The sequence below is a fragment of the Xenopus tropicalis genome, chromosome 2 (assembly GCF_000004195.4).
Source record: "Xenopus tropicalis strain Nigerian chromosome 2, UCB_Xtro_10.0, whole genome shotgun sequence".
Classification (NCBI taxonomy): domain Eukaryota; kingdom Metazoa; phylum Chordata; class Amphibia; order Anura; family Pipidae; genus Xenopus; species Xenopus tropicalis.
This window is the reverse complement of record NC_030678.2, coordinates 1518671-1576924: the sequence shown is the minus strand read 5'-3', so window position 1 is coordinate 1576924 and position 58254 is coordinate 1518671. Positions and strand designations below refer to the sequence as shown.

The 58254-nt window shown below is 53.4% G+C and overlaps 4 protein-coding genes and 1 long non-coding RNA gene across 14 annotated transcripts; 2 read left to right on the top strand and 3 right to left on the bottom strand.

The window, feature by feature from the left end:
* Nucleotides 1–3673: 3673 nt before the first annotated feature.
* On the bottom strand, nucleotides 3674–16536 carry rrp1b (ribosomal RNA processing 1B). 2 transcript variants are annotated; one of them, NM_001015923.2, is given in 17 exon segments: nucleotides 3674–3887; nucleotides 3928–4389; nucleotides 4813–4879; nucleotides 5313–5474; nucleotides 5661–6076; nucleotides 6180–6296; nucleotides 6412–6431; nucleotides 7508–7605; nucleotides 7693–7790; nucleotides 7981–8093; nucleotides 8178–8242; nucleotides 8691–8811; nucleotides 8911–8972; nucleotides 9078–9163; nucleotides 9340–9397; nucleotides 15993–16075; nucleotides 16315–16536. In NM_001015923.2, coding segments are annotated over 16 exon segments (1839 nt in total). In that variant the 5' UTR covers nucleotides 16439–16536; the 3' UTR covers nucleotides 3674–3887; nucleotides 3928–4240.
* On the bottom strand, nucleotides 6441–7501 carry LOC116408734. Of its 5 annotated transcripts, XR_004221185.1 has the most exons (4): nucleotides 7401–7501; nucleotides 7146–7271; nucleotides 6600–7111; nucleotides 6441–6556 (listed from the first exon to the last, which is right to left on the bottom strand). It is a non-coding gene; the product is annotated as an uncharacterized LOC116408734 (long non-coding RNA). The 5 variants fall into 5 exon arrangements; XR_004221187.1 differs by lacking the exon at nucleotides 7146–7271 and having other exon boundaries at nucleotides 7358–7501; XR_004221183.1 differs by lacking the exon at nucleotides 7401–7501 and having other exon boundaries at nucleotides 7146–7338.
* A 74-nt stretch (nucleotides 16537–16610) lies between the features above and the next one.
* hsf2bp (heat shock transcription factor 2 binding protein) lies at nucleotides 16611–28081 on the top strand. Its single transcript, XM_002942725.5, has 8 exons — nucleotides 16611–16706; nucleotides 22484–22667; nucleotides 24540–24622; nucleotides 24841–24990; nucleotides 25114–25249; nucleotides 25516–25633; nucleotides 25720–25823; nucleotides 27431–28081. Exons 2-8 carry the CDS (start codon nucleotides 22514–22516, stop codon nucleotides 27631–27633), a joined length of 948 nt encoding a protein of 315 aa, XP_002942771.2. The 5' UTR covers nucleotides 16611–16706; nucleotides 22484–22513; the 3' UTR covers nucleotides 27634–28081.
* A 3516-nt stretch (nucleotides 28082–31597) lies between these two features.
* On the top strand, nucleotides 31598–43665 carry sik1 (salt inducible kinase 1). 5 transcript variants are annotated; one of them, XM_031896419.1, is made up of 14 exons: nucleotides 31598–31759; nucleotides 32510–32658; nucleotides 33419–33535; nucleotides 35183–35246; nucleotides 35435–35596; nucleotides 36691–36815; nucleotides 36906–37029; nucleotides 38004–38203; nucleotides 38315–38452; nucleotides 39610–39702; nucleotides 39840–39966; nucleotides 41269–41478; nucleotides 41709–41886; nucleotides 42089–43665. In XM_031896419.1, exons 2-14 carry the CDS (start codon nucleotides 32515–32517, stop codon nucleotides 42294–42296), a joined length of 1890 nt encoding a protein of 629 aa, XP_031752279.1. In that variant the 5' UTR covers nucleotides 31598–31759; nucleotides 32510–32514; the 3' UTR covers nucleotides 42297–43665. The 5 variants fall into 5 exon arrangements, with proteins under 5 accessions (XP_031752279.1, XP_031752275.1, XP_031752276.1 ...); XM_031896415.1 differs by having other exon boundaries at nucleotides 31623–31759; nucleotides 32513–32658; XM_031896416.1 differs by having other exon boundaries at nucleotides 31623–31759; nucleotides 32481–32658.
* Nucleotides 43666–57318: 13653 nt separating this feature from the next.
* Nucleotides 57319–58110, bottom strand: cryaa (crystallin alpha A). Its single transcript, XM_031896342.1, has 2 exons — nucleotides 57952–58110; nucleotides 57319–57626 (listed from the first exon to the last, which is right to left on the bottom strand). Exons 1-2 carry the CDS (start codon nucleotides 58093–58095, stop codon nucleotides 57423–57425), a joined length of 348 nt encoding a protein of 115 aa, XP_031752202.1. The 5' UTR covers nucleotides 58096–58110; the 3' UTR covers nucleotides 57319–57422.
* Between the last annotated feature and the right edge of the window lie 144 nt (nucleotides 58111–58254).

Sequence of the window (58254 nt, the reverse complement as noted above, 5' to 3'; positions counted from 1 at the left end):
GGGCTGTGTGTAATTGCCAATTAGCTTGATAAAAGGCCTCATGTGGCCTGAAACGTTGTTGCTGTTGTTATTTGCCCCAAACACTTTGCAATAAAGGCATTTAATCTACAGACAGGAGGCGCTGTTCCTGCTCTTCTGCCCCAGGATCTGCCGATGGAAAGTGGCCATTGGGGAACCTGCACTACTTCTAATTAACCACAAGGCTTGGTGCTGACTACTACTCTCCAAACTGACTGTACCAGAACATATACTCCAGAACATGTGCTCCAGAACCGGTACCAGAATATATACTCCAGAATCAGTACCAGAACATATACTCCAGAACCAGTACCAGAACATATACTTCAGAACATGTACTCCAGTACCAGAACATGTACTCCAGAACCAGTTCCAGAACATAAACCCCAGAACCAGTACCAGAACATATACTTCAGAACATGTACTCCAGTAACAGAACATATACTCCAGAACCGGTACCAGAACATATACTCCAGAATCAGTACAAGAACATATACTCCAGAACATGTACTCCAGAACCGGTACCAGAACATATACACCAGAACATATACTCCAGAACATGTACTCCAGAACCAGTACCAGAACATATACCCCAGAACCAGTACCAGAACATATACTCCAGAACATATACCCCAGTACCAGTCCCAGAACATATACCCCAGAACCAGTACCAGAACATATACCCCAGTACCAGTCCCGGAACATATACCCCAGAACTAGTCCCAGAACATATACTCCAGAACTGGTACCAGATCATATAGCCCAGAACCAGTACATATACCCCAGAACCATTACCAGAACATATACTCCAGAACCGGTACCAGAACATATACCCAAGAACCAGTACCAGAACATATACCCCAGTACCAGTCCCAGAACATATACCCCAGAACCAGTACATATACCCCAGAAGCAGTCCCAGAGCATATACCCCAGAACCAGTACCAGAACATATACCCCAGTACCAGTCCCAGAACATATACCCAAGAACCAGTACCAGAACATATACTCCAGAACTGGTACCAGATCATATACCCCAGTACCAGTCCGAGAACATATACCCCAGAAGCAGTCCCAGAGCATATACCCCAGAACCAGTACCAAAACATATACCCAAGAACCAGTACCAGAACGTATACTCCAGAACCGGTACCAAAACATATACCCAAGAACCAATACCAGAACATAAAGTGCAGCCACCAAGCAAAAATAAGGGGGGCACCTTATAGTATCTTTCCATGATTCCCTGCAGCTCTCACCCCCCCATCCCTCCAACTCCCCACAACTCCCTCCAACTCCCAGCAACTCCCCACAACTCCCAGCAACTACCCGCAGCTCCCTCCAACTCCCAACAACTCCCTCCAACTCTCCACAACTCCCAGCAACTCTCCACAACTCCCTCCAACTCCCAGTAACTCCCTCCAACTCCCAGCAACTCCCCACAACTCCCAGCAACTCCCTCCAACTCCCAGCAACTCCCTCCAACTCCCAGCAACTCCCTCCAACTCCCAGCAACTCCCTCCAACTCCCAGCAACTACCTACAACTCCCTGCAACTCTCCACAACTCCCAGCAACTACCTGCAACTCCCAGCAACTCCCTCCAACTCCCAGCAACTCCCTCCAACTCCCAGCAACTCCCTACAACTCCCAGCAACTACCTACAACTCCCTGCAACTCCCTACAACTCCCAGCAACTACCTACAACTCCCTTCAACTCCCCAAACTCCCTCCAACTCCCAGCAACTACCTGCAACTCCCAGCAACTCCCTCCAACTCCCAGCAACTACCTACAACTCCCTGCAACTCTCCACAACTCCCAGCAACTACCTGCAACTCCCAGCAACTCCCTCCAACTCCCAGCAACTCCCTCCAACTCCCTGCAACTCCCTACAACTCCCAGCAACTACCTACAACTCCCTACAACTCCCAGCAACTACCTACAACTCCCTTCAACTCCCCAAACTCCCTCCAACTCCCAGCAACTACCTGCAACTCCCAGCAACTCCCTCCAACTCCCAGCAACTACCTGCAACTCCCTCCAACTCCCAGCAACTACCTACAACTCACAGCAACTACCTACAACTCCCAGCAACTCCCCAAACTCCCTGCAACTCCCTCCAACCCCCAGCAACTCCCTCCAACTCCCAGCAACTCCCTCCAACTCCCAGCAACTCCCTCCAACTCCCAGCAACTCCCAGAAACTACCTCCAACTCCCAGCAACTCCCTCCAACTCCCAGCAACTCCCTCCAACTCCCTCCAACTACCTGCAACTCCCAGTTCATTCACCTGAAGCCGCGGGTACAGCTCAGTGGCACCGGGGAAAGTGCTGCATATTATGGTGTTAGTTTTCTTTCTAATGATTGGATATAGAATGGAATAAAGGAGATGTTGCTGAACTGTACTCAATACGTGACTTGGCTGTGACATCTCTATGGCAGCCGCTGGGTCTGCTCCTGTCTCTTATCCCTGAGGTACCGGCCCATACACTGTGTCCCAGCCCTCAGTACCAGAATATGCCAGTAAGTTCTGCCCTGATCCAATAGGAGGGAAATGAAGGCAAAAGGCAACAACCAGCCAATTGGCTGTGCAAATGGAACATGGATATAGAATAGAAACAAATAATATTAGCCGCCCTAGGATACTGGCAGGCAGCTGTTCCTGCTGAATTGTGCTTAGTACAGGGGAATCCCTATGTGCCATAGTTTTATGGTATCTCTCTGTACAGGCTATGGGCAAACTTAGGGGGCTGTTCCTGCTGAATTGTGCTTAGTACAGGGGAATCCCTATGTGCCATAGTTTTATGGTATCTCTCTGTACAGGCTATGGGCAAACTTAGGGGGCTGTTCCTGCTGAATTGTGCTTAGTACAGGGGAATCCCTATGTGCCATAGTTTTATGGTATCACTCTGTACAGGCTATGAGCAAACTTAGGGGGCTGTTCCTGCTGAATTGTGCTTAGTACAGGGGAATCCCTATGTGCCATAGTTTTATGGTATCTCTCTGTACAGGCTATGGGCAAACTTAGGGGGCTGTTCCTGCTGAATTGTGCTTAGTACAGGGGAATCCCTATGTGCCATAGTTTTATGGTATCTCTCTGTACAGGCTATGGGCAAACTTAGGGGGCTGTTCCTGCTGAATTGTGCTTAGTACAGGGGAATCCCTATGTGCCATAGTTTTATGGTATCTCTCTGTACAGGCTATGGGCAAACTTAGGGGCTGTTCCTGCTGAATTGTGCTTAGTACAGGGGAATCCCTATGTGCCATAGTTTTATGGTATCTCTCTGTACAGGCTATGGGCAAACTTAGGGGCTGTTCCTGCTGAATTGTGCTTAGTACAGGGGAATCCCTGTGTGCCATAGTTTTATGGTATCTCTCTGTACAGGCTATGGGCAAACTTAGGGGGCTGTTCCTGCTGAATTGTGCTTAGTACAGGGGAATACCCAAGCTGGAGCAGTTATGGTCAGTATAGACTATGAGCAAACTTTTGACATTCTGGGCTTAATGGATTGGGGGTCAGGCAACACCATGTGATTATGCCAATGGCTGCCGGGGTAGAGTAGGAGGGGCATCGGCACTAAGGCCCCTCCCCATTTGGAAAGGGTGGAAATAGAATTCCTGAATTTCTAAAAAAATAGATCAAGACAAGAATTTTTTTTTTTTTTTTTTTTTTTATACAACACAGACCGATCTCATTAATACCAGTTTAACCCCTTCTCAACCATTAAATAAAAATATAAATCTCTCCTTCCTGCCCATTAAAAGACCCCTCCTCCCTCGGCTTTTGAATAAAGTCACATTCAGTGAGGGCCTTGGGAATAATGGTACGGCCCTGGGAATAATGGTACGGCCCTGGGAATAATGGTACGGCCTTGGGAATAATGGTACGGCCCTGGGAACAATGGTACGGCCCTGGGAACAATGGTACGGCCCTGGGAACAATGGTACGGCCCTGGGAACAATGGTACGGCCCTGGGAACAATGGTACGGCCCTGGGAACAATGGTACGGCCCTGGGAACAATGGTACGGCCCTGGGAACAATGGTACGGCCCTGGGAACAATGGTACGGCCCTGGGAATAATGGTACAGCCCAGCAGCTTCCTTGGGTCCCCGGCTGGCGGGGACACAGCATATTCTGCTCCTGCTGCTGGTGAGTTGGGTTGGATCCACTGAACAGAACCACAAGGCACCACATTCACTGTGCGCTAGGGGCGGGGCAACACTCAGAAAAAGTCTGCGGCGCGGGCCCGGGGGGCGGGACTTGACGTGGGAGTTTTCAGGACGCCGTGATCTGGTCTCTGCTCCGGGTTAAATGGGACTCGGGAGGAACCGGTCGGGCTGACAAGGAGGCTGCGGTCTGTCCTCTTGAACTCTATGGGGGGAAATGGCAGATTATAGGGGCCCCCATAATGATGCCAGCAGGGCAGGTACTCGGAGTAGGAGGGGCCAAGAGTAGGAGGAGCCAAGAGTATGAAAAGTAAGGCATGCTGGGAAAGGAAGACAATCTGACATGGGGTGGGGTGTATATAAATGGGGGAATGGGGTGTATATATAAATGGTGGGGTGGGGTGTATATAAATGGGGGGGTGGGGTGTATATAAATGGGGGGGTGGGGTGTATATAAATGGGGGGGTGGGGTGTATATAAATGGGAAGGGGGGTGTATATAAATGGGGGTGATTATAAATGGGGGGGTGGGGTGTATATAAATGGGGGGGTGGGGTGTATATAAATGGGGGGGTGGGCTGTATATAAATGGGGGGGTGGGGTGTATATAAATGGGGGGAGGTGCTTACCGGCGGTCATGTTCTTGTTCAGGCTGAAAGTGACTTTCTTGGATTTGCCGCCCATCTTGGTGGGAACCTGGGAAGGGAAAGCAACAAATAGGGTCAAACTGTACAAACCCCACGAGAGCGCTGACCCAGCTGGCACTGGGGCCACATCGGCCCTGCTTGGATTCGGCTAGTCAGCCCCAGGCATATTGCCCCCCAGCACACTAAGTAGAAAAGGGGTATGAGCCCCTGATTGGGCTGCACAAGGGCTGAGTGGCCTCTCAATGCATCGGCCTGGGGGAGGAGTTATTATTTCACAGGAACCAATGGTTCAGTCAGGATTAAGCCCCGCCCCTGCTGTATGTTCATGGGGAAGAGAGCAGCCCAGAAGCAGGAAGTACGTAGAATCTGTACATGGGCAGGTACTGTACTGCACCCAAGAGCTTCCCCAGTCAGGCATTGCCCCCCAGCCCAACACCCATGGGTACCCCATTACAGGGCACCCCCTCACCCCCCCAGTTTACCTGCCTGCCCCTGGCCTTTGCCGGCTTCACATATACAGGTTTGGGGGAATTTGCCTTCTGGAAAGACATGAAGTTTTGGGGAGTCGACGTCACTTCCTTCCGGGGAGCGAGCGGCCTTTCCTCTGGTTCTGGAGTAGAGGATCCCATTGGCTGCTGGGAAATCTGTAACAGATCACATGATATTGCAGTGGGCAGCCCCGTGTATATGGGCCATACAGTCACAGGAAGTGGGTATGGCAAGAGATTCCCCGATTGGCAGCACTGGTGCCCCAGTAATACTGCCCCCTCCTCTGTGGGACCCTCCCTTAGGGCCGGGGGCTATTGCTTACTGCCCCCCCAATGTCTCACCTTGCACTTGCTCCTGAGCAGCCGGAGTTGCCTCCTCCTCAGTAAGGACCCAGTCAGGGGCAGAATACGGAGGCTGGTTCGGATCAGCCCAGCCCTTCTCCTCTTCCCGGGGGGTTTCTTTGAGAGGGTTGGGGTACAGTCTGGTGAGGGGGTCGGGGCAGGTTGGGGCGACCCCTTCTGTTCACTGTGATTTTCTGTACAGCAGCTTTGGGCCACGCCATTTTGGGAAGGTTGGGGGGCTTGTTCCTGGCTCGGGGTGTTGTTGTTTTCATCCGTCTTCCTCCTCTTACGTTTCTTTTTTGCTGCAGGGGGGCCATTTTTTAATTTGGACTCGTCCGGGGCCACGCCCACTCGCTTCCGCTTCTCCCGTTTTTTTTCCTTGACTGCGTTACCGTCGGAAAGTCGGGATACTATTCCTGGAGAGAGAGAGAGGCAATTGGGAATAAACCCCCCCAAACCTCTCCAGAACCCCTCCCACCTCCCAAGGCGACTCCGCCCCCCTCAGACCCCCCCACTCACCATAGGACCCATTCTCTTGCGCCCTCTTCATCCTCTTGCGGAACAGCCAGCTGCTGTAATCATCATCATCCTCGTCCGTGGAAACCTCCTCCGGGAAGTCCTCGCTGGGGAAGATCCCTGCAAACATGGAAATGATATTAGGACCCCGGAGCGGGTGGTGCCGGGGGGCCCCAAGCAGCCAAACGGAGCATTAGGGTGAATGTCACAGAGACAAGAGCAGAGTCCGACCCACCTTCAGCCAAGTCCCGGAACCTGAAAGGAACAAGAGAAAGTGAGTATTGGGCTCCTATTGGGCTCCTATAGCGCCGAGATACAGAATGTACTTGGTAGGAACCAGCAGTGCAACACTCTCAGCCCAAGGGCTTCATCTCTAATATCTACCCCCCCATACTCCTTCCTTACTATATACCCAGTGACTACCTACCCCCCCATACTCCTTCCTTACTATATACCCAGTGACTCTACCTACCCCCCATACTCCTTCCTTACTATATACCCAGTGACTCTACCTACCCCCATACTCCTTCCTTACTATATACCCAGTGACTACCTACCCCCATACTCCTTCCTTACTATATACCCAGTGACTCCTACCCCCATACTCCTTCCTTACTATATACCCAGTGACTCTACCTACCCCCATACTCCTTCCTTACTATATACCCAGTGACTCTACCTACCCCCATACTCCTTCCTTACTATATACCCAGTGACTCTACCTACCCCCCATACTCCTTCCTTACTATATACCCAGTGACTCTACCTACCTCCATACTCCTTCCTTACTATATACCCAGTGACTCCTACCCCCATACTCCTTCCTTACTATATACCCAGTGACTCTACCTACCCCCATACTCCTTCCTTACTATATACCCAGTGACTCTACCTACCCCCATACTCCTTCCTTACTATATACCCAGTGACTCTACCTACCCCCCATACTCCTTCCTTACTACACTCTACCTACCTCCATACTCCTTCCTTACTATATACCCAGTGACTCCTACCCCCATACTCCTTCCTTACTATATACCCAGTGACTCTACCTACCCCCATACTCCTTCCTTACTATATACCCAGTGACTCTACCTACCCCCATACTCCTTCCTTACTATATACCCAGTGACTCTACCTACCCCTATACTCCTTCCTTACTAGATACCCAGTGACTCTACCTACCCCCATACTCCTTCCTTACTATATACCCAGTGACTCTACCTACCCCCATACTCCTTCCTTACTATATACCCAGTAACCCACAAGCAGACAGATGGCAGCGGAAGAGACAGTAACACAGAAATCCCACGTGTGAGCCAGACACTCACTTTTTCACCAGGGCATATGCTGCTTTGCGGTTCCGAGTGGGCAAGTTCTTTCTGCTTCCGAGAGCGAAGAGTCTGTCTGCCACTGCCTGGTAATCAAACTGAGACAGACAGATTGTGAGCTCCAAGGGCCAGTGCAGGACACACTCGGTTACACACACACACGTGCTCACTCAGTCAGTCCATACCTGCAGTACTGGCCCAATGTCCTCATTGTCCTGTTCTTGGGACTCTTTGTCTTCTGATTCTGACTTCTCTCCTGACTCCTCCCCTGCGGAACCTCCCTCTGATATACAATTGAAAAAGGTGTAAGAGAGGCACCCACATTCCAAGCAGTAAATCTAATAAATGAGGGTAGGGGGTAGATGAAGTTTAGAAAGAATAGAGCAGCCCCACGAGAGTGTATTACAACATGGGGCGGAGCTTATTTAGGGTCAGTACCAACAGGAGGAGGAGTCTAATGAAAGTATCCTTACCTTTGCCCTCGGGGTTGGAATCAATTTCCTTCATTAAATCTTCTATAGCGAAGGGAGCCTGCTCCAGAATAGTCTGGAATATCCCCGAGGTAACGGCCTGCAGGAAGGAGTAACTGAGAGGGGGGGGGGAGAGGGGGTCAGTGACACAGACAGAGGGACACACACAGTAGCGCACAGCTTGCCCCCCGGCCACTCACTTCTTGCTTTTGGCTACGATCTTACAGAAGGGCTCAATCAGCTTGAGGTTCATTTCCGCAGTGAGCTGGAAGAGAGGAGACAAGGGGCTAAATTAGTTGGTGGGGGGGTTAATTTAGCTGGGGTAAGGGGAAGTACAACATACAAGTCTAGCTCCTCCCCCCAGGGAATGGGCTCCGCCTCTGGCTACAGATTTCACTAAATTAGTTGGGGGGTATTTAGCTGGGGTAAGGGGAAGTACAACATACAAGTCCAGCTCCTCCCCTCAGGGAATGGGCTCCGCCTCTGGCTACAGATTTCACTAAATTAGTTGGGGGGGTATTTAGCTGGGGTAAGGGGAAGTACAACATACAAGTCTAGCTCCTCCCCTCAGGTAATGGGCTCCGCCTCTGGCTACAGATTTCACACTAAGAGCTTGGGGCAGGGAGGCTGGAGGGGACCCCCCGGGGCAGAAAGAGAATAAAGCAGGATTTGGGGCCCTTAGTTTGGATCCATCCTCCATGAGAGCCACTTACCTCTGCTGCTCCTACTTTAGCCACCTCTTCCAGGTAAATGTCTATGAGATGGAGCTGCACCCCCAGAGTTGCCCCCTTCAGCACCTCTTCATTCAGCAGCGCCAGGAACTCCTGCACAGAGCTGGGACACAAGCACCCCAGGAAAGGGTTACCCCTCAGATAAACACCCAGCACCACCACAAAATCCCACCCCCCCAGCATTACCCAGAGCCCCCCTCACCTCTCCTCCCATTCAGCTTTCTTCAGAAGCTCCACTGACTCCCGCAACACCATCCGCATTAACTGGGGGGCAAAAAAAGATGGGTGAAAGGGGGAAAATGATCTGTGTGGGGGGGGGGGGCAGTTAGCACGCACACAACAACATAAAGAACATGGCTGCCAGGATACCGTGTAGAACTTGTCCAGCCGCAGCCGATCAATCCCGTTCCATTCCCGGCTCAGCGTCTGCCAAAACGTGCGCAGGAAAAGGTTCTCTGTAACGGGACAAAGGGGGTCACAGTAAGGAAAGGAGAAAATGGCTGGGAAGGGGGTGGAGCCTGGATAAGGGGAGGGGCAAGGTGATAATTATCTATAATAGGGGAAAGCTGAGTGGGACAGTCAGGGAGGGGGATGCTGGTTAACAGGCTGGGAGAGAAGGGGTTAAACATACGTGATTCCTGTGTGTGCAGCGTGTGAACCAGCTGGGACATGGATTGTGCCAAAGCCTCCTGCAGAGAGAGAGAAAGGGGGGGCAATAAACTTGGGGGGCAGTAACACACCCTGGGGGGAATTGTGCAAAGCAGCTCATATCCCATTGGATGTTGCCAGTGATCCCCAACATGTTGCTCTCAGTGCCCCATTCTGCCAACCAACAGGGCACATCTGCCCCTCACTCTCACCCCATTCCCCCAACCAACAGGGCACATCTGCCCCTCACTCTCACCCCATTCTCCAACCAACAGGGCACATCTGCCCCTCACTCTCCCCCCATTCTGCCAACCAACAGGGCACATCTGCCCCTCACTCTCACCCCATTCCCCCAACCAACAGGGCACATCTGCCCCTCACTCTCCCCCCATTCCCCCAACCAACAGGGCACATCTGCCCCTCACTCTCACCCCATTCTCCCAACCAACAGGGCACATCTGCCCCTCACTCTCACCCCATTCCCCCAACCAACAGGGCACATCTGCCCCTCACTCTCACCCCATTCCCCCAACCAACAGGGCACATCTGCCCCTCACTCTCACCCCATTCCCCCAACCAACAGGGCACATCTGCCCCTCACTCTCACCCCATTCTCCCAACCAACAGGGCACATCTGCCCCTCACTCTCACCCCATTCTCCCAACCAACAGGGCACATCTGCCCCTCACTCTCACCCCATTCTCCCAACCAACAGGGCACATCTGCCCCTCACTCTCACCCCATTCCCCCAACCAACAGGGCACATCTGCCCCTCACTCTCACCCCATTCTCCCAACCAACAGGGCACATCTGCCCCTCACTCTCACCCCATTCCCCCAACCAACAGGGCACATCTGCCCCTCACTCTCACCCCATTCTCCCAACCAACAGGGCACATCTGCCCCTCACTCTCACCCCATTCTGCAAACCAACAGGGCACATCTGCCCCTCACTCTCACCCCATTCTGCCAACCAACAGGGCACATCTGCCCCTCACTCTCACCCCATTCCCCCAACCAACAGGGCACATCTGCCCCTCACTCTCACCCCATTCTCCCAACCAACAGGGCACATCTGCCCCTCACTCTCACCCCATTCTCCCAACCAACAGGGCACATCTGCCCCTCACTCTCACCCCATTCTCCCAACCAACAGGGCACATCTGCCCCTCACTCTCACCCCATTCCCCCAACCAACAGGGCACATCTGCCCCTCACTCTCACCCCATTCTCCCAACCAACAGGGCACATCTGCCCCTCACTCTCACCCCATTCCCCAACCAACAGGGCACATCTGCCCCTCACTCTCACCCCATTCCCCCAACCAACAGGGCACATCTGCCCCTCACTCTCACCCCATTCTCCCAACCAACAGGGCACATCTGCCCCTCACTCTCACCCCATTCTCCCAACCAACAGGGCACATCTGCCCCTCACTCTCACCCCATTCCCCCAACCAACAGGGCACATCTGCCCCTCACTCTCACCCCATTCTCCCAACCAACAGGGCACATCTGCCCCTCACTCTCACCCCATTCCCCCAACCAACAGGGCACATCTGCCCCTCACTCTCACCCCATTCAGCCAACCAACAGGGCACATCTGCCCCTCACTCTCACCCCATTCCCCCAACCAACAGGGCACATCTGCCCCTCACTCTCACCCCATTCCCCCAACCAACAGGGCACATCTGCCCCTCACTCTCACCCCATTCCCCCAACCAACGGGGCACATCTGCCCCTCACTCTCACCCCATTCCCCCAACCAACGGGGCACATCTGCCCCTCACTCTCACCCCATTCTCCCAACCAACGGGGCACATCTGCCCCTCACTCTCACCCCATTCCCCCAACCAACGGGGCACATCTGCCCCTCACTCTCACCCCATTCCCCCAACCAACAGGGCACATCTGCCCCTCACTCTCACCCCATTCCCCAACCAACAGGGCACATCTGCCCCTCACTCTCACCCCATTCCCCCAACCAACAGGGCACATCTGCCCCTCACTCTCACCCCATTCTCCCAACCAACAGGGCACATCTGCCCCTCACTCTCACCCCATTCCCCCAACCAACGGGGCACATCTGCCCCTCACTCTCACCCCATTCCCCCAACCAACGGGGCACATCTGCCCCTCACTCTCACCCCATTCCCCCCAACCAACAGGGCACATCTGCCCCTCACTCTCACCCCATTCTCCCAACCAACAGGGCACATCTGCCCCTCACTCTCACCCCATTCCCCCAACCAACAGGGCACATCTGCCCCTCACTCTCACCCCATTCTCCCAACCAACAGGGCACATCTGCCCCTCACTCTCACCCCATTCCCCTAACCAACAGGGCACATCTGCCCCTCACTCTCACCCCATTCCCCCAACCAACAGGGCACATCTGCCCCTCACTCTCACCCCATTCCCCCAACCAACAGGGCACATCTGCCCCTCACTCTCACCCCATTCCCCCAACCAACAGGGCACATCTGCCCCTCACTCTCACCCCATTCTGCCAACCAACAGGGCACATCTGCCCCTCACTCTCACCCCATTCTGCCAACCAACAGGGCACATCTGCCCCTCACTCTCACCCCATTCCCCCAACCAACAGGGCACATCTGCCCCTCACTCTCACCCCATTCCGCCAACCAACAGGGCACATCTGCCCCTCACTCTCACCCCATTCCGCCAACCAACAGGGCACATCTGCCCCTCACTCTCACCCCATTCCCCCAACCAACAGGGCACATCTGCCCCTCACTCTCCCCCCATTCCCCCAACCAACAGGGCACATCTGCCCCTCACTCTCACCCCATTCAGCCAACAAACAGGGCACATCTGCCCCTCACTCTCACCCCATTCCCCCAACCAACAGGGCACATCTGCCCCTCACTCTCACCCCATTCCCCCAACCAACAGGGCACATCTGCCCCTCACTCTCACCCCATTCCCCCAACCAACAGGGCACATCTGCCCCTCACTCTCACCCCATTCCGCCAACCAACAGGGCACATCTGCCCCTCACTCTCACCCCATTCCCCCAACCAACAGGGCACATCTGCCCCTCACTCTCCCCCCATTCCCCCAACCAACAGGGCACATCTGCCCCTCACTCTCACCCCATTCTCCCAACCAACAGGGCACATCTGCCCCTCACTCTCACCCCATTCCCCCAACCAACAGGGCACATCTGCCCCTCACTCTCACACCATTCCCCCAACCAACAGGGCACATCTGCCCCTCACTCTCACCCCATTCAGCCAACCAACAGGGCACATCTGCCCCTCACTCTCACCCCATTCCCCCAACCAACGGGGCACATCTGCCCCTCACTCTCACCCCATTCCCCCAACCAACGGGGCACATCTGCCCCTCACTCTCACCCCATTCTCCCAACCAACAGGGCACATCTGCCCCTCACTCTCACCCCATTCTCCCAACCAACAGGGCACATCTGCCCCTCACTCTCACCCCATTCTCCCAACCAACAGGGCACATCTGCCCCTCACTCTCACCCCATTCCCCCAACCAACGGGGCACATCTGCCCCTCACTCTCACCCCATTCTCCCAACCAACAGGGCACATCTGCCCCTCACTCTCACCCCATTCTCCCAACCAACAGGGCACATCTGCCCCTCACTCTCACCCCATTCCCCCAACCAACAGGGCACATCTGCCCCTCACTCTCACCCCATTCCCCCAACCAACAGGGCACATCTGCCCCTCACTCTCACCCCATTCCCCCAACCAACAGGGCACATCTGCCCCTCACTCTCACCCCATTCTCCCAACCAACAGGGCACATCTGCCCCTCACTCTCACCCCATTCTCCCAACCAACAGGGCACATCTGCCCCTCACTCTCACCCCATTCCCCCAACCAACAGGGCACATCTGCCCCTCACTCTCACCCCATTCCCCCAACCAACAGGGCACATCTGCCCCTCACTCTCACCCCATTCCCCCAACCAACAGGGCACATCTGCCCCTCACTCTCACCCCATTCCCCCAACCAACAGGGCACATCTGCCCCTCACTCTCACCCCATTCCCCCAACCAACAGGGCACATCTGCCCCTCACTCTCACCCCATTCCCCCAACCAACGGGGCACATCTGCCCCTCACTCTCACCCCATTCCCCCAACCAACGGGGCACATCTGCCCCTCACTCTCACCCCATTCTGCCAACCAACAGGGCACATCTGCCCCTCACTCTCACCCCATTCCCCCAACCAACAGGGCACATCTGCCCCTCACTCTCACCCCATTCCCCCAACCAACAGGGCACATCTGCCCCTCACTCTCACCCCATTCCCCCAACCAACAGGGCACATCTGCCCCTCACTCTCACCCCATTCCCCCAACCAACAGGGCACATCTGCCCCTCACTCTCACCCCATTCCCCCAACCAACAGGGCACATCTGCCCCTCACTCTCACCCCATTCCCCCAACCAACAGGGCACATCTGCCCCTCACTCTCACCCCATTCTGCCAACCAACAGGGCACATCTGCCCCTCACTCTCACCCCATTCTGCCAACCAACAGGGCACATCTGCCCCTCACTCTCACCCCATTCTCCCAACCAACAGGGCACACCTGCCCCTCACTCTCACCCCATTCCCCCAACCAACAGGGCACATCTGCCCCTCACTCTCACCCCATTCCCCCAACCAACAGGGCACATCTGCCCCTCACTCTCACCCCATTCTGCCAACCAACAGGGCACATCTGCCCCTCACTCTCACCCCATTCTGCCAACCAACAGGGCACATCTGCCCCTCACTCTCACCCCATTCCCCCAACCAACAGGGCACATCTGCCCCTCACTCTCACCCCATTCCCCCAACCAACAGGGCACATCTGCCCCTCACTCTCACCCCATTCCCCCAACCAACAGGGCACATCTGCCCCTCACTCTCACCCCATTCCCCCAACCAACAGGGCACATCTGCCCCTCACTCTCACCCCATTCCCCCAACCAACAGGGCACATCTGCCCCTCACTCTCACCCCATTCCCCCAACCAACAGGGCACATCTGCCCCTCACTCTCACCCCATTCTCCCAACCAACAGGGCACATCTGCCCCTCACTCTCACCCCATTCTCCCAACCAACAGGGCACATCTGCCCCTCACTCTCACCCCATTCCCCCAACCAACAGGGCACATCTGCCCCTCACTCTCACCCCATTCCCCCAACCAACGGGGCACATCTGCCCCTCACTCTCACCCCATTCTGCCAACCAACAGGGCACATCTGCCCCTCACTCTCACCCCATTCCCCCAACCAACAGGGCACATCTGCCCCTCACTCTCACCCCATTCCCCCAACCAACAGGGCACATCTGCCCCTCACTCTCACCCCATTCCCCCAACCAACGGGGCACATCTGCCCCTCACTCTCACCCCATTCTCCCAACCAACAGGGCACATCTGCCCCTCACTCTCACCCCATTCCCCCAACCAACAGGGCACATCTGCCCCTCACTCTCCCCCCATTCCCCCAACCAACAGGGCACATCTGCCCCTCACTCTCACCCCATTCCCCCAACCAACAGGGCACATCTGCCCCTCACTCTCACCCCATTCCCCCAACCAACAGGGCACATCTGCCCCTCACTCTCACCCCATTCCCCCAACCAACAGGGCACATCTGCCCCTCACTCTCACCCCATTCCCCCAACCAACAGGGCACATCTGCCCCTCACTCTCCCCCCATTCCCCCAACCAACAGGGCACATCTGCCCCTCACTCTCACCCCATTCTGCCAACCAACAGGGCACATCTGCCCCTCACTCTCACCCCATTCCCCCAACCAACAGGGCACATCTGCCCCTCACTCTCACCCCATTCTGCCAACCAACAGGGCACATCTGCCCCTCACTCTCACCCCATTCCCCCAACCAACAGGGCACATCTGCCCCTCACTCTCACCCCATTCTCCCAACCAACAGGGCACATCTGCCCCTCACTCTCACCCCATTCCCCCAACCAACAGGGCACATCTGCCCCTCACTCTCACCCCATTCCCCCAACCAACAGGGCACATCTGCCCCTCACTCTCACCCCATTCCCCCAACCAACAGGGCACATCTGCCCCTCACTCTCACCCCATTCCCCCAACCAACAGGGCACATCTGCCCCTCACTCTCACCCCATTCTGCCAACCAACAGGGCACATCTGCCCCTCACTCTCACCCCATTCCCCCAACCAACAGGGCACATCTGCCCCTCACTCTCACCCCATTCCCCCAACCAACAGGGCACATCTGCCCCTCACTCTCACCCCATTCTGCCAACCAACAGGGCACATCTGCCCCTCACTCTCACCCCATTCCCCCAACCAACAGGGCACATCTGCCCCTCACTCTCACCCCATTCTGCCAACCAACAGGGCACATCTGCCCCTCACTCTCACCCCATTCCCCCAACCAACAGGGCACATCTGCCCCTCACTCTCACCCCATTCTGCCAACCAACAGGGCACATCTGCCCCTCACTCTCACCCCATTCCCCCAACCAACAGGGCACATCTGCCCCTCACTCTCACCCCATTCTGCCAACCAACAGGGCACATCTGCCCCTCACTCTCACCCCAGTGCCTTTCCCAGAATCCTCTCTGTGCCCCCCCCCCCAGTACCTGCAATAATGGTTTATCCTGCATCCACATACAGTAGAACAGCCCCTTCCAGATCTTGATAAATTCCTCCTCTGTGAATCCTCCTGCGGGGACAGAACAGCCAATCAGAGAGAGAGAGAGAATGGGCGAACTACAACTCCCAGAAGCCCTTTCCCACCTCCATAACTGACAATGTGACAGTTCTTCCACCCAAACTCCCAGCATCCCGGGCTATAACACTACTATTTCCAGAATCCCCCGTCGGAATGGGAGCTGCTGTTAAACTGGCGGAATCCCTGCTACCCGGCATTCCCTGTGGCACCCAGGCCCCACCCCCTCTCACCGGAGTCAGACGCGCTCCTCACTCTCAGGTAGTTCCGCAGTTTGCGCAGAGCCCGGTCCCGAGTCTTCTTATCGTTCCCCGCCAGTCTCTGGGCCAGCAGCACGGCAGCATCCTGGGAAGCCATGTTTCCCCGCCGCCTCCTCCAGTCCCACGTGTTCCGGACTCTCCGGCACCTTCTGATTGCGTCAGAGCGACACTATCTGTGCGTGCAGCAGCATTTCCGGTAGCCTCACTGTGCGTTCCACCTACATACTTCCGGGTGTTCATCTGTGCGTTCCACAAGTATCTGACTGGCCGTAAATGCGTTCCAAATACAACTTCCCGTTTCACTGCATATCCGGGCGGGAAACTTGTGGGAGAGAAAGCCACAGGAAGCTGAGAGACATATTCTGGTAATGAGAAGGGATTCCTGTTCCCTGGCCCTGCTTGTGCCATTATGGCTTCTCTCTGGGACCGTCATGCTCCCGGATCTCCCATCATCCAACCCATTTATGTTCTTATTATAACTGAGAGAAAAAGCAAATGTCAGAGCTTTCTGGGGAACTGGTATAACAGACCCCATTAATGGATTGGACTCATCGGGCAGAACTTGGGCTGCCAACCACCTGGTTTTCAACTGGGAATCCCGAACCAACCGTTAATATGCCCTTTATTCCTTGTGTTTAGTGATTATACCGGCACGCCTAGGGTTAATATGCCCTTTATTCATTGTATTTAGTGATTATACCGGCATGCCTAGGGTTAATATGCCCTTTATTCATTGTATTTAGTGATTATACCGGCACGCCTAGGGTTAATATGCCCTTTATTCCTTGTGTTTAGTGATTATACCGGCACGCCTAGGGTTAATATGCCCTTTATTCATTGTATTTAGTGATTATACCGGCATGCCTAGGGTTAATATGCCCTTTATTCATTGTATTTAGTGATTATACCGGCACGCCTAGGGTTAATATGCCCTTTATTCCTTGTGTTTAGTGATTATACCGGCACGCCTAGGGTTAATATGCCCTTTATTCATTGTATTTAGTGATTATACCGGCATGCCTAGGGTTAATATGCCCTTTATTCATTGTATTTAGTGATTATACCGGCATGTCTAGGGTTAATATGCCCTTTATTCATTGTATTTAGTGGTTATACCGGCACACCTAGGGTTAATATGCCCTTTATTCCTTGTACTTAGTGATTATACTGGCATGTCTAGGGTTAATATGCCCTTTATTCATTGTATTTAGTGATTATACCGGCATGTCTAGGGTTAATATGTCCTTTATTCATGTAACTTAGTGATTATACTGGCATGCCTAGGGTTAATATGCCCTTTATTCATTGTATTTAGTGATTATACCGGCATGTCTAGGGTTAATATGCCCTTTATTCATTGTATTTAGTGATTATACCGGCACGCCTAGGGTTAATATGCCCTTTATTCGTTGTATTTAGTGATTATACCGGCACGCCTAGGGTTAATATGCCCTTTATTCCTTGTATTTAGTGGTTATACCGGCACACCTAGGGTTAATATGCCCTTTATTCCTTGTACTTAGTGATTATACCGGCACGCCTAGGGTTACTATGCCCTTTTTTCATTGTATTTAGTGGTTATACCGGCATGACTAGGGTTAATATGCCCTTTATTCCTTGTACTTAGTGATTATACCGGCACGCCTAGGGTTACTATGCCCTTTTTTCATTGTATTTAGTGGTTATACCGGCACGCCTAGGTTTAATATGCCCTTTATTCATCATATTTAGTGATTATACCGGCACGCCTAGGGTTAATATGCCCTTTATTCATTGTACTTAGTGATTATACTGGCATGCCTAGGGTTAATATGCCCTTTATTCATTGTATTTAGTGATTATACCGGCATGTCTAGGGTTAATATGCCCTTTATTCATTGTATTTAGTGATTATACCGGCACGCCTAGGGTTAATATGCCCTTTATTCATTGTACTTAGTGATTATACCGGCATGTCTAGGGTTAATATGCCCTTTATTCATTGTACTTAGTGATTATTCCGGCACGCCTAGGGTTAATATGCCTTTTATTCATTGTACTTAGTGATTATACCGGCATGTCTAGGGTTAATATGCCCTTTATTCATTGTATTTAGTGATTATACCGGCACGCCTAGGGTTAATATGCCCTTTATTCATTGTACTTAGTGATTATACCGGCACGCCTAGGGTTAATATGCCCTTTATTCCTTGTATTTAGTGATTATACCGGCACGCCTAGGGTTAATATGCCCTTTATTCATTGTATTTAGTGATTATACCGGCACGCCTAGGGTTAATATGCCCTTTATTCATTGTATTTAGTGATTATACCGGCACGCCTAGGGTTAATATGCCCTTTATTCATTGTATTTAGTGATTATACCGGCATGCCTAGGGTTAATATACCCTTTATTCATTGTATTTAGTTATTGTACCGGCACGCCTAGGGTTAATATGCCTTTTATTCATTGTACTTAGTGGTTATACTGGCATGCCTAGGGTTAATATGCCCTTTATTCATTGTATTTAGTTATTATACCGGCATGCCTAGGGTTACTATGCCCTTTATTCATTGTATTTAGTGATTATACCGGCATGCCTAGGGTTACTATGCCCTTTATTCATTGTATTTAGTGATTATACCGGCATGCCTAGGGTTAATATGCCCTTTATTCATTGTATTTAGTGATTATACCGGCATGTCTAGGGTTAATATGCCCTTTATTCATTGTATTTAGTGGTTATACCGGCACACCTAGGGTTAATATGCCCTTTATTCCTTGTACTTAGTGATTATACTGGCATGTCTAGGGTTAATATGCCCTTTATTCATTGTATTTAGTGATTATACCGGCATGTCTAGGGTTAATATGTCCTTTATTCATGTAACTTAGTGATTATACTGGCATGCCTAGGGTTAATATGCCCTTTATTCATTGTATTTAGTGATTATACCGGCATGTCTAGGGTTAATATGCCCTTTATTCATTGTATTTAGTGATTATACCGGCACGCCTAGGGTTAATATGCCCTTTATTCATTGTATTTAGTGATTATACCGGCGCGCCTAGGGTTAATATGCCCTTTATTCCTTGTATTTAGTGGTTATACCGGCACACCTAGGGTTAATATGCCCTTTATTCCTTGTACTTAGTGATTATACTGGCATGTCTAGGGTTAATATGCCCTTTATTCATTGTATTTAGTGATTATACCGGCACGCCAAGGGTTAATATGCCCTTTATTCATTGTATTTAGTGATTATACCGGCATGTCTAGGGTTAATATGTCCTTTATTCATGTAACTTAGTGATTATACTGGCATGCCTAGGGTTAATATGCCCTTTATTCATTGTATTTAGTGATTATACCGGCACGCCAAGGGTTAATATGCCCTTTATTCATTGTATTTAGTGATTATACCGGCATGTCTAGGGTTAATATGTCCTTTATTCATGTAACTTAGTGATTATACTGGCATGCCTAGGGTTAATATGCCCTTTATTCATTGTATTTAGTGATTATACCGGCATGTCTAGGGTTAATATGCCCTTTATTCATTGTATTTAGTGATTATACCTGCATGTCTAGGGTTAATATGCCCTTTATTCATTGTACTTAGTGATTATACCGGCACGCCTAGGGTTAATATGCCCTTTATTCATTGTATTTAGTGATTATACCGGCATGACTAGGGTTAATATGCCCTTTATTCATTGTATTTAGTGATTATACCGGCACGCCTAGGGTTAATATGCCCTTTATTCATTGTATTTAGGGATTATACCGGCATGTCTAGGGTTAATATGCCCTTTATTCCTTGTGTTTAGTGATTATACCGGCACGCCTAGGGTTACTATGCCCTTTTTTCATTGTATTTAGTGGTTATACCGGCACGCCTAGGTTTAATATGCCCTTTATTCATTGTATTTAGTGATTATACCGGCACGCCTAGGGTTAATATGCCCTTTATTCATTGTACTAAGTGATTATACTGGCATGCCTAGGGTTAATATGCCCTTTATTCATTGTATTTAGTGATTATACCGGCACGCCTAGGGTTAATATGCCCTTTATTCATTGTACTTAGTGATTATACTGGCATGCCTAGGGTTAATATGCCCTTTATTCATTGTATTTAGTGATTATACCGGCATGTCTAGGGTTAATATGCCCTTTATTCATTGTATTTAGTGGTTATACCGGCACGCCTAGGGTTAATATGCCCTTTATTCATTGTATTTAGTGGTTATACCGGCATGTCTAGGGTTAATATGCCCTTTATTCATTGTATTTAGTGATTATACCGGCACGCCTAGGGTTAATATGCCCTTTATTCATTGTATTTAGTGATTATACCGGCACGCCTAGGGTTAATATGCCCTTTATTCATTGTACTTAGTGATTATACCGGCACGCCTAGGGTTAATATGCCCTTTATTCATTGTATTTAGTGATTATACCGGCACGCCAAGGGTTAATATGCCCTTTATTCATTGTACTTAGTGGTTATACCGGCATGCCTAGGGTTACTATGCCCTTTATTCATTGTACTTAGTGGGTATACCGGCATGCCTAGGGTTAATATGCCCTTTATTCATTGTATTTAGTGATTATACCGGCACGCCTAGGGTTAATATGCCCTTTATTCATTGTATTTAGTGATTATACCGGCATGCCTAGGGTTAATATGCCCTTTATTCATTGTACTTAGTGGGTATACCGGCATGCCTAGGGTTAATATGCCCTTTATTCATTGTATTTAGTGATTATACCGGTACGCCTAGGGTTAATATGCCCTTTATTCGTTGTATTTAGTGATTATACCGGCACGCCTAGGGTTAATATGCCCTTTATTCATTGTATTTAGTGATTATACCGGCATGCCTAGGGTTAATATGCCCTTTATTCATTGTATTTAGTGGTTATACCGGCATGCCTAGGGTTAATATGCCCTTTATTCATCGTATTTAGTGATTATACCGGCACGCCTAGGGTTAATATGCCCTTTATTCATCGTATTTAGTGGTTATACCGGTACGCCTAGGGTTAATACGCCCTTTATTCCTTTTATTTAGTGATTGTACCGGCACATCTGGGGTTAATATGCCCTTTATTCATCGTATTTAGTGATTATACCGGCACGCCTAGGGTTAATATGCCCTTTATTCCTTTTATTTAGTGATTGTACCGGCACACCTAGGGTTAATATGCCCTTTATTCCTTTTATTTAGTGATTGTACCGGCACACCTAGGGTTAATATGCCCTTTATTCCTTTTATTTAGTGATTGTACCCGCACGCCTAGGGTTAAGCTGGCCATACACGGGCCGACTATAGCTGCTGATATGGGTCCCTTGGACCGATTCGGCAGCTAATCGGCCCGTGTATGGGGGGAGCAGAGCGGCCTGGCCGACCGATATCTGGCCTGAAATTGGCCAGATCTCGATCGGCCAGGTTAGAAAATCTGGTCGGATCGGGGACCGCATCGGCTCGTTGATGCGGTCCCCGATCCGACTGCCCCATTGCCGCCCACATAATCCGATCGTCTGGCCCCAGGGCCAAACGATCGGATTATTATTTTTTTTACCTAAATGGTCCCCGATATCGCCCACCCGTAGGTGGGGATATCGGGGGAAGATCCGCTCGCTTGGCGACATCGCCAAGCGAGCGGATCTGCTCGTGTATGGCCACCTTTAATACGCCCTTTATTCCTTTTATTTAGTGATTATACCGGCACGCCTAGGGTTAATATGCCCTTTATTCCTTTTATTTAGTGATTGTACCGGCACATCTGGGGTGTGGTATGTAGGGGTGTGGCCACAAGGGCCGTATTAACCATACAGGTGCCTGCGCCTAGGGAAGCACCTTTAGGGGGTGGCCCTTTGGAGCCTACGTGAGAAAAAAAACAGTTAAAAGCAATACCCCCCCAGCCTCCCCCTGAACACTTACCTGGGGCAACACCAGCTGCTCATACAACCCTGAGGCTACAGGAAGAGGAGGGATTTGGGCAGATTGGGGGCGGGGCTCTTCAGGTTGGTTGGGGGCCCCTAGATGCACCACCCCATGTGAGCTATTGACCCTACGTGGGTGCTAGTGGGACAGAGAGGGTCAGGGCACATATGTTGCTCATCTGATTGGAGGTTGTATGATCCTTCCCAGGTGCTGCTTTGTGATTGGCTGCCTGACGTGATGGCCGGCTCCTCTGGGGCAGAGTTTATTCGCATCAGGAGGCGGGACTTGGAGCGCCTGACGACGGAGGTGATGCAGATGAAGGACTTTCTGCCCAAGATCTTAAACCCGGAATTGGTGGAAATAGTGCAGAGACTTGAGCAGGCAGAGACTGGTGAGACCCCTATCCCATTCCCATCAGCCCCTGCCCCAGTGAGCTTACAATCTAAGGTCCCTATCCCATTCCCATCAGCCCCTGCCCCAGTGAGCTTACAATCTAAGGTCCCTATCCCATTCCCATCAGCCCCTGCCCCAGTGAGCTTACAATCTAAGGTCCCTATCCCATTCCCATCAGCCCCTGCCCCAGTGAGCTTACAATCTAAGGTCCCTATCCCATTCCCATCAGCCCCTGCCCCAGTGAGCTTACAATCTAAGGTCCCTAACCCATTCCCATCAGCCCCTGCCCCAGTGAGCTTACAATCTAAGGTCCCTATCCCATTCCCATCAGCCCCTGCCCCAGTGAGCTTACAATCTAAGGTCCCTATCCCATTCCCATCAGCCCCTGCCCCAGTGAGCTTACAATCTAAGGTCCCTATCCCATTCCCATCAGCCCCTGCCCCAGTGAGCTTACACTCTAAGGTCCCTATCCCATTCCCATCAGTCCCTGCCCCAGTGAGCTTACAATCTAAGGCCCCTATCCCATTCCCATCAGTCCCTGCCCCAGTGAGCTTACAATCTAAGGCCCCTATCCCATTCCCATCAGCCCCTGCCCCAGTGAGTTTACAATCTAAGGTCCCTATCACACTCCCATCAGTCCCTGCCCCAGTGAGCTTACAATCTAAGGTCCCTATCCCATTCCCATCAGCCCCTGCCCCAGTGAGCTTACACTCTAAGGTCCCTATCCCATTCCCATCAGCCCCTGCCCCAGTGAGCTTACAATCTAAGGTCCCTATCCCATTCCCATCAGCCCCTGCCCCAGTGAGCTTACACTCTAAGGTCCCTATCCCATTCCCATCAGCCCCTGCCCCAGTGAGCTTACACTCTAAGGTCCCTATCCCATTCCCATCAGTCCCTGCCCCAGTGAGCTTACAATCTAAGGTCCCTATCACATTCCCATCAGTCCCTGCCCCAGTGAGCTTACAATCTAAGGTCCCTATCCCATTCCCATCAGCCCCTGCCCCAGTGAGCTTACAATCTAAGGTCCCTATGCCATTCCCATCAGCCCCTGCCCCAGTGAGCTTACAATCTAAGGTCCCTATCCCATTCCCATCAGTCCCTGCCCCAGTGAGCTTACAATCTAAGGTCCCTATCCCATTCCCATCAGTCCCTGCCCCAGTGAGCTTACAATCTAAGGTCCCTATCCCATTCCCATCAGCCCCTGCCCCAGTGAGCTTACAATCTAAGGTCCCTATCCCATTCCCATCAGTCCCTGCCCCAGTGAGCTTACAATCTAAGGTCCCTATCCCATTCCCATCAGCCCCTGCCCCAGTGAGCTTACAATCCAAGGTCCCTATCCCATTCCCATCAGTCCCTGCCCCAGTCAGTTTACAATCTAAGGTCCCTATCCCATTCCCATCAGCCCCTGCCCCAGTGAGCTTACAATCTAAGGTCCCTATCCCATTCCCATCAGTCCCTGCCCCAGTGAGCTTACAATCTAAGGTCCCTATCCCATTCCCATCAGTCCCTGCCCCAGTCAGTTTACAATCTAAGGTCCCTATCACATTCCCATCAGCCCCTGCCCCAGTGAGCTTACAATCTAAGGACCCTATCCCATTCCCATCAGTCCCTGCCCCAGTGAGCTTACAATCTAAGGTCCCTATCACATTCCCATCAGTTCCTGCCCCAGTGAGCTTACAATCTAAGGTCCCTATCACATTCCCATCAGCCCCTGCCCCAGTGAGCTTACAATCTAAGGTCCCTATCCCATTCCCATCAGTCCCTGCCCCAGTGAGCTTACAATCTAAGGTCCCTATCCCATTCCCATCAGCCCCTGCCCCAGAGAGCTTACAATCTAACACTGATTGCCGCCCACATGTTGTCTCTGCAGCTCTGGAGAAGAAGACTCTGGACTGTGATCACCTGATGGCGCGGCTGGAGGCGGCACAGAGCGAATGTGTACGGGAACGACAGGTGAGGAGGAGGGGCTATTGGGGGGGGGCACCACAGTTACCCCCACACAGTTTAATGTCCTGGGGCTAACATGGCTGATTGTGGGGTGCTCCTGTGGGGCACAGTGGTAGAATATACTAACAGAATGACTGACAGGGGAGTTTTCAATCTGAAATGAATCCCCCTGTTTGTTCCCCCTAATGAGAGGTTTGTGTTCATCTTCTTCCCTCTCCCCCCAGGAGAAGCTGTCTCTTGTTTCTCAGGTGAGCTCTCTTCGGGAGCAGTCTGTTCAGCAGGCCGAATACTGTTCTCACATGGGGGCTGCAGCTTGCACTCTGCTCTGGGGGGTCTCGCACAAGGAGGAAGTGGTGCTGAGCATTCTGGGAGGGGTAAGCAACCTGCAGCAAGTGGCAAATACTGCCATCAGAGTCCTGTAGCCCCCCCCTCCCATTGCTTGGTATCTCCCACCGCTGCAGCCAATCCCACCTTCTCTTCCTTGGCTTCTGTTCCAGAGTAAGGCCCCCATGTTCTTCAGCCTGGCTGCCCAAACCCTCTCCAGCTTTGTGCGATCACTTACCTCAGAACAGCCCCAGGATGAGGAGAACGAGGAGAGCCATTTTGTTCTGGGTCTGGCCGGGACAGTCACAAGTAAGGACCAATGGGGATGTGGGGATCAGGGGCCTGTGTCATAGAGGGCCAATCACAGGAGGCACAGTGACCCCAAACACTGACCCAGAGCCCCCTTATAGCTCATTAATCGATCATACGGACATACAGAACTCAGTTATTTTTAACCATATACGGAGCTTATTAATTAATTACATTGATATACAGAGCTCGTTAATTATACTGATATATAGAACTCATTAATTACTTTCCATCTGACCAATGGTGCTTGTTCTGTCCCCTCCCAGATGTGGCGGCTGTCTCTAGTGGGCGGGAATTTCTGGTGTCCCGGTGCCAGGACCTTCTAGAGACCTGGATCCAACTCTTGGAGGAGATCGGACTGGGATCCTGCTGCCGGCTCCGAGTGTGAGGGTCCCGCACTGTACCCTTTCTCCCATTGGCTCTCTAGTGTGTCCTTCCCACAGCCTCATGCTGGTGTCTCTTTCTCACAGTCTCCTGCTGATGTCTCTGTACAATGTCTCTATTAACCAGAAGGGTCTCTCTTGGATGAGTAACAATCACAAACTTATCTCCCAGGTGCAGAGACTCTTGACCGGTAAGTGGCAAAAGGGTTGCCCAGTGTGAGTGTCATGGGGTTGTGTAACGCTCGGCATCGGCACTCTCCCCTGTTCTCATATCATGTAGAGTAGCCTAGAACTCTGTGTGCTGTGGGCTCTGCGGGCTGTGAGCAGCCATCAGAGTGTTCTAGTCCCACCCACTGCTTGTTATAGACTCCTTGCCCCTCCCCTGTAAGCTTCCATCAGAGTGTTCTAATCCCACCCACTGCTTGTTATAGACTCCTTGCCCCTCCCCTGTAAGCAGCCATCAGAGTGTTCTAGTCCCACCCACTGCTTGTTATAGACTCCTTGCCCCTCCCCTGTAAGCAGCCATCAGAGTGTTCTAGTCCCACCCACTGCTTGTTATAGACTCCTTGCCCCTCCCCTGTAAGCAGCCATCAGAGTGTTCTAGTCCCACCCACTGCTTGTTAAAGGCTCTCTACCCCACCTCTCAAAGCAGCCACCAAATTGTGTTCTTGCTGCCCCTACTAGAACACTAGTCCCACCCAGTAGATCACATGATACAGTGGGGTGCTAGTACTAAAGGTTCAATCCACCTCCTGTAGGGAAGGACCATAAAAGAACAAAGGTCTCTCACCCAACTCAGGTGTCAGAAAGAATCTAGAATACCTAGAACAGACTGGGCAGCAGATCTAGAAGCTGTAAGAAATGGGGTGATGGTGCAGAACTGCTGGGGAATAGCCATAACTGTCAGTGCTCCAGTGCAGTGAGACCCCCTGAGGGGGCAACAGGGGAAACAAACTGAACTGGCAGCTGATGGGAAAGAGGGTGAAACTGGGTAAAGGGGGCAGTGTGCTGAGGCCAGAGATGCAGGGAGATCCTCAGAGGGGCTCTTGGGCAGAAGGGTCTGGAACAGATTCCATCCAGGAGAATCTGATTCTTCTGTTCTGGGATAACGGTTTGACCAAACCAGGTTTCACCTAGGCATGGTCTGGGCAGTGGGCAGGGTCTTGGCAGTGGGCAGGGTCTGGGCAGTGGGCAGGGTCTGGGCAATGGGTATGGTCTGGGTAATGGGCAGGGCCTAAGAAGCTTGATAAAGAGCCAATTAGGCCCAAAAGTTGCTGCTGCCCGCATGTGACAATAAAGGCATTTTCATGAAATATGATGAGTGCCGCCTATAATAGCTATGGGTCTGGGCAGTGGGCATGGTCTGGGCAATGGGCAGGGTCTGGGCAATGGGCAGGGACTGGGAGTGGGCAGGATCTGGGCAATGGGCAGGGTCTGGGAGTGGGCAGGATCTGGGCAGTGGGCAGGGACTGGGAGTGGGCAGGATCTGGGCAATGGGCAGGGTCTGGGAGTGGGCAGGGTCTGGGCAATGGGCAGGGTCTGGGAGTGGGCAGGATCTGGGCAATGGGCAGGGTCTGGGAGTGGGCAGGATCTGGGCAGTGGGCAGGGATTGGAATGGGCAGGATCTGGGCAATGGGCAGGGTCTGGGAGTGGGCAGGGTCTGGGCAATGGGCAGGGTCTGGGCAGTGTACAACAGGCGGAAGAGGTTGTGCTGAATAGATACAGATTAGAAGCACAGAAGGTAAGTGGGCACTCGGATACTGAGTGTGAGCCCCCTGTCTCCCTTCTCTCTCTCCAGACCCCGACCCGGAGGTGTGCCTGCACGCGCTGCGCCTCTTCCAGTCTGTGGTTCTGGAGCCAGAGGTTCTGCCCCGGCTGAAGGCGGATCTGCAGGAATCAGTAGGGCACATAGTGGCGCTGTCCCAGAGTCGGAACCGGCAGCTGCAGAGCGAGGCTTGTGAGCTCCTAGAGGAGGTGAAAGTGCTGCAGGCAGACGCCTGACCCACTCCCTGTGCCCCTGATGTCACTCAGCCTACTGTGTGATGCTCTTGTGATGTCACATCCTCTCTTGTGATGTCACACCTCTTTATGTAAAGCCTTATGGGTAAAGCATCTGTTTAAAGGGCCGGTTCACTTTTAAGTTAAAGTTTAGTAAGTTATAGAATGGCCAATTCTAAGCAACTTTTCAATTGGTCTTCATTATTTATTTTTTTATACTTTTTTAATTATTTCCCTTCTTCTTCTGCCTCTTTGCAGCTTTCAAATGGGGGTCACTGACCCCGGCAGCCAAACCCTATTGCTCTGTGAGGCTCCAGTTTTATTGTTATTGTTACTTTTTATTCCTTATCTTTGTGAGAAACACGGGACAGACGATGTTGCCCCGCCCAGGACACAGTTGATTGGCAGTTTCCTGTTTATTCAAAGTTGGAATGTGATTTATTGGATCATCTGCTGCTTCTTGTTTCCTTATTTAATGTTTGTGTGGTGGGAGTCGCGATCACATCGGGCAAACGATGGGCCAGTAAGTCTGACCCCCACAGGGCCCATAGCAACAGGGACATAGAACTTACAACTGACACTACACAAAGGGTTAATAGGATGGGAGCAACAGTAGGTACCCCCCTTATTCACCCCAGATCTCCCCATACACCTAAACCTTGTCTCCATGAGGAAATCCACCAGATCACTCTCTGAACCCCAAAAGTACATCAGTGGGGCAAATGCAGTCATTCCACTGGGTAGTAACATGCAATGCATCCACTGGGAATGGGCAAGAGTTACATCCCCTGGGGCAACAAGTACATCCCCTGGGGCAACAGGTACATCCCCTGGGGCAACAGGTACATCCCCTGGGGCAACGAGAGTTAAACCAGTGTTAAATCGACTGGGATACCAGGTTAATCCACTGGGGTAACGAGTTAAATTGAGTGGGGTAATGAAGTAAATCTACTGGGGTAATAAGAGTTAAACCAGTGTTAAATCAACTGGGATACAAGGTAAAAAAGTAAATCCACTGGGGTAACGAGTTAAATTGAGAGGGGTAATAAAGTAAATCCACTGGGGTAACAAGAGGTAAATCCACTGGGGTAACAAGAGGTAAATCCACTGGGGTAACAAGTTAAATTGAGAGGGGTAATAAAGTAAATCCACTGGGATAATAAGAGTTAAATTGACTGGGGTAATAAGAGGTAAATCCACTGGGGTAGTAAGAGTTAATTGCACCAGGGGTAAAGGCATAAAATGAGAACAATACACCCCCCCCCTTACCCATTCAGTAAGTGGGGGGTGGAAAGTAGGGCAGATATTCAGTCTGGGAGGGGGGAGAGGAGGGCAGATATTCAGTCTGGGAGGGGGGAGAGGAGGGGAGATATTCAGTCTGGGAGGGGTAAATATTCAGTCAGCGATGGGGGAAAGGAGGACAGGTATTTGGTCTGGGAGGGGGGAGGGGAGGGCAGATATTCAGTCTGGGAGGGGGGAGAGGAGGGCAGATATTCAGTCTGGGAGGGGGGAGAGGAGGGCAGGTATTCAGTCTGGGAGGGGGGCAGATATTCAGTAAGTGGGGGGAGAAGAAGGGCAGATATTCAGTAAGTGGGGGGGGGAGAAGGGCAGATATTCAGTAAGTGGGGGGAGAAGGGCAGATATTCAGTAAGTGGGGGGGGAGAAGGGCAGATATTCAGTAAGTGGGGGGGGAGAAGGGCAGATATTCAGTAAGTGGGGGGGGAGAAGGGCAGATATTCAGTAAGTGGGGGGGGGGAGAAGGGCAGATATTCAGTAAGTGGGGGGAGAAGAAGGGCAGATATTCAGTAAGTGGGGGGGAGAAGGGCAGATATTCAGTAAGTGGGGGGGGAGAAGGGCAGATATTCAGTAAGTGGGGGGGGAGAAGGGCAGATATTCAGTAAGTGGGGGGAGAAGAAGGGCAGATATTCAGTAAGTGGGGGGAGAAGAAGGGCAGATATTCAGTAAGTGGGGGGGAGAAGGGCAGATATTTAGTAAGTGGGGGGAGAAGGGCAGATATTTAGTAAGTGGGGGGAGAAGAAGGGCAGATATTCAGTAAGTGGGGGGAGAAGGGCAGATATTCAGTAAGTGGGGGGAGAAGAAGGGCAGGAATTCAGTAAGTGGGGGGGAGAAGGGCAGATATTCAGTAAGTGGGAGGGGGGCAGATATTCAGTAAGTGGGGGGGGAGAAGGGCAGATATTCAGTAAGTGGGGGGGGAGAAGGGCAGATATTCAGTAAGTGGGGGGGGGGGGGGGGGAGAAGGGCAGATATTCAGTAAGTGGGGGGGGCAGATATTCAGTAAGTGGGGGGGGAGAAGGGCAGATATTCAGTAAGTGGGGGGGGGAGACGGGCAGATATTCAGTAAGTGGGGGGAGAAGGGCAGATATTTAGTAAGTGGGGGGGGGAGAAGGGCAGATATTCAGTAAGTGGGGGGGGGAGAAGGGCAGATATTCAGTAAGTGGGGGGGGGAGACGGGCAGATATTCAGTAAGTGGGAGGAGAAGGGCAGATATTTAGTAAGTGGGGGGGGGAGAAGGGCAGATATTCAGTAAGTGGGGGGGGGAGAAGGGCAGATATTCAGTAAGTGGGGGGGGGAGAAGGGCAGATATTCAGTAAGTGGGGGGAGAAGAAGGGCAGATATTCAGTAAGTGGGGGGAGAAGAAGGGCAGATATTCAGTAAGTGGGGGGGGGAGAAGGGCAGATATTTAGTAAGTGGGGGAGAAGAAGGGCAGATATTCAGTAAGTGGGGGGGAGAAGGGCAGATATTCAGTAAGTGGGGGGGAGAAGGGCAGATATTCAGTAAGTGGGAGGGGGGCAGATATTCAGTAAGTGGGGGGGGAGAAGGGCAGATATTCAGTAAGTGGGGGGAGAAGAAGGGCAGATATTCAGTAAGTGGGGGGGGAGAAGGGCAGATATTCAGTAAGTGGGGGGAGAAGAAGGGCAGATATTCAGTAAGTGGGGGGGAGAAGGGCAGATATTCAGTAAGTGGGGGGGAGAAGGGCAGATATTCAGTAAGTGGGGGGGGAGAAGAAGGGCAGATATTCAGTAAGTGGGGGGGGAGAAGGGCAGATATTCAGTAAGTGGGGGGGAAGAAGGGCAGATATTCAGTAAGTGGGGGGGGAGAAGGGCAGATATTCAGTAAGTGGGGGGGGGAAGAAGGGCAGATATTCAGTAAGTGGGGGGAGAAGGGCAGATATTCAGTAAGTGGGGGGGAGAAGGGCAGATATTCAGTAAGTGGGGGGGGAGAAGGGCAGATATTCAGTAAGTGGGGGGGGGAGAAGGGCAGATATTCAGTAAGTGGGGGGGGGAGAAGGGCAGATATTCAGTAAGTGGGGGGGAGAAGGGCAGATATTCAGTAAGTGGGGGGGGGAAGAAGGGCAGATATTCAGTAAGTGGGGGGGGAGAAGGGCAGATATTCAGTAAGTGGGGGGGGAGAAGGGCAGATATTCAGTAAGTGGGGGGGGAGGAAGGGCAGATATTCAGTTGGGGGGGGGGCAGACAGGTATCGGCTGGTGACACAGAATGTTCCCAGCTGGGGGGGGGGGGGAAGAGATGACGGGGTCGGATCACTGATGTCACTATGAGCGCTAGGGAAGGGGGGGGGCAGATGATGTGAGCGGGGGGGGCTAAACAAAGGTCTCAAGCGATAAGAACGACATTCCTCTGTCCCTGCAATGCGCTCAGCCTACCGGGAGGGGGCGCTAATGTAATGACTCTTTCCTCCCAGCAGGGATCCCTCCGCCGCCTAACTGCGCCTGCGCATTGCCCTGAAACTGAAACCTGAGCAACTCGCTGCCAGCTGGCCCCGCACGTCATTGCCCGGTTGCTATGGGGACTGGGACATCACGGTGCGCGTCAGAACCCGAGGTCTCCAGGCAACAGGGAGGGGTGTGGGGAGGCTTGACGCGAGAGTGACGTCAATCCTAAGGAACAAGGGGCGGGGCCTGGGGGCGTGTCAGGGAGATGAGCGAATCGGGGACACGTGACGGAAGAACAGGCGGCGGGGAATGTGCGGGGGGGGCGGGGAGTGTGTGAGGGGGCGGGACTCGCTACTGTGTCTGCTGACTCCGCTGCCCGGGACTCTCCTACTGGCACCGACTGCCTCACACTGACCCCTCCGCACCCACCTGCCGGTATGTACCCCTGTGTTACCCCCCTGTCCTACTGACTCCCCTCCGCACCCACCTGCCGGTATGTACCCCTGTGTTACCCCAATAATACCCCCCTGTCCTACTGACTCCCCTCCGCACCCACCTGCCGGTATGTACCCCTGTGTTACCCCCCCTGTCCTACTGACTCCCCTCCGCACCCACCTGCCGGTATGTACCCCTGCCTACTTACCCCCCTGTCCTACTGACTCCCCTCCGCACCCACCTGCCGGTATGTACCCCTGCCTACTTACCCCCCTGTCCTACTGACTCCCCTCCGCACCCACCTGCGGTATGTACCCCTGTGTTACCCCCCTGTCCTACTGACTCCCCTCCGCACCCACCTGCCGGTATGTACCCCTGCCTACTTACCCCCCTGTCCTACTGACTCCCCTCCGCACCCACCTGCCGGTATGTACCCCTGTGTTACCCCCCTGTCCTACTGACTCCCCTCCGCACCCACCTGCCGGTATGTACCCCTGTGTTACCCCCCAATAATACCCCCCTGTATTACTGACTCCCCTTTGCCCCGTCCTTACTGCCCTCGTCCCCCTCTGTACCTGCCCCTTGCTTACCCCTATGTATCCCTGCACTTTATACCTGCCCCTAATAATACCCCTCCAGTTCTTTTGCCCCCTCACTAATTCTGCCTTCCACCCTCCTGCCCCCCTTGCTGTGTAACTGCCCCTCTGTCATGTTGCCCCAGGCGTTACACTGACTCCCCTTTGTGTGCAGCAGATATGGGGATCATGAGAGAGAGCTGTGGTGCTGGGGGGCCCCCCAACCGCCCCCTCCGGGTCGGATTCTATGACATTAAGGAGACGCTCGGGAAAGGGAACTTCGCTGTAGTGAAACTGGCGCAGCACCGGGTCACTAACACACAGGTGGGTGCAGCGGGGTATTTATAGGGGGCAGTATCAGTGTGGGGGGGTACGTGGGGCAGTATCAGTCGGGGGGTACATGGAGCAGTATCAGTGAGGGGGGTACGTGGGCAGTATCAGTCGGGGGGTACATGGGGCAGTATCAGTGAGGGGGGTACAGGGGCAGTATCAGTGAGGGGGGTACGTGGGGCAGTATCAGTCGGGGGGTACGTGGGGCAGTATCAGTGAGGGGGGTACAGGGGCAGTATCAGTGAGGGGGGTACAGGGGCAGTATCAGTGAGGGGGTACAGGGGCAGTATCAGTGAGGGGGGTACATGGGCAGTATCAGTCGGGGGTACATGGGGCAGTATCAGTCGGGGGGTACGTGGGGCAGTATCAGTCGGGGGGTACGTGGGGCAGTATCAGTCGGGGGGTACGTGGGGCAGTATCAGTCGGGGGGTACATGGAGCAGTATAAGTTAGGGGGGTACGTGGGGCAGTATCAGTGAGGGGGGATACAGGGGCAGTATCAGTGAGGGGGGTACAGGGGCAGTATCAGTGAGGGGGGTACATGGGGCAGTATCAGTGAGGGGGGTACGTGGGGCAGTATCAGTCGGGGGGGGAAAAGGGGCAGTATCAGTCGGGGGATACATGGGGCAGTATCAGTCGGGGGTACAGGGGGCAGTATCAGTGAGGGGGGATACAGGGGGCAGTATCAGTGAGGGGGGATACAGGGGGGTGACTATGCGCTGCTGTTGGTGTAACTGGGCTGCTCTCCTCCCCAGGTCGCTATAAAGATCATAGATAAAACTCGCCTGGATCCCGGGAATCTGGAGAAGATTTATAGAGAAATAGAAATTATGAAGAAACTCAAACACCCCCACATCATCCGACTCTACCAGGTGAGGCTCACTCACACTCACACGGGGGGGCTCACTCACACTCACACGGGGGGGGGCTCACTCACACGGGGGGGCTCACTCACACGGGGGGCTCACTCACACGGGGGGGCTCACTCACACTCACACGGGGGGGCTCACTCACACGGGGGGGCTCACTCACACGGGGGGCTCACTCACACGGGGGGCTCACTCACACTCACACGGGGGGGCTCACTCACACTCACACGGGGGGGCTCACTCACACTCACACGGGGGGGCTCACTCACACTCACACGGGGGGGCACACTCACACGGGGGGGGCACACTCACACGGGGGGGCACACTCACACGGGGGGGCTCACTCACACTCACACGGGGGGGCTCACTCACACTCACACGGGGGGCTCACTCACACTCACACGGGGGGGCTCACTCACACTCACACGGGGGGCTCACTCACACTCACACGGGGGGCTCACTCACACTCACACGGGGGGCTCACTCACACTCACACGGGGGGCTCACTCACACTCACACGGGGGGCTCACTCACACTCACACGGGGGCTCACTCACACTCACACGGGGGGCTCACTCACACTCACACGGGGGCTCACTCACACGGGGGGGCTCACTCACTCACGGGGGGCTCACTCACACGGGGGGGCTCACTCACACACGGGGGGGCTCACTCACACTCACACGGGGGGCTCACTCACACTCACACGGGGGGGCTCACTCACACTCACACGGGGGGGCTCACTCACACTCACACGGGGGGCTCACTCACACTCACACGGGGGGGCTCACTCACACTCACACGGGGGGCTCACTCACACTCACACGGGGGGGCTCACTCACACTCACACGGGGGGGCTCACTCACACTCACACGGGGGGGCTCACTCACACTCACACGGGGGGCTCACTCACACTCACACGGGGGGCTCACTCACACTCACACGGGGGGCTCACTCACACTCACACGGGGGGGCTCACTCACACTCACACGGGGGGCTCACTCACACTCACACGGGGGGGCTCACTCACACTCACACGGGGGGGCTCACTCACACTCACACGGGGGGGCTCACTCACACTCACACGGGGGGGCTCACTCACACTCACACGGGGGGGCTCACTCACACTCACACGGGGGGCTCACTCACACTCACACGGGGGGGCTCACTCACACTCACACGGGGGGCTCACTCACACTCACACGGGGGGCTCACTCACACTCACACGGGGGGCTCACTCACACTCACACGGGGGGGCTCACTCACACTCACACGGGGGGCTCACTCACACTCACACGGGGGGCTCACTCACACTCACACGGGGGGCTCACTCACACTCACACGGGGGGCTCACTCACACTCACACGGGGGGCTCACTCACACGGTCACACGGGGGGCTCACTCACACTCACACGGGGGCTCACTCACACTCACACGGGGGGCTCACTCACACTCACACGGGGGGGCTCACTCACACTCACACGGGGGGGCTCACACACTCACACGGGGGGGCTCACTCACACTCACACGGGGGGGCTCACTCACACTCACACGGGGGGCTCACTCACACTCACACGGGGGGGCTCACTCACACGGGGGGGCTCACTCACCGGAGTACAGGTACAACACTAACTGGGGTTTCTCTGTGCAGGTGATGGAGACCAAAGACATGATCTACATCGTAACCGAATATGCCAAAAACGGGGAGCTGTTTGGTGAGTCCCTCGGCACCTACAGGGCCCCCCATGGGGTAAGGGGAGTGACACTCAGGAAAGTGCTTTCTGGCCAGTGGTGGGTGGGACCCCGGCTGTGCCACATACAGTGCCTGGGATTCTGCCCCCCGGGGGTAATAATGAGGGGAATGGGTTCCACATGAGACTGACAGACTCCTCCCCCCCCCCAGATTACCTGACGGCGCGGGGGCGACTGACGGAGCAGGAGGCGCGACACAAGTTCCTGCAGATCCTCTCGGCCGTAGAGTTCTGCCACGCCCACTGCGTCGTCCATAGGGACCTGAAGGCTGAGAATCTGCTGCTCACTGACAACATGGACCTAAAGCTGGCAGGTCAGGGGCCACGGGGTAATGGGGTGAGGGGCCACGGGGTAATGGGGTGAGGGGCCACGGGGTAATGGGGTGAGGGGCCACGGGGTAATGGGGTGAGGGGCCACGGGGTAATGGGGATGAGGGGTAATGGGATGAGGGGCCACGGGGTAATGGGGTGAGGGGCCACGGGGTAATGGGGTGAGGGGCCACGGGGTAATGGGGGTGAGGGGCCACGGGGTAATGGGGATGAGGGGCCGCGGGGGTAATGAGGGGCCACGGGGGTAATGAGGGGCCACAGGGTAATGGGGATGAGGGCCACAGGGTAATGGGGATGAGGGGCCACAGGGGTAATGGGGATGAGGGGCCACAGGGGTAATGGGGATGAGGGGCCACAGGGGTAATGGGGATGAGGGGCCGCGGGGGTAATGGGGATGAGGGGCCGCGGGGTAATGGGGATGAGGGGCCGCGGGGTAATGGGGATGAGGGGCGCGGGGTAATGGGATGAGGGGCCACAGGGGTAATGGGGATGAGGGGCCACAGGGGTAATGGGGATGAGGGGCCACAGGGGTAATGGGGATGAGGGCCACAGGGGTAATGGGGATGAGGGGCCACAGGGGTAATGGGGATGAGGGGCCACAGGGTAATGGGATGAGGGGCCACAGGGGTTAATGGGGATGAGGGGCCACAGGGGTAATGGGGATGAGGGGCCACAGGGGTAATGGGGATGAGGGGCCGCGGGGTAATGGGGATGAGGGGCCGCGGGGGTAATGGGGATGAGGGGCCACAGGGGTAATGGGGATGAGGGGCCACTGGGGTAATGGGGATGAGGGGCCACAGGGGTAATGGGGATGAGGGGCCATAGGGGGGGTAATGGGGATGAGGGGCCATAGGGGGGGTAATGGGGATGAGGGGCCATAGGGGGGTAATGGGGATGAGGGGCCATAGGGGGGGTAATGGGGATGAGGGGCCACAGGGGTAATGGGGATGAGGGGTAATGGGGATGAGGGGATGAGGGGTAATGGGGATGAGGGGCCATAGGGGGGGTAATGGGGTGAGGGGCCATGGGGGGGGTAATGGGCATGATGGGACTAACTAGCTTTTTTATTCCCCACAAGACTTTGGATTTGGAAACTTTTATAAAGAGGGGCAGGCCCTGAACACGTGGTGTGGGAGCCCCCCGTATGCTGCACCAGAAGTCTTCCAGGGGCAAGAATATGAGGGGCCGCCCCTCGATGTCTGGGTGAGTGAATCAGTTTCTGTTTGTGTGACTGATCCGATGTCCCTGTGCGGCTGTGCTGATCCGGTTCCATTTCTCTCCCACGTGGCACAGAGCTTGGGGGTGGTTCTGTATGTCCTGCTGTGCGGCACATTCCCGTTTGATGCCCCCAACCTGCCCACCCTGCGCCAGAGGGTCCTGGAGGGGAGATTCCGCATCCCGTACTTCATGTCTCAGGGTGAGTAAATAAATCCTATTGGTCCATACGGGCATCAGTCTCCTTTGTGCCTAATCCCAAATCCTTGTTACAGACCCCTTGTCCCGCCCCCTGTAATCTTCCATCAGAGTGTCCTGGCCCCACCCATAGATTCAATGCCCCGCCCCCTGTAATCTGCCATCAGTGTCCTGGCCCCACCCACAGATTCACTGCCCCTCCCCCTGTAATCTGCCATGAGAGTGTCCTGGCCCCACCCACAGATTCACTGCCCCTCCCCCTGTAATCTGCCATGAGAGTGTCCTGGCCCCACCCACAGATTCACTGCCCCTCCCCCTGTAATCTGCCATCAGAGTGTCCTGGCCCCACCCACAGATTCACTGCCCCTCCCCCTGTAATCTGCCATGAGAGTTTCCTGGCCCCACCCACAGATTCACTGCCCCTCCCCCTGTAATCTGCCATCAGAGTGTCCTGGCCCCGCCCCCTGTAATCTGCCATCAGTGTGTCCTGGCCTCACCCACAGATTCACTGCCCCGCCCCCTGTAATCTGCCATCAGAGTGTCCTGGCCCCACCCACAGATTCACTGCCCCGCCCCCTGTAATCTGCCATCAGTGTCCTGGACCCACCCACAGATTCACTGCCCCTCCCCCTGTAATCTGCCATCAGAGTGTCCTGGCCCCACCCATAGATTCAATGCCCCGCCCCCTGTAATCTGCCATCAGTGTCCTGGCCCCACCCACAGATTCACTGCCCCTCCCCCTGTAATCTGCCATCAGAGTGTCCTGGCCCCACCCACAGATTCACTGCCCCGCCCCCTGTAATCTGCCATCAGTGTCCTGGCCCCACCCACAGATTCACTGCCCCGCCCCCTGCAAGTTCCATCAATGTTCTAGCCCCACCCACTGACTCTCATTGGGCAGGTAGGGACAGAGTTAGGGCTGTTCAGTCCCTTTTGCCTCCGATGCCCCCTCACCATTGTCTCTTGTTGCCCCGTCAGACTGTGAGTCTCTGATTCGCCGGATGTTGGTTGTGGACCCTGCAAAGCGGCTGACTATTGGGCAGATAAAGCAGCACCGCTGGGTACAGACGGGCGACTACCTGCCCCCCATACCCGATGCCCTCTCCCCGGCGCCACCCTGTCTGCAGGTTCTCAGCCTGATGCAAAGTCTGGGCATCGACCGGGAGCGCACCCTGCAGGTGAGAGATGGAAATGCCCCATACGTGCCCGGCGCTCTCCCTACTGCCCCACTGGGCCTCTGAAATATGGGCCCTGACTGCTACTGACGCCTCTCTGCCCCCCCCCCCCAGGCTCTGCGCAACGACAGCTACAACCACTACGCCGCCATTTACTTCCTGCTGGTGGAGCGACTCCAGGAGCCCCGACTTGGGGCCCTTACGCCCCCCTCCCCCGGGCCTGCTGCGCAGAACCCCCCCAGCTGTGATCATGTAAGTGCCTGGGGGTGTATAAGGGTGGGTGCCAGGGGGTGCTTGTGTATAAGGGTGGGTGCCAGGGGGTGCTTGTGTATAAGAGGGGGTGCTTGTGTATAAGAGGGGGTGCCAGGGGGTGCTTGTGTATAAGAGGGGGTGCTTGTGTATAAGGGTGGGTGCCAGGGGGTGCTTTTGTATAAGGGTGGGTGCCAGGGGGTGCTTGTGTATAAGAGGGGGTGCTTGTGTATAAGAGGGGGTGCCAGGGGGTGCTTGTGTATAAGAGGGGGTGCTTGTGTATAAGGGTGGGTGCCAGGGGTGCTTGTGTATAAGGGTGGGTGCCAGGGGGTGCTTGTGTATAAGAGGGGGTGCCAGGGGGTGCTTGTGTATAAGAGGGGGTGCTTGTGTATAAGGGTGGGTGCCAGGGGGTGCTTGTGTATAAGAGGGGGTGCTTGTGTATAAGGGTGGGTGCCAGGGGGTGCTTGTGTATAAGAGGGGGTGCTTGTGTATAAGAGGGGGTGCCAGGGGGTGCTTGTGTATAAAGGGGGGGTGCTTGTGTATAAGAGGGGGTGCCAGGGGTGCTTGTGTATAAAGGGGGGGTGCTTGTGTATAAGAGGGGTGCCAGGGGGTGCTTGTGTATAAGAGGGGGTGCCAGGGGGTGCTGTGTATAAGAGGGGGTGCCAGGGGGTGCTTGTGTATAAGAGGGGGCAGGGGTGCTTGTGTATAAGAGGGGGTTGCCAGGGGGGGGGTGCTTGTGTATAAGAGGGGGTGCTTGTGTATAAGAGGGGGTGCCAGGGGGTGCTTGTGTATAAGAGGGGGTGCTTGTGTATAAGAGGGGGTGCCAGGGGGTGCTTGTGTATAAGAGGGGGTGCTTGTGTATAAGAGGGGGTGCCAGGGGGTGCTTGTGTATAAGGGTGGGTGCCAGGGGGTGCTTGTGTATAAAGGGGGGGTGCCAGGGGGTGCTTGTGTATAAAGGGGGGGTGCCAGGGGGTGCTTGTGTATAAGGGTGGGTGCCAGGGGGTGCTTGTGTATAAGCACTTGGTACATGCAGGTCAATGTGGATTTCCGCGTGGGTGGGGGAGGGATTTCTATGGGGGGGGAGGGAATGACTGGGTGCATGAGGCCCAGGGATGGTGCCAGTTCTGATACTGAACCCCTGGAATATTGTTCCCCCCCAGGTACCTCCCCCAGGCACAGCTGGAAGCCCCCTAGTGTGTGGCCCGCAGGCAGCACCCACGGACTGTGACTGTGGCCTCAGCTTCCCATTACAGGTGAGTGTGGGGCGGGGGCAGGAGGGGGGGCTATAGGTACCTATATATACGGGGTTGGGGGCACAATGTGGGGTGAGGGTAAGAGAAGGCTGAATGGGGGCAGAAGGGTCACTCATGGGGTACTTTACTTTTTGCAGTCTATGTTGTATCTGGAAGAGCCCCCCTGTGCTGGGAGTTCAGCTGCTGTACCCCCGGCTCTGCCCCGGGCCCCCCCATCCTGTCAGGAACCAAAGCTACACAAGGAAATTCCAAAGGTTGTTCCAAGTAAGTATCCCCTCATACTCTCTTGCTCCCACTCGCGTGTCTGGCTCCCACTCCCACTCGCGTGTCTGGCTCCCACTCCCACTCGCGTGTCTGGCTCCCACTCCCACTCGCGTGTCTGGCTCCCACTCCCACTCGCGTGTCTGGCTCCCACTCCCACTCGCGTGTCTGGCTCCCACTCCCACTCGCGTGTCTGGCTCCCACTCGCGTGTCTGGCTCCCACTCCCACTCGCGTGTCTGGCTCCCACTCCCTCTCGCGTGTCTGGCTCCCACTCCCACTCGCGTGTCTGGCTCCCACTCCCACTCGCGTGTCTGGCTCCCACTCGCGTGTCTGGCTCCCACTCCCACTCGCGTGTCTGGCTCCCACTCCCACTCGCGTGTCTGGCTCCCACTCCCACTCGCGTGTCTGGCTCCCGCTCCCACTCCCACTCGCGTGTCTGACTCCCACTCGCGTGTCTGGCTCCCACTCCCACTTGCGTGTCTGGCTCCCACTTCCACTCGCGTGTCTGGCTCCCACTTCCACTCGCGTGTCTGGCTCCCACTCCCACTCGCGTGTCTGGCTCCCACTCCCACTCGCGTGTCTGGCTCCCACTCGCGTGTCTGGCTCCCACTCCCACTCGCGTGTCTGGCTCCCACTCGCGTGTCTGGCTCCCACTCCCACTCGCGTGTCTGGCTCCCACTCCCACTCGCGTGTCTGACTCCCACTCGCGTGTCTGGCTCCCACTCCCACTCGCGTGTCTGGCTCCCACTCCCACTCGCGTGTCTGGCTCCCACTCCCACTCGCGTGTCTGGCTCCCACTCCCACTCGCGTGTCTGGCTCCCACTCCCACTCGCGTGTCTGGCTCCCACTCCCACTCGCGTGTCTGGCTCCCACTCCCACTCGCGTGTCTGGCTCCCACTCCCACTCGCGTGTCTGGCTCCCACTCCCTCTCGCGTGTCTGGCTCCCACTCCCACTCGCGTGTCTGGCTCCCACTCGCGTGTCTGGCTCCCACTCGCGTGTCTGGCTCCCACTCCCACTCGCGTGTCTGGCTCCCACTCCCACTCGCGTGTCTGGCTCCCACTCCCACTCGCGTGTCTGGCTCCCACTCCCACTCGCGTGTCTGGCTCCCACTCCCACTCGCGTGTCTGGCTCCCACTCGCGTGTCTGGCTCCCACTCCCACTCGCGTGTCTGGCTCCCACTCCCACTCCCACTCGCGTGTCTGGCTCCCACTCCCACTCGCGTGTCTGGCTCCCACTCTCACGCACGTGAGTCCCAGTCAGTCTGTGGGCCCCATAATGATACATGTACCTCGTTCCCCATCAGGTCCTGCCGGGTTTCACAGGCCAGAGAGCTGCCGATTGCCCCCCTGGGTGCCGGTGCCCGCGGGGCCCTATGAGAGGTGCTGCCCCGCCCCACTGAGTGCCCAGTCTGCCACCCCGGTCCTACAGGCACAGGGCTCAGTGGCACAGAACGGACTCCTGCCCATCACCTTCCAGGAGGGACGAAGAGCGTCTGACACCTCTCTCACTCAGGGTAAGAGCCCCCTAATTAACGGTGTGCGCCCCAAAAATCTCCCCTAAATTGGCCCATGGGGCCCTCTAGCTCTTCCATTCTGGGGTTCCCTGCCCAAAGGCTTGGCCAGTAAGTGCTCCCTTACCTTGCCCCCCTGAGCCCCTATCCTGCCCTGATGCTGGGGGGGCACATTGGGGTGGGAAACGTTACCTTGGCCGCCCCACTCAGTGCCCCCCCCTCCTGTCTGACAGGTGCCGTCGCTCTGCGGCAGTTGCGCAAGTCCATACGGGTCAGAGGGCTCTTCAGTCTCAGTAAGATCCGCGCCATGAACCGACAGCGGGGGGTGCGCTGCACTCACACCTCCCACAGCCCCCCGCAGAGCGGGAGGGACCCCAAAGTCTTCCTACAAGATGTTCTGCAGCAGCAGCGGTGAGTGGCTCCCTGTGACCCAATGTGGGGGTGGTGTATTATATGACGGGGGGGGGGGGTTTGCAGGTGTTTATTTGGGGGGGGGCACGTAGTTATGGGGCTCCCTGTTTCACCCTGGGATGGTCCTATGGGAATAATGATCCGGTTGTGTGGCCCCCGGTTCCCCTCTGGGGTATTAATGTGCAGTGTTTGTCTCTCCTAGGCTCCTCCAAATTACAGTGTCCCCCCCGAGCCCCAAGCTGCTGCCCCAGGACCCCAGTGACCAGTGCGCCCCCCTCCTTCCCTATTCCTACAGCGCAGCTCTGGGGCGCCCCCTGCAGGCCGGAGGCCAGATCCTCACACCGTGTAACACAGACTGCGGGGTACAGGCAACCCCCCCAGGGACCCACAGCTGTGTGCTCCTGGCATAGAGAGTTGGCAGCACTGGCACGGAGAGACTTGGCACACACTACAGACTGGCACTGGGTTCTGCCCCCCAACACAGCACAGCAGGACTCAACCAATCAAAGCACAGATTTCCGAACAAGCAATATAGTGTTTTCTACTGGAACAACTGGTTGTGGCTGCAGCCGAACTGGCAGAGTTGGCTCCAGTATAGCAATATGGGGTCCCCACTGTTACTGGGAGCCCCCCCGAATGGACCAACTTCTGTCTCGCATCGCAATATGCACTTTCTTAGCTTTACAGCATTGCAATACAGGGACCTAGGGGTCCCCACTGTCTGGGGGCAGAGTTTGGGCACAGACTACAATAGTAAGCTCTGGGGGTCGGGGGTACGGAGAGATGAAAGGGGTCCCCACTGTCTGGGGGCAGAGTTTGGGCACAGACTACAATAGTAAGCTCTGGGGGTCGGGGGTACGGAGAGATGAAAGGGGTCCCCACTGTCTGGGGGCAGAGTTTGGGCACAGACTACAATAGTAAGCTCTGAGGGTCAGGGGTTTGGAGAGATGAAGGGGTCCCCCTCTGACTGGGGGCAATATTTGGGCTCAGACTACAATAGTAAGCTCTGAGGGTCAGGGGTACAGAGAGATGAAGGGACTCCCTTGGGGGGCAGTGTTTGGGCACAGACTACAGTAGTAAGCTCTGAGGGTCGGGGTACAGAGAGAGGAAGGGGTCCCCCTCTGTCTTAGGGGCAGTGTTTGGGCACAGACTACAATAGTAAGCTCTGAGGGTCAGGGGTACGGAGAGATAAGGGGGTCCCCCTCTGACTTGACTGGGGGCAGTGTTTGGGCACAGACTACAATAGTAAGCTCTGAGGGTCAGGGGTACAGAGAGATAAAGGGGTCCCCCTCTGACTGGGGGCAATATTTGGGCACAGAATATAATGAGAAGGAAATATGGGATAGATTTATGGGGGGAGTATATAGGAAACAGTGTGAGTGCAAGCTCTGTGGGGCAGATGAAGGGATCTCTCTCTGTAGACAGTATTTTGGCACTGAATTAGATTGTAAGCTCCCTGGGTAGCGCAGGGGCTATAAGGACAGTATTTGGGCACATAAGGCTCTCGGCTCAGTGGGTCAGACTGTTATAAAGCAATTTGTCCGTCTGTTCATCTGTCCCCCCAAATAGTGGATCCCACATGTTCCCCCTCCAATCCCCTTCCTGCCGGCGCCGCTGGTGGGCGACATGCACTTTATCTGATCCAGCAACGAGCGGCGGAATGTACTGAGGGCTCAGCAGCACCGACTGGGTTTGTTACTGTGTAATTACCCGCCGGCCTGAGCCCCATTTATACTCTATAGCAACACTGACTGAATAAATTATTTTTTTTATACTATATACAGTGGGTTTACTTTCCCTTTATAGCTAGAATCTCAGCCATAAAGCAGGGCAGGACTGCTGCTTACAATGGGGGGATCAGATAGGATCTGTGCCACTGTGACAGAATGCTCTGTTATACAGATAGCTAGAATCTCAGCCATAAAGCAGGGCAGGACTGCTGCTTACAATGGGGGGATCAGATAGGATCTGTGCCACTGTGACAGAATGCTCTGTTATACAGATAGCTAGAATCTCAGCCATAAAGCAGGGCAGGACTGCTGCTTACAATGGGGGGGGGATCAGATAGGATCTGTGCCACTGTGACACAATGCTCTGTTATACAGATAGCTAGAATCTCAGCCATAAAGCAGGGCAGGACTGCTGCTTACAATGGGGGGATCAGATAGGATCTGTGCCACTGTGACAGAATGCTCTGTTATACAGATAGCTAGAATCTCAGCCATAAAGCAGGGCAGGACTGCTGCTTACAATGGGGGGGATAGGATCTGTGCCACTGTGACAGAATGCTCTGTTATACAGATAGCTAGAATCTCAGCCATAAAGCAGGGCAGGACTGCTGCTTACAATGGGGGGATCAGATAGGATCTGTGCCACTGTGACAGAATGCTCTGTTATACAGATAGCTAGAATCTCAGCCATAAAGCAGGGCAGGACTGCTGCTTACAATAGGGGGATCAGATAGGATCTGTGCCACTGTGACAGAATGCTCTGTTATACAGATAGCTAGAATCTCAGCCATAAAGCAGGGCAGGACTGCTGCTTACAATGGGGGGGGGATCAGATAGGATCTGTGCCACTGTGACAGAATGCTCTGTTATACAGATAGCTAGAATCTCAGCCATAAAGCAGGGCAGGACTGCTGCTTACAATGGGGGATCAGATAGGATCTGTGCCACTGTGACAGAATGCTCTGTTATACAGATAGCTAGAATCTCAGCCATAAAGCAGGGCAGGACTGCTGCTTACAATGGGGGGATCAGATAGGATCTGTGCCACTGTGACAGAATGCTCTGTTATACAGATAGCTAGAATCTCAGCCATAAAGCAGGGCAGGACTGCTGCTTACAATGGGGGGATCAGATAGGATCTGTGCCACTGTGACAGAATGCTCTGTTATACAGATAGCTAGAATCTCAGCCATAAAGCAGGGCAGGACTGCTGCTTACAATGGGGGGATCAGATAGGAATTTTTCTTTATTATTATAAAAGAAACACTGTTCATAAAGAAGTACACACCTCAATCAAACAAAAACAAACATCAAATTGCTACTAAATGAGCAAAGTCCTTGGGTCAGTCCATATGTATATATTTACAATATAACCACACCACCTCCGCCCCCACCCTATAAACCCACCCTTCATAAGACAACCGATTGTCACAGTCCATCCTCTGTCCTTGTTGGTTCCCTCCCCACCCCCACAGAAAAGACCAAATCCAGGACAGTTTGCTTATGTTGTCTTTGAAAACCACAGCCCACCCTAACCCCGTCCCCCACCCAAAAATAGATGAGATAGACCCCAAGGAAACAAATAAAATTGTAGGCATCTGCCGAGGTGCTGAGAAAATTCCTCCAAACATGAACCTAAGGAAAAGAAACAGAGCAGTATCACGCTCTTGGAAAAAACAAAAGCAAAAAGCAAAACAGAGTAACACATAACTCAGGTTGGACTCTAAAAGGTGAAACCCCTCCATTGTGATGCAGAGAAGTGGGGGCGCGTTTGTTCTGACGCTCTAATGAAGCGCAACTCTTCTACAATCATTTTCCTTATCCCCTCAGGAGTCACATCTACCCCCATTGTGTAGCGACATCTCCCCAGCCATAGGTGGTACTTTACTGCTGTTATTACAAGGTACACTGTCTCGCGGTGGTGATTGTGCCTCCTGTCTGAGACACCGTATGCCAATTCAGCATAAGAAAGGGTGCCCAGGAACGGGGCGCATAGTGCCCGGGATACCTGTGAGAGCACACTGTTTGCCAGGGGGCACTGGTGAAGGAAATGCTCCTGCGACTCCTCTACTCCACAACCCCAAGGGCAGTTCCTATCGACAACAGAAAGATATTTTACATTCCCCCTGACAAAGAGCCTTCCCTGAAGTGAGAGCCATGCCAGATCAAAGAACTTGGGAGGTAACCTGTGGCTGTTTAAGAAACGGAGACTTTCCTTCAAAGTCCCCCCAATGCAGTCCTTCAAAACCATTGGAACAACAAAATAGACCCCCCGCACCCTCATATAAAGATCCCGCCTGGAGGATGTGCCAAGTTCATCTATTCGGATGTCCCAAACTCTCAAAAGCTTCAGTGCCAGGACGAGGTATGGAGGGAAACGACCATGTCGCACCCGCACCTGCTTCACCCTATCGCCCTGTAACCAGTCTCCTACAAAAGGGAATGCCCAGGCCCTGACACTGCTTTCCCACGGGACACTTGTTCTTTGACCCAGGTGCCCAAAGTTAAACTTTAGGAAAATGGTGCCAAAGAAAGCCACAGGACACAACATGTCCAACCCACCCTCTTTTGTCCGCAGGTAAGTTATCCCTCTTTTTACAGGGTTCAGCCTGCTCCCCCAGAGCATCTGGAAGAACAGACTGTGAATCCTCACATAGAAAGCTTTTGGCAAAGGGTAAACATAAGACACATACAGGAGGAGAGGGACCAGGTAGGCCTTGATGAGCTTCACCCTTTCTCTATAGGACAGCTTCCATTTCTTCCACTGCTGTACCTTTACGTCTGCAGCATCCAGTTTTGACTTCCAATTTAGCCTGGCATTATCATCCCTCCCGAATTTGACCCCTAAGATTTTTATTTCGGTGGAGGCTAGCTGGAATTCATGAATTGGGAAATCTGGCTCCCCGTCCAGAGTCCAGAAAGCTTCCGACTTGTCAGTGTTGACCAGAGGCCTCTGAGTAACTTCCGATGGCCCCCATCAACATCCCAACCTCCTCAGGCTGTGAGATGACGACCGAGACATCGTCCGCATAGGCCACTAACTTTAGGGGCAGGCAGTGAGGGGCCCGAAAGCCCTCCAAGTCCAAAGCTTGCACGCTACGTAGGAACGGATCAATCGCAAACACATACAGTAATGGACTCAGAGGACAACCCTGATGCACTCCCGCCTCAACCCCAAAGTTTTGACCACGCCAACCATTAACAAGCGGAAAGCTCTCTCCCTCCCTGTACAAAGCAGCAAGCCAATCGGTAAATTGTCCCGGGATGCCATACTTACGCAAAGTAGCCCATAGGTACTCATGATCTACTCTATCAAAGGCTTTTGCCTGATCAAGACCTAAAACATATTTTCCCCTATTATGGGCTTTGCATGTTTCAAACACTTCGCGTACAGACAAGAGTGCCCCAAAGATGCTCCGCCCTTTCACCGTGCAGAATTGTTCACGGGACAATAAAGTGCCTGAAAACAAAATTAATCTAGAAAAAAGCACCTTTGCAAGAAGCTTTCTATCGGTGTTCAAGAGGGCAATAGGCCTCCAATTCTTGACTTCTGAAGGATCCTTGCCCTTTGATAGCAACACCAAGGAGGACAATCTCATGGAGGGAGGTAAGATACCTCCACCCAGACAGTCTCTAAAGACCTCCATGAGAATTGGGGCCAAGAGATCTTTAAAGGTCTTATAAAATTCGGCTGTGAGGCCGTCTGGGCCTGGGGCTTTTTTTAACTTCAGTTGATCTATTGCCTTCCTGACCTCGTCCTCCAAAATGTCAGCTACCAAAGATGAAAAGTCCAAATCATGCAGATCAGGGCCCGGGGTTCCCTCCAGGAAAGCTTTCATCCTTTCCCTGTCCAAAGCTTTACTCTTAAACAGGTCAGCATAGTAGGTTCCAACAACTTCCAGGATCCCACCCTTTGATTTCTGAACAACACCCTGGGAGTCCCTCAAACCAACAATTAATTTCTTTGCTACAGCTTCCCTACAATTCCGAAAGGGATCTGGGGAATGAAAGCCTCCATAATCCCTCTCCAGAACCAGAGACCTGTAGCGACTGTACTGATGCTGCCTGATCAAGCGTTTCAGCTGGGAAACTTTCTCCCCCACCACCCCATCCGAAATCAAGGACTCCAGCTTCCTACGTAGGGACAGGTACTTCTTGTATTTATTTCCCTCCCGTATAACAGATAGTTTACGGAAGAAGGAGCGGAATGACTTCTTAGCCTCTTCCCACCATTGTGACATAGAGTCAAAAAATACAATCTTCGTCAATTCACACTGAAGGAGTGCTTCAAAGGAATGCCGCACAGACTCTCCCTCCAGGGAATCAGTGCTTAGTCTCCACAACCCCTTGCCTTTTGCTGGAACAGAGGAAGCCCCCAACAAAAAGGACAAAGCAAAATGATCAGAGTGGTCAACCAAGATCTCTTCAACCTCTGTAAAAACTTCCCCCATACGTAGAAAGGCCATATCAATCCTACTGCTCCTGCCTGCATAGTGATAGGTATGTTTAGCACTCCGGCCATTGTGGGTAAAGACATCAATCAAATCCGCCTGCTGCATTATATTTTTCAAGAAATTACTTTCATATTTATCAAACCGACCAGACCTATCTTGATCAGTTAGGACCTGGTTAAAGTCTCCAGCCACAATGACTGGGATAGAGGTGTGGAGATATTGCTGAACTTCTTTCAACAGGTTTTTCCTCCCCGACACTGACTGAGGCCCATAGATGTTTATAAGCCTCAGTCTACGCCCCGCTACTGTAACATCCAACATAAGGCATCTGCCTACCTCAACCTCCAGGAGACGGTGCACCTTTATCCCAGAGAACCCCCGGAACAAGAAGCCCACACCAGCACCTGGCTCTGCAGCGATAGAAAAGAATGCTGGACCCCAGTGCCACTCTCTAGATGCTCTTTTAATATCAGCAGTGGTGGTAAGCCTTGTCTCTTGGATGAAGAAGATGTCTGCTTGGAGTAGCCCAAGGGATTGGTAGACTTGAAACATTGCTTGAGGTGTTTTCATACTGTTCACATGGATGAAATTATCCTGAGAGGTAAGAAAGCCATAATTAGATATTAATTTTTGTGCCTCCTTTTTTTATCCTCTTGACTAGTGTCCTTCTCTAGGTCACCAAATCTTTTGACCTGTGTCCCTGAGGGGATAGGATCATCATCACCCAGAGATATCAACTCATCAGAGTCATCCTGTTTACCCCAACATGTACCCCTCTCCCCCTTTTTTTCCAAGATTGGAGGGCTACTGACTTGTTGCCTTTCAGTTTCCATCTCTGATACCTGACCACTGTCACTATTGCTGTCTAAACCTTCTGCCACACTATTATCTGTGACCATCTCTAGATCGGACTTGGTAGAGCCCTCACCTCTTGTTTTGCCCCTTCCTTTCACCTCCAGTTTTTCTCTCTGCTCTTCCCTTCCTATTCTTTCCAACTCCTCTGCCTCCTCCATTGCCTCCCCCCATGTTTTATTTTCTGACAAAACATCAAATTTATTTTCCAAACGTATTGTCATAGATGGGACACATTTAGATGGATGGGGCTGCTTTATCACTTTCTCCTTCTCCTTCTTTCCCTTTACATTTATCCATTCCTCAGGTGAAGGAGATGCTTTAACCCTATTCTGAGCAATAGGTACAGATGGGCTAGACCTTCTAGGCACAGAGGGCTGAGGTTTTTGACGCTGCGGGAGAGGCTGTTTAAACAAAGGCTGACTAACAGGAACATCAGTAATGGGATTGGACTCATTGCTCACTGCCTGGGAGAAAGAAGAGGATTTCAGGGGGGCAGCAATCTCTGGGTCTTGTTCTAGAGACCCTAACAGGCTTACAGAGGATGGCGGGGCTAGGGGCAGGTCACTATGAAGCTCTTCTTGCAGCTCCTCTAATAAATCCTCTGCCATTTCCTCCTCCAGCTGGGGGCAGTCTCTCATGATGTTATGGAGAGCCTCTGGACATGCCCTGTGTGGGTGACCAAAGTGCCCACACAAATTGCACTTTACATCCTCACACTGTTTGCTTGTATGCCCTTCCCCACCACACAGTGAGCACCTTACTACTGCACAATCTCTTGCCCGGTGTCTATAGGACCCGCACTTAAAGCATGCCCTCGGCTGGCCCGGATAAAAGACTATGCCTCGCTCACTTCCGATGTATAGCGAGTTTGGCAGATGGTGAGGGACATTGTGTCTTACAATTAACTCAACATTGGCACACCAACCGCCGGACCAGTAGCCATTGTTGTCTATGTCCATTCTAAGGGGCGTAAGCACTTTGCAGTGCCTCTTTAACCACAGTAGGATGTCTTCTGGCGGGACACGGTCATTTTTAAACAGAACTGTGACTTTTCGTGTCTCAGGTTTAGTAATAGGAATAACCCGAAAATTCTTCCAAAGGCCAACGTTCTTAAAATTATCATAGTCCTGCCAAAAGTGTTCCAGCCCTTGTGAGGTTTTAAACACCAGGTCATACTCTAACTCAGAGAACTTGATATAGGCTCTAACGCCAGATGGAGTGAGAGTTGTTTGTTTCAGGAGCATCTCTTTTGCTATCTCATCTCTAGTCGGCATCAACTCCTTCTCACCCGTCCATCTTAGCCTGACTAGGTTTTTTTGCTTAAATACCGATCCTATGATATTGTTCTCTACACCCGGGACTCTCACCCTATTCACTGGTCTAGTCCATGCATTTACTGGTGGGGGAGGTGCCACTTTGGAGTTTGTGGTTCTAACACCAGATTTCTGCCCTAAAACTGCTTTACTAACAGTAGCCGAACCAGAATTACAGGGAAAAGCAGAGTTAGATGATGAGGAGACATTAACGGGAGGATCAGGGTTAGATAGCGATACAGAGGAGACATTAACGGGAGGATCAGGGTTAGATAGCGATACAGAGGAGACATTAACGGGAGGATCAGGGTTAGATAGCGATACAGAGGAGACATTAACGGGAGGATCAGGGTTAGATAGCGATACAGAGGAGACATTAACGGGAGGATCAGGGTTAGATAGCGATACAGAGGAGACATTAACGGGAGGATCAGGGTTAGGTGACAGCACAGAGGAGACATTAACGGGAGGATCAGGGTTAGTTGACAGCACAGAGGAGACATTAACGGGAGGATCAGGGTTAGATGACAGCACAAAGGAGACATTAACGGGAGGATCAGGGTTAGATGACAGCACAGAGGAGACATTAACGGGAGGATCAGGGTTAGATAGCGATACAGAGGAGACATTAACGGGAGGATCAGGGTTAGATGACAGCACAGAGGAGACATTAACGGGAGGATCAGGGTTAGATAGCGATACAGAGGAGACATTAACGGGAGGATCAGGGTTAGATGACAGCACAAAGGAGACATTAACGGGAGGATCAGGGTTAGATGACAGCACAGAGGAGACATTAACGGGAGGATCAGGGTTAGATAGCGATACAGAGGAGACATTAACGGGAGGATCAGGGTTAGATGACAGCACAGAGGAGACATTAACGGGAGGATCAGGGTTAGATAGCGATACAGAGGAGACATTAACGGGAGGATCAGGGTTAGATAGCGATACAGAGGAGACATTAACGGGAGGATCAGGGTTAGATGACAGCACAGAGGAGACATTAACGGGAGGATCAGGGTTAGATAGCGATACAGAGGAGACATTAACGGGAGGATCAGGGTTAGATGACAGCACAGAGGAGACATTAACGGGAGGATCAGGGTTAGGTGACAGCACAGAGGAGACATTAACGGGAGGATCAGGGTTAGGTGACAGCACAGAGGAGACATTAACGGGAGGATCAGGGTTAGGTGACAGCACAGAGGAGACATTAACGGGAGGATCAGGGTTAGGTGACAGCACAGAGGAGACATTAACGGGAGGATCAGGGTTAGATGACAGCACAGAGGAGACATTAACGGGAGGATCAGGGTTAGATAGCGATACAGAGGAGACATTAACGGGAGGATCAGGGTTAGATAGCGATACAGAGGAGACATTAACGGGAGGATCAGGGTTAGATAGCGATACAGAGGAGACATTAACGGGAGGATCAGGGTTAGATGACAGCACAGAGGAGACATTAACGGGAGGATCAGGGTTAGATGACAGCACAGAGGAGACATTAACGGGAGGATCAGGGTTAGATAGCGATACAGAGGAGACATTAACGGGAGGATCAGGGTTAGATAGCGATACAGAGGAGACATTAACGGGAGGATCAGGGTTAGATAGCGATACAGAGGAGACATTAACGGGAGGATCAGGGTTAGATAGCGATACAGAGGAGACATTAACGGGAGGATCAGGGTTAGGTGACAGCACAGAGGAGACATTAACGGGAGGATCAGGGTTAGATGACTGCACAGAGGAGACATTAACGGGAGGATCAGGGTTAGATGACTGCACAGAGGAGACATTAACGGGAGGATCAGGGTTAGATAGCGATACAGAGGAGACATTAACGGGAGGATCAGGGTTAGATAGCGATACAGAGGAGACATTAACGGGAGGATCAGGGTTAGATAGCGATACAGAGGAGACATTAACGGGAGGATCAGGGTTAGATGACAGCACAGAGGAGACATTAACGGGAGGATCAGGGTTAGATGACAGCACAGAGGAGACATTAACGGGAGGATCAGGGTTAGGTGACAGCACAGAGGAGACATTAACGGGAGGATCAGGGTTAGGTGACAGCACAGAGGAGACATTAACGGGAGGATCAGGGTTAGATGACAGCACAGAGGAGACATTAACGGGAGGATCAGGGTTAGATGACAGCACAGAGGAGACATTAACGGGAGGATCAGGGTTAGATGACAGCACAGAGGAGACATTAACGGGAGGATCAGGGTTAGATAGCGATACAGAGGAGACATTAACGGGAGGATCAGGGTTAGATGACAGCACAGAGGAGACATTAACGGGAGGATCAGGGTTAGATGACTGCACAGAGGAGACATTAACGGGAGGATCAGGGTTAGGTGACAGCACAGAGGAGACATTAACGGGAGGATCAGGGTTAGGTGACAACACAGAGGAGACATTAACGGGAGGATCAGGGTTAGATGACAGCACAGAGGAGACATTAACGGGAGGATCAGGGTTAGATAGCGATACAGAGGAGACATTAACGGGAGGATCAGGGTTAGATGACAGCACAGAGGAGACATTAACGGGAGGATCAGGGTTAGATGACTGCACAGAGGAGACATTAACGGGAGGATCAGGGTTAGATGACAGCACAGAGGAGACATTAACGGGAGGATCAGGGTTAGATGACAGCACAGAGGAGACATTAACGGGAGGATCAGGGTTAGATGACTGCACAGAGGAGACATTAACGGGAGGATCAGGGTTAGGTGACAGCACAGAGGAGACATTAACGGGAGGATCAGGGTTAGATGACAGCACAGAGGAGACATTAACGGGAGGATCAGGGTTAGATGACAGCACAGAGGAGACATTAACGGGAGGATCAGGGTTAGATAGCGATACAGAGGAGACATTAACGGGAGGATCAGGGTTAGATAGCGATACAGAGGAGACATTAACGGGAGGATCAGGGTTAGATAGCGATACAGAGGAGACATTAACGGGAGGATCAGGGTTAGATAGCGATACAGAGGAGACATTAACGGGAGGATCAGGGTTAGATAGCGATACAGAGGAGACATTAACGGGAGGATCAGGGTTAGATAGCGATACAGAGGAGACATTAACGGGAGGATCAGGGTTAGATAGCGATACAGAGGAGACATTAACGGGAGGATCAGGGTTAGGTGACAGCACAGAGGAGACATTAACGGGAGGATCAGGGTTAGGTGACAGCACAGAGGAGACATTAACGGGAGGATCAGGGTTAGGTGACAGCACAGAGGAGACATTAACGGGAGGATCAGGGTTAGATGACTGCACAGAGGAGACATTAACGGGAGGATCAGGGTTAGATGACTGCACAGAGGAGACATTAACGGGAGGATCAGGGTTAGGTGACAGCACAGAGGAGACATTAACGGGAGGATCAGGGTTAGGTGACAACACAGAGGAGACATTAACGGGAGGATCAGGGTTAGATGACAGCACAGAGGAGACATTAGAGAGAGGAACAAGAGAGGTATCAGGTACATCAGTGCTTGAATCCTCTAACACTGACTCAATGCACCTCACAACCACTTCATTCCCTTCCTCACTCTCACGCGCCACAGTCTCAGCCGCACACACATTCTCCTCCTCACTCACATCGCACTCTATTTCATGCGCAACATCAGTCACAGCACCATTGGCGCTCTCTCGCCCTCCCTTATGGCACTGGGCCACAGGTTCCGTCAATTCCATATCACTCGACTGCCCGTGCCCCTGGTTTGGAACCTTAGGAGCATTCTGCCCAGAGGCAGGAGTCCCATCTTGGTCCACAGTTGTTTCTTCTGATGGAGAAGGATGTTGGGAAGTTGTGGGAAGGGAGGGAAAGTCCTCATGCGAATAAACAAACTCCTCCTCTTGTCTGAAAGCCGCTCTCACTTTTTTCTGCATTTTATCTTCCACCGTGCTGATCTCATTGGCGCTAAACACAAAGTTCGGGGCGTGTATCTGCGCCACAATGGTTTTCCTTGCTGTTAATCTCCCACCCCTCCCTGCATCACTCTCATTGCCGGAGGTGGAAGAAGAGGTGGATATTGGGTGGGCAGATCTGTACGTGTGCCTGGGGCGCCGCTGCTGTTTTTCAAATCTTTTTCTGTTTGAAAAGACCTCAGACATTGGGCCAATTTTTCCTTGCACAATGGAAATCTGGTTTTCCAGTTCTCTGAGATCTGCATTAATTTCATCCACTTTACAGAGATAGAAATCCTGGTGTTCCACTTTTGCGAGTGAATAAGCACTAAAGGCCTGCTTTAAATCAAGTTTAAGCTTTTTCTTTTTCTCTTCTTGTTCTTGAGCTAATTTTATTAGCTTAACCAGCTGATTAGTGTCAATATTGCCAGATTCATCAAGCGGAACATTTTTATTTACATCAATGCACTTCCCCTTTAAACCATTCTTGTCACTTACAGACATTGCACCACGGTCCCTTGCATGGCCGATCCCTAAACTGGGTGAAGCAAGATGGCCACCAACAGGTTTTGCTGCTTGTGCAGATGACTCATTGCTAGCTGCACCATTCCTGCTGGGTGTACCAACATGGATGCCTGTAAGTTTGGGAGAAGTAAGATGGCCGCCAGTTGCTGCAGCCTCACTGACTCCAGGAAGCCAGCACTCTGATTGCCCACGTGCCTCAGGCTGCATGTCAGTAGCCCCGGGGTGTCAGTGCTGCCAGTTACACACATACAGGTATCAGACAGGCCTCCATCTTTACTGGACTCAGCATGTGAAATAAACATTGTTTGTGGAACAGTAGGTGCAGTTTTACTGTGTGATTTGTGGGATTTGGCTTTAGGGGGTTGGTGTTTCCCAGTATCACTGTTCCCTGAGCTCTCACCCAACTCACCCAACTGCTCAGCATTAGTATCACATTTACTATCTGGCTTTTTACTTTCAGCTTTACTTGCATGTTGTTTTACTTTCAGTAACTTTTCACAAATTTCTGTCACTTTCCTCCCTTCCCCTTCCCACACTCAGGCTGCACACACACAGGTACCTCCCTTTGCTTGGCTTTGCCTCCTCCATTTCCAGCTTCTTTCCTCTCTTCCAACATGGCTGCTGGGATTCCTCTCTCAGAAGCAGTTTTGGGCCCCTTCACTGCCTTCCCTGGGACTCCTGCTGCCGCCTTCTCCTCCTGGCCTTTCCCTCCAGATCTTGTAATCCTCTGGCCTTCCAAAGTGGGCCCCAAGGCCTGGGTCTCACGGGAAGAAATTGCCCGCCCAGGCCTCACCTGGCCTGGGCTGACGCTCTCCATTCCCCTGGTCCTCTGGTTCCCTGCAGAGCACTGACAAACACGTCTGCTTGCAATGGGGGATCAGATAGGATCTGTGCCACTGTGACAGAATGCTCTGTTATACAGATAGCTAGAATCTCAGCCATAAAGCAGGGCAGGACTGCTGCTTACAATGGGGGATCAGATAGGATCTGTGCCACTGTGACAGAATGCTCTGTTATACAGATAGCTAGAATCTCAGCCATAAAGCAGGGCAGGACTGCTGCTTACAATGGGGGGATCAGATAGGATCTGTGCCACTGTGACAGAATGCTCTGTTATACAGATAGCTAGAATCTCAGCCATAAAGCAGGGCAGGACTGCTGCTTACAATGGGGGGATCAGATAGGATCTGTGCCACTGTGACAGAATGCTCTGTTATACAGATAGCTAGAATCTCAGCCATAAAGCAGGGCAGGACTGCTGCTTACAATGGGGGGATCAGATAGGATCTGTGCCACTGTGACAGAATGCTCTGTTATACAGATAGCTAGAATCTCAGCCATAAAGCAGGGCAGGACTGCTGCTTACAATGGGGGGATCAGATAGGATCTGTGCCACTGTGACAGAATGCTCTGTTATACAGATAGCTAGAATCTCAGCCATAAAGCAGGGCAGAACTGCTGCTTACAATGGGGGGGATCAGAGGGAACTCCCAGCAGCCTCACTCATAGTCCCGGTCACTGTGGAGGCCGCCATGCTTATCTAAGGCTTCCAACCTCCCAGGAAGTGATGCGTTGGACAGGTGGGGGAGGAGCTTTAGCAGTTGGACAGAACTTGGTTGGAGCAGGGCAGTGCCAGTCTCAGAAGGGGTCTGGCTGATTGGTCAGGAAGGTCCATACATGGGCCAATAGCTGCCCCAGGTGCCCACAGGGCAGAGAGGAGACCACGGTGAGAACCAATCTCATTGCATTTGGTACCTGCGCCGATATTCCCACCTGTAGCTGCCACACCCAGCGCCGGGCACAGTAACACATCCAGGCACGGGATTGGCTGCCCACAGACTGGGGCAATGAGCAGCCCAATCAGCTCGTTACACTGTAAGAACCTCTCACTGGGTCTCCTCACTGATTATCATGTTCTGTTTATTTATAGTCCTATCAGTCCTTCAGCACCCCGGGCACCCCTCATTCTGCCCTCTGCACCCCTCATTCTGCCCCTGCACCCCCCATTCTGCCCCCTGCACCCCTCATTCTGCCCCCTGCACCCCTCATTCTGCCCCTGCACCCCTCATTCTGCCCCCTGCACCCCTCATTCTGCCCCTGCACCCCTCATTCTGCTCCCTGCTCTCCTCTTCCTGCCCCAGGCACCCCTCTCCCTTCCCTGCACACCCCTCTCCCTGCCCCCTGCACCCCTCTCCCTGCCCCCTGCACCCCTCTCCCTGCCCCCTGCACCCCTCTCTCTGCCCCAGGCACCCCTCTCCCTGCCCCAGGCACCCCTCTCCCTGCCCCGGGCACCCCTCTCCCTTCCCCGGGCACCCCTCTCCCTGCCCCGGGCACCCCTCTCCCTGCCCCGGGCACCCCTCTCCCTGCCCCGGGCACCCCTCTCCCTTCCCCCGGGCACCCCTCTCCCTGCCCCGGGCACCCCTCTCCCTGCCCCGGGCACCCCTCTCCCTGCCCCGGGCACCCCTCATTCTGCCCCCTGCACCCCTCTCCCTGCCCCGGGCACCCCTCTCCCTGCCCCGGGCACCCCTCTTCCTGCCCCAGGCACCCCTCTCCCTGCCCCCTGCTGCTGAGGAACATGTTCCAGACTCAGGAGAATAAAGCCAATACAGACGGGGCTGATAGTCAGAACTCTTTATTATGCACTTGCCCCGCCTTCCCACACACAGGGGGGCAGATCTAACGGGGCAGCGAGAGAATGGGCCGGGGGTGGGGCCAAGCCTTTAGGAGGAGGAGCCGGATTTCTCCTCCCTGGAGACAGGAATGGTTCTGTCGCTGTGACTGGAGTCCACGTTGGGTTGGAGTTTGGGGCCGGAGAAGGAGAGGATCCCGTCGGCAGAGAGAGTGCAGCTCACCGAGTTCTGATCCACGTTGGAGGGAAGGCGATAGCGGCGGTGAAATTCTCGGGAGATGTAACCGTGATCGTCCTGGGGGGGAGAACCAATAATAACACTCAGTCTCTTTCATGCAGGAGGCGGGGCAGAGTTTGATTGACACTAAGGCCCTGTGGGGGGTGGAGCTTACACAAATAACTGACTCCGGCACTGACACGTAGAGAGACAGGAGTAGAGGGAGCTCTAAATAATGACGTTTATATTGTTTCATTTTTGTGATAGTTCCCCTTTAAACAGGGGTCTAACAACCTAGGAAGTAGAAAACTAAGGACACGTTAAGAATGGGGACAGGGGGAGGGGCAAGGAGCATGTGACTCAGCAGTGGGCGGGACTAGAATATGTGAGTGGCGGTTCATACCTGTCTCTCGTTGTGTTTCCCGTGAATCTCTACAAAGTCGTCGTGCAGTTTCACACTCAGATCCTCGGGGGAGAAATGCTTCACGTCCAGGTTAATAAAGAAACGGTCCCGGTCCGAACGCACCTGCGGGACAAACGGGTTCATAAGGCACCGACACCCAATTACCCAGAATTCCACTGTCGGCTGGCAGCCGTAGTGTCATGCCCAACTGATACTGGCATGTTTAACCCCCAGCTGGCATAGATTCCTTATATATCACCCCCAGCTGGCATAGATTCCTTATATATCACCCCCAGCTGGCAT

Excerpts from the sequence above, each read along its gene's own strand:
- hsf2bp (XM_002942725.5), top strand. The coding sequence starts at position 22,514 with ATGGCCGGCTCCTCTGGGGCAGAGTTTATTCGCATCAGGAGGCGGGAC. Across the intron at positions 24,991-25,113 it reads TGCTGAGCATTCTGGGAGGG|AGTAAGGCCCCCATGTTCTT; the intron begins GTAAGCAACCTG and ends CTTCTGTTCCAG. Across the intron at positions 25,250-25,515 it reads TCTGGCCGGGACAGTCACAA|ATGTGGCGGCTGTCTCTAGT; the intron begins GTAAGGACCAAT and ends GTCCCCTCCCAG.
- cryaa (XM_031896342.1), bottom strand. The coding sequence starts at position 58,095 with ATGAACCCGTTTGTCCCGCAGGTGCGTTCGGACCGGGACCGTTTCTTT. Across the intron at positions 57,627-57,951 it reads GGAAACACAACGAGAGACAG|GACGATCACGGTTACATCTC; the intron begins GTATGAACCGCC and ends TCTCCCCCCCAG.
- rrp1b (XM_031895936.1), bottom strand. The coding sequence starts at position 16,438 with ATGGCTTCCCAGGATGCTGCCGTGCTGCTGGCCCAGAGACTGGCGGGG. Across the intron at positions 9,164-9,339 it reads GCTGCACACACAGGAATCAC|AGAACCTTTTCCTGCGCACG; the intron begins GTATGTTTAACC and ends GTCCCGTTACAG. Across the intron at positions 8,243-8,690 it reads CTAAAGTAGGAGCAGCAGAG|CTCACTGCGGAAATGAACCT; the intron begins GTAAGTGGCTCT and ends CCTCTCTTCCAG.
- sik1 (XM_031896419.1), top strand. The coding sequence starts at position 32,515 with ATGGGGATCATGAGAGAGAGCTGTGGTGCTGGGGGGCCCCCCAACCGC. Across the intron at positions 32,659-33,418 it reads ACCGGGTCACTAACACACAG|GTCGCTATAAAGATCATAGA; the intron begins GTGGGTGCAGCG and ends TCTCCTCCCCAG. Across the intron at positions 35,597-36,690 it reads CATGGACCTAAAGCTGGCAG|ACTTTGGATTTGGAAACTTT; the intron begins GTCAGGGGCCAC and ends ATTCCCCACAAG.